The sequence below is a fragment of the Castanea sativa genome, chromosome 11 (genome assembly GCF_040712315.1).
Source record: "Castanea sativa cultivar Marrone di Chiusa Pesio chromosome 11, ASM4071231v1".
NCBI classification, from domain to species: domain Eukaryota; kingdom Viridiplantae; phylum Streptophyta; class Magnoliopsida; order Fagales; family Fagaceae; genus Castanea; species Castanea sativa.
The window spans coordinates 57,529,181-57,587,175 of NC_134023.1; the positions used below are offsets into that span (position 1 = coordinate 57,529,181).

At 35.0% G+C, this 57,995-nt stretch overlaps 1 protein-coding gene and 1 pseudogene across 1 annotated transcript; one reads left to right on the forward strand and one right to left on the reverse strand.

The window, feature by feature from the left end:
* Positions 1–1,035: 1,035 nt before the first annotated feature.
* LOC142615858 (DNA-directed RNA polymerase I subunit 2) lies at positions 1,036–37,264 on the forward strand. The gene is made up of 25 exons (XM_075788768.1): positions 1,036–1,677; positions 5,021–5,097; positions 5,678–5,741; positions 6,278–6,348; positions 13,272–13,349; positions 13,441–13,486; positions 15,581–15,761; positions 15,844–15,896; positions 16,041–16,114; positions 16,216–16,333; positions 17,089–17,209; positions 20,151–20,266; positions 22,215–22,342; positions 22,429–22,508; positions 23,320–23,561; positions 23,649–23,813; positions 23,952–24,116; positions 24,229–24,303; positions 28,311–28,414; positions 28,523–28,598; positions 29,323–29,451; positions 29,532–29,672; positions 33,357–33,569; positions 35,696–35,992; positions 36,456–37,264. Exons 1-25 carry the CDS (start codon positions 1,201–1,203, stop codon positions 36,873–36,875), a joined length of 3,711 nt encoding a protein of 1,236 aa, XP_075644883.1. The 5' UTR covers positions 1,036–1,200; the 3' UTR covers positions 36,876–37,264.
* Positions 37,265–41,995: 4,731 nt separating this feature from the next.
* On the reverse strand, positions 41,996–46,396 carry LOC142614572 (uncharacterized; annotated as a pseudogene).
* Positions 46,397–57,995: the final 11,599 nt, after the last annotated feature.

A 57,995-nucleotide genomic window follows, 5' to 3' on the forward strand; every position in this document is an offset into this window, starting at 1 on the left:
AGGTTTCATCATTTTGTGTACTAAAATATCCTTACACAAATGTTTAAACTCTCTAAAAATATCCTTATATTTTAGTTAAATAATTTTAAATTTAAAAACGCAAATTGGTTCAAAGAGTAATTTACTATTTTTTAAAAAGTTAATAAATTTTAGGTATTTTCCTTTCTCTGATTCAATTTGAATTATAACGTTTTATTTTAAATTCAAAAATTATAACTTTTAAAAGATCCTAAAAATTAGGTTATTATTTCTATCTTACTTTTAAGTATTATGACACATTGACACTAAACCCAAAATAAAAAATAAAAAAGGGCAAATTACAATTTACTCATTTATGGTTTGACCAAAATTTAAGCTACCATGCCTGTGGCTTGAAATTTAACACTTTATTCACTTGATATTAGTTCAGTTAGATTTCTATAACGTATCTCTGTTGAAAACAAATCTAAATATGTAATTTTATTCAACTTCTATGTTTCTTTTCTAAAAAAAAAAAAGCATAAAAATACAAAATTAAATAAGATAAAAAACTATCAATTGGAATACTTGCATCATGAAATTTCAAACCATAGGTAGGTAACTTAAATTTTGGTCAAACTTAAAGTGGGTAAAATATCAAAATTACACATGGGTAAATTGTAATTTGTCAAAATAAAAAAAATCTCATTTTTAATTTTTTTTTATAATTTTTATACAAGATAAAAATTATACTCTAACCTAATTAAAGTGTATAAGTGTATGAAACTCTCTTCTAAAAACTTGAACTTCAATCCTTACTCCCTATAGTCCATAAGTATTTATATTTATGAAATGACCATCGCGTCAAGTTTGCACGGTAGTTCTATTTCCTTTTAACGTTGCTAATTGAACGTAGAAAACGAAGAAGAAGGTAAATTTGTATATAAAAAAATAAAACAATTTGGACCAGGTGGATGGATACTATGACATAAAAAGCCCAAGTCACATAAAAAGCCCAAACCATACCCGAACCCTAAACCCTCTCTCTCTCTCTCTCACAAAACCCTTTCCTTTCCCGTTGTTGTCACTCAAAAACCTCTTCAAAACCCCAACTAACAGCTCCCTCCTCCTCCTCCTTCTCCTCTCTCTCTCTCCAAAACCATCACATTCAGACCACACCTGCGTTTTCATTCAATACAGACAGAGTGAGCAAAAAGCAAAAAGCAAAAAGCAAAAGCAAGGATGTCACAACAAAAGCAAGAAGACAAGAAGCCGTCCTTTGTTCCCCAGTATTTCGGAATACAGAAGCGGAAACGGATCGTGAAGCCGAGGCCGATGCCGGCTCCAGAGGACCTCGAGCCGCTGCGGGAGCTGTTCCGCCACCAAATCGAGTCGTTCGATTACATGGCGGACGCGGGTCTCTCGATCCTCTTCGATAGCATCAAGCCCGTCCAGATTCACGACTCCTTCTCCAACCGCACCCTCAAGATCTCCTTCGAGAACCCCAAGCTGTTCCCTCCCATGAAGGACCGGTCGTCCTCGTCCTCGGCTCTGTCCTCTTCCAAGTCCACGTTTCGCGAGTTCCTGTACCCTTACGAATGCAGGCAGTTCAAGAGCTCGTATACCGGGGCGTTGATGGCGGAGGTTTGCTTTCAGTACGACGATGGACCTGTCATTAGAGAGCGCTTCAATTTCGGACAGTTTCCAATCATGCTTAAGGTTCGTGCTCTGCTTCGTTTCGTTTCGTTTCGGGTTTTGTAAAATTCGTGACATAAATTTTGTTGCTATGTGTATGTATGTTCATCATTACTAGGTTCATGCTCTGAGTGCTTTTGTTTGTATTTTTATGGATTAGTTAAAGAACTATGTGTCTATGCTTGTTGAGCGCAAAAGACTCTAAATTTTGGACTAGTTTGAGAGAGTTTGGATATCCACGATACCCAAGTTTTTTTTTTTTTTTTTTTTGTGTGTGGATAGATTAGAGAAAATTTAATTGAAAAAAAAAAGGCTACTTCATGCAAAAAGACCATGAAGCAGTGGACCATAGATTTGAGTCTCCAAGCCTGATACCAATCAAATAAAGTTTGGTACACGTGTTCCAATCCCTCCGTATACACCACATTGAACATAAAGGTGTCAAGTTCCATGTAGTGGAAAAATGTTTTCCCAACCAGTTTCATGAAGTAGCGGACCATAGATTTGTTTCGTTTCGTTTCGGGTTTTGTAAACTTTATGACATAAGTTTTGTTGCTTGTTTGGTTTTTTTATATGGATTAGCTATGAACAATATATGCACATGTTTATTTATCACAAAAGACTCTAAATTTTGATTTGTTCATGTGCTTTTGTTTGTTTGTTCTGTTTTATTTTTTTATGGATTAGTTAAAAACTATGTGTCTATGCTTATTTATCACTAAAGACTCTAAATTTGATAAAATGGACTAGTTTGAGACAGTTTAAATTGCCGCAATACGTGTGTTCCTTTTTTTTGTTTGACTAATTTATGCAAAAAGACCATGAAGCAATGACAATGGATGTGAGTCCCCAAGCCTGATACCAATCAAATAAAGTTCCTATGAATGAAGCAAAGAGCTGTCCTCCCGAGCTCCCCACATCCCCAAATGTATGCTTGTTCCTCTCCCTCCATATACACCACGTAAAACATAAGGTGTCAAGTTCCACCTAGCGGAATGATGTTTCCACAGTCAGTTTCTCCAATCTATCAAAAGATCAATGATCAATAACTCTCTTAGGCATCACCCATGCAACTTGAAATGATCTTAAAGCAAAGCTCCACGACTGGTGGGCCCTCCCACAATGGATCAAATGATAGTTCACTGATTCCCCATTTCACGGGCACATACAACACCAATCTACTATAGAAAAACCTCTTCTCCTTAAATTGTATGAAATGAGCATCTTTCCCAGTGCTGCTTTCAAATCAAAAAAGGAAACTCTTTGAGAGGTCTTGACCCCCCTAGTACCTAGAGGCAGAGGAAGACCCCTTCAACACACCATAAAAGAATAAATCTCAAAAGTCCCCACTCTTCCTCAACTTCCGCCTCATTCGATCCCCACCATCAGTAGGAGGGATGTGAGACTCCTAAAGATGGATGAAAGCTGCCACGAATTCCATCTCCCCATTATTAAAGTCACAATGGAACTGCACATCCCAACTCCTCCTCCCCCCCCTCCCCCCTGCTGCCTCATCAATAAAGACTCAACAGAAGCCTCCCAATCAGTAGCATTCTCATACAAGATTGGAAAAGACTCTAAGAGGATGGTCGCTACACCAGCAGTCATGCCAAAACTGAACCCAATTCCCCTGACCAGCTTCATATTGGACCTGTTTTGATCAGTACTTGCTTATTATACATGCTTAAGGTTTGTGCTCTGTGTTTCGTTCCGGTTTTATAGAATTCATCACAATTTGTGGTTTTGTTTTGATTAGTTAATTTTGAGTGCTTGTTTGTTTATTCTGGTTTAGTTAAGAACTATATGTCTATGCTCATTTATCACAAAATGTGATATATTGCATGAATTTACATAGTGATTATAGTTAAATATAAGGGAAAGTTACAAAAACTAGCTTCAAGGGAACCAATGCCTTCAAATTTGATAAAATGGACACAAGTGTTTTCACATAATTAAAGTGCATATAACTTTATTGATTCAAGGTTAGAAATTGCGTACCACTAGTCTATAACACTACAACAATCGAGTCCTAAGAAGTAGCAGCAAATGGTGGAACAAAACCAAAACAAGTGCACTAAAGATACGTTTCTACAAATTTAAACTAACTAATAAATAAAAGTAATGCTTGCACGTAACAAGTGTGCCCTAGGCTTTGGTGCTCATTCATTGTGGGTTTGCTAGTGCACTTTTGTCTATATGTTAGTGGCTGGTGAGCAACTTTAGGTTGGCCCATCAGATGGGTACCTATTTCTGGTAGGGGGGGGTATGAGTTGAGTTAATTGTGATTGTTGACTTGGAATCTTGGGCTGAAATACCTGAGGGCATCCTGGAGGGGTTTTGGGAAGAACTAAGGGATTGATCCAAACATTTCCCACCATTTAAGGAACCATGTTGGTATTTGGCTGTTGAAACTTTTGTCGAACATTAAGAACCATGAATGATCAAAGTCTTTATTCTGATAAAATAAAATCTTTTCAAAGGCGTCTATATAGTTTTTTTGTTTTGTTTTGTTTTTTGATTTGGAACATGATATTTTTTTTGTTTGGGGTTCATTAAGCTATGCCAAAAGGTGTTATGGATCTGTTAGCTAGTTGGAAAGGCAACTTTAGTGGGTGGTAGTGGTAGGATTTGGAGTATGATTCCCCGTTGCCTCATGCAGGGCATTTAGCGGGAACGGAATGCTTGGACACTTGAGGGTTATGAAAGATTGGTTCATGACGTGAATTTATTATTCCTCAAGACTTTGTTTGTGTGGATACATGCTTCGGGTTTGTTTGAGTGGTTTCTTTTGTCGTATCTTTCCTCTACTTCATTTACTCAAACTCATATATCTACCCCTTGCTTACTGTTATTTATTTTCCTTAGAGGGGTGTTTATTCATTTTTGAATGTTCTTTTATGTAAATTTGGTCTTTATAATATGTTGCAATGATTTGTTGTTTCATTTATGCAATAATTCAATTTTTTTAATGTGGAAATTTGTGAAGCAACATTTTTCTAGAATTTAATTCATCCACCAATAAAGTTAGTAATTAAAAAAAAGAAAAATTCACCGAACAAAAAGAGAAATTATTTTGATTTATTTATTACTATTTGTTTGTTGTGATCTAACCTGTATTGTTATCCTATTCGGATGTTGGTATGAGTGTGCATGCAGGGTTCAATACACATTGTTGAATATAGTTATGCATACACATGACATTACATTTTGAATGCCTATGCTTTCGGTGCTCAATAAAGATAACAACACATAAATTGGTTGCTTGTTATTTAAATTAAGCCATACTGTATTTTATATGGTGGAATCACCTAAATTATCCTCTTCTTCTTTTTTCCATTCTGGTGTTTCATGAATGTATTATATGCAGTCAAAGTATTGTCATTTGAGAGGTGCTGATCCCCAGAAACTAGTCTCTTGCAGAGAAGAACCATCAGAAATGGGTGGGTAAGTATTGTGATGTCCTTCAAACTAATAAAAACATAGTGAATGCATTATCTTGCTGTTGAAACTAATGAGAATATGGTTGCATTATCTTGCTTATGAAACTTAGATGTATATTAGTATATAGTTGCATCATATTGTCAATCACAAGACTAGAATTTGCTAACTAACATAGTGAATGCAAATAAGTTAAGTGTTTCTACAATTGTGCTGGAGATTTCAGTACCATTATAAATGTGATAAAAGCTTGAAATCTGCTTATTGTGGTCTTTTAAGATTCAAATATCAATCTCCGCCTATACCAAAAGCCAATTGGTGTCTTGGTTTGATGATAAAGAACACAATCATCAGAAGCGGACACCATAGATTGAAATTCTAAAAAAAAAGAAAGATTCAAGTATTATTTATTGTCGCATTTTTCTCAACTATGTTCTTCAAGGAGGAGAGTTTGTTAAAGATATTTATCAGTGTTCTTTTAAAAATAAAATAAAATAATATATATATATATATTTTGTTTAATCTGAATATAATTCCTAGTTCATTAAATTTCTTCCCCCCCCTAATTTTTCGTTGTTTTTTGTAGATACTTCATCTTGAATGGTCTTGAAAGAGTGGTTCGACTCTTAATATTGCCAAAGCGGAATTATGTAAGTGAGCCCCTTTGTCTTTTGCGTTTCTTTTGTGATAGTCAAGTGGGTGAAGGTGTTCAACCTTATATTATGTCTTGAGCTTGGATTTATTGTAATATCGGGAAGATCTAAAAAAAACTTTGAGCTAGTCAGTTGCTTTTTTTGTTTATGATAGGTAATAGATATTTTCATTAAAAAAGTACATCATGTTCATGATGATGAACATATTGTACTAGAAACAAATACAAACAAATTAAACAGAAACAGAAACAAGTTACACGAAATCAAAAACGGAAATACATTGTGTAAAACCTCAAATACGAGACCACCCAAACAATTTCCCAACTAGCTAGTTGCTTAATTTATGTTATTTTATGTTTGGTTAACATTGAAATCTTTGATGCATCAAGGATAGTTTTTGAAGTGAATCAGTACTTTTTTTGATGTTATTTTTTTTCTCTTTTTTTTTTTTTTAAAATTATTTATTTATTTTAAAATTTTTTCCTCCTTACTAATAAATGTTGCATAGCTGAAGTAAGCTGTTTTTGATCCAGCCAATGAGTATGGTGCGGAATTCATTTAGTGATCGCAGAGAAGGATATACTGATAAAGCAGTTGTCATAAGGTCCTCTCTTCATACTATGCCAGTAGAGTATCTTCTTGTCATATTTACTATCTAATTTTTATGTTCCTATCAGATATCTCATGCAGATTTAGAAGGATAACTGAGGATTTAAATATGGATTTATTTTGTGTAATTTTGAAATATGATAATCTAATTTGACAGCTTATTCTCGTAGATAGAATTTTAAAGATACCACAATATAGAACTCTGTAGATGCATATACCTGTAACATTTACTTACAAATTTTTGGTCCAATAATTTCACATTCTTATTTATATATAAGTCTCACTTATGTAGGTTGAAATATGATATCTAAGCCTGTCACCAAGTTCATTCATACTACCCTGATTCTGTGAAAAAGAGCTTTGAAACTAAAATTTCTGGTTGATGTCCAGATTTTTAGCTAATAAAATTTCTAAGAAAGAAGATATTATAAGCCTGTAATCACACTAGGGTTCCTGGGAGTCAGTAGTTAGGATTTTGCATTTCACGCCTTAGGGGTGACACTTCAGACTTGAAGTAATAGTAATTGGATTCTGATCCTTGTTCATATTTTGGCAAGAAAACTAAGACTAAGAGACCCAATGAACTTGGGGGATGAGCACGTATACTCGGACCTAATATGAGATTAAACAAATGTCACATTGGACAAGGGCCATAAATGATAAAGCCCTATTGAACCACGATATAGGTCCAACGTAGTATACCACCAATGTATGGTATACCTTTGCCTAACAACTTCAAATTTTAAAACTAATAGCGTTGCAGCTCCAACATATGTCATCATTCCTGCAGCGAACTGTAAGACGAGAAAGATCTCCCCAATTAATGCATTTGATGTCATCTTGTTCATGAGCTCTTGCGCAAAAAATAAAACAATGAAAACAAATTCTTTTGCACCAACTTTGCTGTACTTAATGGCTATTGAATCCCCCTAAGAGGCATGTGTTAGGTAGGCAATTAGATTGTAAAATAGGAAACAAATTTAAGAACAATTAAGTCATAAACAAGAAGTTGACCATGGCCTAAATGGATAATACTTAAGCACAAACCCACCTTGGTCTGGCGGCCCAAATCAAAAGAGTTTAACCCCTTGTCTTTCTCGATTCGAGAGTCCCAACCTCCAAAGAAGTCTTCGTTGCTTCCATCGGCCTCATCGTCCCCAGCGGTTGAAGTTCTGAGCTCCGATGGGGTGGTGGAGGTGCCGATAACGCCGTTGATGTCGCTGATGGTCGCCGCTGCTCACTTTCATGACTCCGATAAGGTCGATGACGCCAGGTATGTTTTATCGGTGTTGTCTGACTTGAATCATACCTCCGATGTAGTCGAGGTTGAGCTTCTCGGTTCCGATGAGGCCGATAGTTCCAAAATTGAGGTGGCATGCACCATAGTAGTGAAGAGGGCTTAGAATGAGGTTTCCGACTGTTTCTTTAGGAGCATTCCGACAATATAGTCAAGAAATGGGGGAATTCGGAGTAGTGGGTACTTGAACTGCGTGACGGAAGGAGGGTTGCGGTTTTGATTCCGATACCTCTGCCATGGTGTGAAGTTATCGAGGTATTGGAGGAGCAAAAACAGTTGGCCTTAGTTCCGTGGGAGTCTTCTGAAGCTATCAATGGGTCAACGACTCTTATCGAAGAGGATGAAGTGTTGGTGGAGGACGGGTTTCAGATACCTACTCGGAGGATGCTAATCAGCCTCTAGCTGTTGAACCACTTGCTTTTTCTCTCCCTTCAGCTATGGCAAAACAGTCGGTTGTGGATGAGGAGAGGTTTGTGGGTGTAGATAATTCAGAGAGGCAAGTACCTTACTCAAAGTAGTTTCAAAGGAGATTCAATAATTTCGATAGTTTCCTTGGCACATCCCTAGAGGGCTTGGAAGATCAAGCAAAAGAATTTTTGTTGGCCATTGAAGCTGAATTAAAGTGGAGGGCTGAGGTGAACAAGATAACTTGTGGCTTTAAAAGCTCGGGGTTGAAAGGTTTAAGAGAGTTGAAGGGGTTGTTCAGTTCTATTAATTATGGCTCTACCTCGGCTAGGCGAAGTGGTTCTATTAGGGACCGGGTTCTCTTTGTGGCTCAATGAATTTGAAAGTACTTTCCTGGAATGTTAGAGGGCTGAATGTAATAGAAAAGAGGCTTCAAATTCGTAACTTGTTGCGTTCTTGGAAGGCTGATATCGTGTGTTTACAGGAGACTAAACTAGAATGGATTACTAGAGGTATTGTTCGAAGTATATGGAGTTGCTCATACGTAGATTGGTTGTACCTGGGTTCTGATGGTGCTTCTGGAGGTATTTTATTGATGTGGAACAGTCGGGTTGTGGAAAAGGTGGAGGAAGCGTTTGGACATTTTTCGGTTTCAAGCAAGTTTAATAATGTTGGTGATCATTTTGAGTGGACTTTTACTGGTGTTTATGGACCAAATTTAAACAAAAGGCGTAGGTTGATGTGGGAGGAACTAACCGGGCTGATCACTTGGGGGGATTTGCCATGGTGCTTAGGAGGTGACTTTAATATCATCTGTTTCCCTTTAGAGCGGCTGGGGGCTGCTAGCTATTCTTGGGCTATGTATGGCTTCTTTGACTTTATCTCTCTTCATGGGTTGATGGATATTCCCTTGGTAGGGGGCCTTTACACCTGGTCCAATTCCTCATCAGCTTCTCGCCTAGATCGGTTTCTTTTCTCCCCTCTTTTGGCAGATCACTTCACTCAGTTTTCCCAAAAAAGGATGTTTAGAGTTCTTTCAGACCATTTTCCTATTCTATTGGAGGGTGGAAGTCAATGAAGAGGTAGAATTCCTTTCCGTTTTGAACATATGTGGTTGAGAGTGGATAATTTTGTAAATAAAGTGCAGACGTGGTGGGCTTCTTATTTGTTCCAAGGAACCCCTAGTTTTATTTTAGCTAAGAAGTTGGCTGCCTTGAAGTTGGATTTAAAAAAGTGGAACGAGACGGAGTTTGGAAATGTAACGTTTAAGAAGCAGGACCTTTGGAGCAAGTTGAATGTTTTAGATGCTAAAGAGGAGACCCGTAGATTATCAGCTGAGGAAAAGTTAGTACAAGTTAATCTTTGTACCGATATTGAAAAGTTGACTCTTTTAGAAGAGATTAGTTGGAGATAAAAGTCTAGGGTGTTGCATTTGAAGGAAGGGGACGCCAATACTAGATTCTTTCATAGAATGGCTAATTCTAACAGGAAAAATAATGGTATTGAAAGTCTAATGGTTAACGGTACCTTGTCTTCTAATTAGGGGCATGATTGCAGACTGCATTACTCATTTCTTCATGGATTTGTATTTTGAGCACTAGGTTGTTCGGCTTTTTCCAGATGTGTTAGTTTCTCCAATGATATCCGGTGATAATGCAGACTGGCTTGAGCGACCTTTTGAAGAGGCAGAAATCTTTGATGTTGTTAAGAGTTTTCATGGTGATAAATCTCCTGCTCCAGATGGCTTTCCAATGGCATTTTTCCAAACTTGCTGGGGGATTGTCGAACCTGATCTTATGACTGTATTTCATCATTTTTTTGCTAAAGGTCAGTTTGAGAAAAGCTTAAACGCTACTTTTATTACTCTCATCCCAAAAAAACTTGCAGCAAGTGAGATAAGGGATTTCTGGCCCATTAGTCTTGTTGGGGGGTCTATAAAATTATTGCTAAAGTCTTGGCTAATCGGCTTCGCGTGGTTATGGGGGATATAATCTCAGCATTTCAAAATACTTTTGTGAGGGATAGACAGATCTTTGACCCTGTTCTTATTGCTAATGAATGTCTTGACAGTAGATTGAAGTTTGGGGTGCCGGGGATGATTTGTAAACTGGATATTGAGAAGGCTTTTGACCATGTAAATTGGAGTTTTCTTTTGCAAATGTTAGAAGTTGGTTCTCAGCCAAGTGGAGACAATGGATTTCCTTTTATCTTTCTACAGTCCGCTTCTCTATCTTGATTAATGGCTCTCCTTGTGGGTTTTTTGGTAGCTCCAGAGGTTTGAGACAAGGTCATCCATTGTCTCCTTTGTTGTTTGTGTTGGTGATGGATGCTCTAGGAAGAATGTTGGATAAAGTAGTTCTTGAAGGATGCTCCTTGTGGGTTTTTTGGTAGCTCTAGAGGTTTGAGACAAGGTGATCCATTGTCTCCTTTGTTGTTTGTGTTGGTGATGAATGCTATGGGAAGAATGTTGGATAAAGTAGTTCTTGAAGGACGCTTGTTAGGATTTAGTGTGGGTAACTTGGAGGGAAGAACTTATCAAAAAAAAGAAAAAAAAAATTTTGAGGGAAGATTCTTGGCAGTGTCTCATCTCCTTTCTGCGGATGACACTCTTATTTTTTGTGATGCTGATCTAGACCAGGTTTTGATTCTCCGTATGATTCTTATTTGGTTAGAGGTGGTGTTGGGTCTAAAGATTAATTTGGGCAAGTCTGAATCGGTACCGGTTGGAGTAGTGCAGATTTTTGACTTATTGCTAAATGTCCTTGGCTGCAAGCAGGGCTCTCTGCCAATGAAATACCTGGGTCTTCCTTTGGGGGCTAATTTCAAGGATAAGACTATTTGGAATCTGATCTTGGAGAAAATGGAAAGGAAATTGGCGGGTTGGAAACGCTTGTATTTATCAAAGGGAGGTAGAGTCACTCTAATCAAAAGCACCCTTTCTAATTTACCCACTTACTTTCTATCTCTATTTCTAATTCCTTCTAGTGTGGCTAACCGAATTGAGAAGTTTCAACGGAATTTCTTATGGGGCGGTCTCGGTGATGAACCTAAAATTCATTTGGATAAATGGGTTTCTATATGTGCTCCTATTTCTTTTGGTGGATTAGGGATTAGGAAGATAAGTCTTTTCAATATAGCTCTACTTGGGAAGTGGTTATGGAGATTTGGGATTGAGAAGGGTGCCCTTTGGAGACAAGTGATAGAGATGAAATATGGACGTGTGTTGGGGGGGGGGGGGCTGGTGTACCAGATCTGTTAATGGTCCTTACGGTGTTGGTTTATAGAAGAGTATCAGTTAGGGTTGGCCTTCTTTCTCATGCCATATTTGGTATGATATTGGTGATGGGTCTAGGGTGAAGTTTTGGCAAGATCGTTGGTGTGGAGAGACACCTCTTGCAGTTAGCTACCCTAACCTATTCAGATTTTGCAGGAATAAGGAGGCTAGTGTGGTTGAGCTTATGAAATCCCCCAATGGGGTCCTTTTTTGGGATGTGAGCTTCTTTAGGGGTGTGCATGTTCTGGAATTAGAGGCTTTGTCAAGCTTCATGGTAACCATATACGGTTCTTCAATAAGGGGATTTGGTGAGCATAAGATGTGTTGGATTCCTAGCAAAGATAAGGGGTTCTTGGTGAAAGATTATTATAGATTCTTAACTGGTCCTACTATCTCCGGTTTTCCTTGGAGAAGTATTTGGAAGCAGAAGATTCCCTCTAGAGTAGCATTCTTTGTATGGACTGCTACCTTAGGGAAATGCTTGACGATTGATAACTTACGAAAAAGGAAGGTGTGGATTTTGGATTGGTGCTACATGTGCAAGAGTAATGGTGAATCGGTTGACCATCTCTTCCTTCACTGTCCCATTGCTATAGATCTTTGGTCTATGGTTTTGGGTTTATTTGGAGTTTCTTGGGTTATGTTGCATACTGTTTTGGGGCTGTTAGGGTGTTGGCATAGTAGTTTTGGTCGTCATCGAAATGGTTATATATGGTCCATCGTTCCTCATGGCTTAATGTGGTGTCTTTGGAGGGAGAGAAATAGTCATTATTTTGAAGATATTGAGAGATCTATTCCGGACCTCAAGCTTTTCTTTTTTAGAACTTTATTGGATTGGTTGTTTGCTTTGCAAAACCATTCATTCCCTTCTTTTATTGATTTCCTAGATTCTTGCAATTTTTGTATTTGATTTGCTGTCCCCTTGTTCACTCCTTGTGTACTAGGGTGCTTCCTTTTAGGTATCAATATATCTTATTACTTATCAAAAAAAACATTAGGTTTGCCATTTAAATTTAAACACATAGCTGTATTGAATTAATTGTCCTTAGAAAATATTACACTGTTTGTGCTTCATTGGTCAATGCAACCATGCATTTGAATTTAATTAGAGAGCCTAATGTAGTGTACCTAAGTTTTGTCCAGCCTAAAATACATTGATTTACCTTTAGAATGAGAGTCAAATGTGTCAGACTACTAAAATTTGTAATCTTTTATTTTCCTGCATCAGCCTGACCCCCATAAAAAGTCATTTCATTTAATTTTTTCCCAGAATAGACAACAATAAGGCAATGCAATGAACTTTTAATAACCTATCTTTGTCCTGCCTAGCTATTAAAAAAGGAAGGCTTTGCCCAAGAGAGTGGTTGTTATTTTTTTTAGCGTTTGTTAGTAAACTTTGGAGTTTGAGCAATTGAATGCCTTTTGTTTTTTGGTTTTTCCTTTTCCTTTTTAGCTCTTGGTTCGTTACTCTGTTTTTAGATAGTTCAGTTAGGACCCAAATTTTAAGTGGGACATTTACAAGTCTTTTGAGATTGAATTGTCACTAACAACAAAGGTTTTTTTTTTGTTTTTGCATGAACATCTTTGTTACATTAAGTGTTTCAAGTACACATATTATCAAAAAATTCTTGCTTTTAGGTACCTGGTTCTTCTCTAACCATTACCTATTTTTTTTGGCCTGTTTTCTCATCTGAGGTATCATAAATACAAAGTTTCATTCCAGTTTCCGTGATATGCATGTTAATGATTAGATCCCTTTTTCTATGTTGATTATGAAATAGTGTCATATTAGTTATGTTTCTTTGTGGACATGGGTGGAATTTCCATTGTTGTTAATAGTCAACCAACAAAAAATCCCTTTGTTGTGTCAGCTTTCACAAATTATTGTTTAATTACTCGTTTTCACTTTGTAGTTGTGATTGCTTTTTAATTGTCATTTCAGGTGTGAAAGAAAAAATCAGTCTTCAGTATCAGTCAAATTGTATTACCTTCGTAACGGAAGTGCAAGACTTGGATTTTGGTAAAGCTATGCTTAGGTCTAAGAAACTAACTTTTTTGGCTTGTGATTTTGAACGTGCCTAATTAATTTATCCTTATGTTTTATTTTATAGGATACAAGGGAGGGAGTACTTGCTTCCTGTAGGCGTTGTTCTAAAGGTGGGTTTGTTGCATGCAATTTCTTTCAGATATCCTTGGGCCTTTTGCATTTTGTGGAATGATTCTATTTTATGAATAACGCTTTCCAGTTGTTAAGTAATGTGATTTTTGCTGAAGCAGATGCATATCAACTACCCTTCTCATGGTGATTCAACCAGTCACTAAGTTCAGCAAAGTTGATGCAAAAGAAGTTATTTTCATTTTTTCACTTAAGATTTCAAGCCCAGGCTCATTAGGCTCATATTAGTACACTAATCTTGTTTGTAAAATATGAACTTCCTACCTTTTGTATGGAGCAAAGTTCGGTTTACCAACATATTCTTTTTATAAATTGACACTATCCACATGAGGTCTACTCCGTTAGTATACCTAAAATCCACTGTAACTTGCACTTGCATATTACTTTTTTTGAGAAAAGTGATACTTTTTTGACCTGTAATTTGGAAAAATGACACTTTGGATTCTTGTGTGTGTGTGTGTGTGTGTTTAAATTATAAGTTGCAGTTTCAAATATAATGACATATTTTAGGAGATACTAATTGAGCATTAGGTGAGCAAAGTGCCACATTTGAACCATGGGATTAGGGGTTTGGCTTGTTTTGTGGTGACCAATTACAGCCTTTCCTATAAATGGATGGGGTGGAGGGGAATTTTTATTTTATAACCCAACCTGCATTCAAGGTGAGGGTTAGGTTTTGGCCTCCATGCCTTTAATGGATATGATTTTAAGTATAAATAAGTATGATATCTATACATGTGTACATAACTATTTCTTAGGGTAAAAAATTTCCATGGGGCAAGGACTTCTATTTCCAAGTGTTGTTAACATCAAGCTTGGGCTAGCACAAGGGTGATCCTTAGCCCACTGGTAGTGGTCTTGTAAAGCTTATGACAGAGATTGTTTCTTTGTGGTAAAAGACAACAATAACGGTATACAAAACATTTCTTTGTGATATTTTATTGTAATTCTAGTCTACTAACTGTTAGGAACAATCCTAGACATAAAATATAGACTATAGTGGGAGTTATTTTTGAGTGAAAAGGAATTATGGAAGGTGCTAAAATGTAGTATGAACTTCCCCATTTATATGATGGGCATATTGAGAAATTTTAGCCATCCATTCAAATATTAAAAGCTATGTGAAAGTGCTTTCCTTTGGCAATGTAGCTTAGGGCTTTTGTAGTACTCTCTCTCTCTCTCTCTCTCTCTGTGTTTTAGTTTCTGATGTTTGGAGTGTTTTGTTTGGTTTTTTGATGAATGGATTAGTATTATTATTATTTTTCATTTGAGCTACATTTCTGTTCCCCATTTTTCTTTCATATTTCTTGCCATCCACCACCAGGAATCGATTTCATGTTCATTCTCTCTTTGGTTAGTCCTATGGATTGATCTAATCCTTGATAGTGGCTCTTTATGAGAAGATACAGATTTCAAGGGATGCCTTTAAAATTGCCTTTAGTTTATTGTTTTTCCTAAAATTTAATTTCTATTTTACAATTTCTTATTTACCAAAACACGGACTACAATTTTCTTTTCTTTTTATTTTTGTTAGTTTGCATGTCTGTGAGGTCCATCTTGGTTTAATAAACAAATAATTATCCATCATTTAAGATTGACATATGCTTCCATTCATGGAGGTAAATAAATTGTTATCTCTTGTATTGTTTAATATGTATTTTTCCCTTTTTGATTCCTCTATTTTGTTCTTAATTATAAAATGCTCGTCAGCTCTTAATCTTTGTGTTATGCCACTAAAATAAAATTTATTGAATGGCTCATTTGTTTTTACACAATATTTATGCAGTTAGGGTGCCAATATGCCAAAGTTTTTAATGAATTAGTTTTCGAGAAGCTTGTTGACATTCTTCAACAAATTTGGAAAATTTTTTTTGAAGAGTTAGTATGGAGTGAATATTTGCAATAACCTTATGATTTTATTAAAAATATTTTTATTTTTAAGCGTGAGATAGACTTTATGTAATGTGTATTTTTAGTTCTATTTTGTGGTTGGCCTATTGTATTATCATGCACAATTGCTTATTTATTTATATCTGTTATGTTGGTCTAATGGATTTGCATATTTTAATAAACAGGCTCTTGTTGACACGACTGATCATGAAATTTATGTGAGTTTGACGTGCTGCTATAGTGAGCGAGATGAGATGGAAAAGGGTGCTGTTGGCACTCAGCTTATGGGTGAAAGGGCAAAAATTATTCTTGATGAAGTTCGTGATCTGTCTCTTTTCACTCGTCTTCAATGTCTAGAGCATATTGGTACTTGCTATGGGATATTTCATTTTCGGTATTGATTTTAAATAATAATTATATAAGTTAACCTTGGTTAATGCTAAATTAGGAGAGCATTTCCAACCTGTTATGGAGGGACTGGAAACCAAAAGTTATTCTGATGTAAGTCAGATTTGTTTCCTGTTACACTTTATTTTATCCTGAAATAGAATTAGGGTAAAAATTACTTTGCACGCAGAACCTGAATAGTAACCACTATATACTTGTTTTCTCTGTTAATTGGTTTCATCTTTCCTTTCTTGGTAGGTTGCTGATTCTGTTCTTGAAGACTACATATTTGTTCACCTTGATAACAATTATGACAAGTTCAATCTGCTCATGTTAGCCATTCTCTCTTTTACCTCTTATGTTTCTCTTTCCCAACACAATGGTGCTGCCTTTTGTCTCTCAGATTAATTTGTATTTGGCTTCTTTTCCTTAGCTTTATGCTGCAGAAACTTTTCTCACTTATAGATCAGACATCTGTTCCAGACAACTCAGACTCCTTGCAGAATCAGGAAGTCTTACTCCCTGGTCATCTGATTACCATTTATCTCAAGGTAAAAAACTGAACTGCTATGTTCCATAGGAAGTTTTCTAGTATAAGGTATTTGCAACCATTTTTTTTAATTAAATGCACTGCATCCATATCATTTTGTTATCTTCTACTGTTTGAAGACTCAAGCTTTTGACTACTCTAATTCCACTTCAACTCAAACAGATTTCCTAACCTGATCAAGTTGTAATGTCTATTGGTAACAACTTAAATGTCTTTTTATTTGGGGAATGTTATACTTTTTATATGAGAACGTTTATCTTTTATCCTTCCTTTGTTTGATGTGGGATTTTGAATGATGTGTCTGTGTCCTTGCAGCACTTATTGCAATGATGTGTTTTTAACATTTTGGTTAAAATATAGTGGTAAGAAATTCACAACCTTGAATATTAGAATTATATGAACTAGTCTTGGTATAGAAACCCAGTGCCTATTATGCAACTGTTATCATCTCTCTCTTTATACTATGTTGTCATCTTTCCTGGCATATCTTTTAATAAAATATTCATTTATGGATAAAGGAACATTCCATCATTTTGCCATCATATGGGCCTTGAATTTGTGCCATACTGCTTACTCATATTAATTTATCACTATATTTTGCTCATGCATTGTACACATGTTGGCATGGTCATCCTATGAAATTTTCTTGCATTTTATAATGATTCTCATGCCTGCTAATTTATTTTTTTTGCAGCGTTTTATGAGTTTTGGTTGTATATACTGATTTTTTGACTTTATATATTTTGTGATTTCTAGGAAAAGCTAGAAGATTGGCTGCGCAAGGCAAAAAAGTCTCTTCAAGATGAGATCAATAAAAAGAGCAACATCAACAACAAGGGCAGCAACAACAAGAACAAAAGTTTTGATTTTTGCAGCTGTATGTTATATTTTTGAGTACTTAAAGAATTGCCATCTCTGTTCTCCTCTTCTTTTATATTCCCCTCTCTTGATTTCATTTCCATATGAAATGTGTCTCAAATGTCAGGGCAGCATCACTTTTTTGATTCTTCTTGAGATGCTTGATCTTTGTAATTTTCCATTCATAACAGTTGGGGTATATCTTGTTTGCTTCCTGTGTACTTGGGTGCATCCCTTTTGCATTTAATTAATGATTCATTTACTTAAAAAAAGTGTTTCAATAAGTGTAGCTAGCTGTGGATGTATTCTTTGGATTATTGTCAGGGCTGATAGGGATAGATTTGTGGGTTATTCAATATGTTGTTGGAGATGTTTTCAGAGTGAGATGTTGGCATAATGTTTGGTGTGGAACTCAACTGTTGAAGGTGTTATATCCCAAATTGCTTTCTTTATTTGTGGAGAAGGATGTTTTTGTTCACTCCTGTTTGGAGGTGCTGAAGAGGAGACGCTCACAGTTTGTGGATATTAATTTTGACTTGATCTTATGATGAATTAGAAATCATTTGAATTGTTCTTTGATACCTTGTATCCCAATATCCTAAGAGGTATGGGCCAAGATAGATTGAATTGGAGACTTAAGGGATGACAAGTTTGATATTCGTTCCCATGAGGCTTTAAGATGCTCTAATGTAGTGGCTTTTCCTTGGAGGAGTGAATTGAGTGCAATGCTCCCAAAAGATTGGCTTTCTTTCTTTGGATTGTAGTGTGGAGCAAAATACATACGTTTGATAATCTTATGAGGGGGTACACCTTTGGTAAATAGGTGTTGTGTGTCCAAAGATAGGGGTGAAACAAGTGGACAGCTCACTAATTCATTGCGTTTTTGCTAAAGGGTTGTGATCCTCTGTTTTTCCATGCTTGGAGTTCTTTGGGTGTTACCTTAGCATGTTGTGGATATGTTCACTGGGTGGATGGTTGATGTTAGTTTTCATGGTAACTCATTTGCTTGGATGATAGCTCCATTGTGTTTAATGTGGGCTACATGGAGGGGGAGGAATAACTACATTTTTAATGGTGTGTGGATTTCGGTTGTGGTGTTGGAAAATTAGGTTTTCAGTGTTGTTTGAGTGGTGCTATACACTTGGAAATTATGATGAGCGTTTGATTGTAGACTTAATAGGCTTTCTTTCTTAGAGTGCCTAATCTTTTATCTCTTTTTTTGTGTGGGTAATTTTGAGGAATCTTAGTATTTTTGTCTACATTGTTTTTAGTGCAATTAATGAATAATTTTATTCTGATGCTCGTTGATTATATTAAATCATCAGACATTTTTAGTTTTATGGCCATAGTTGTCAGCTTTTTTTGTGTGTTTTCTCTCTCAATTAATGCCTAAATTTGGTTTTTAAGAAGAAAGAAGTTAAACACATGTTGATAATCATCCTTCCTTTTTAATTGAATTTGAATTGCTGTTTATTGATTCTTTAAATGCAGAGAAAATTGTTTATAATTGAATTACGTTTTTATGGTTGCTTCTTAGCATGTATCGTAATTGTTTTTATCATTGATATTGAAATGCAGCCTAAGGAAGTTTTCTCATCATATAATTTAAGGATTTATACGATGTATGACTTTTTTGTTAATTTTTTTTTCTTTTTATTGTTAAGTTATACACGCACCCAATTTTGAATTGCGAACTCTCTCCACTCATTATTTATGGGAGGATGAAGTGCCGATTGAGCTAGAGCTCATTGGCAGTTTTTTATACTGATTTCTCCCAATTTTTTTTTGTATACCTGTCATGTTCTCCTCTGCTTCTTCTGTGTGCAGGAAAGGGGAACACTGTAGATGCAATTAAGGGTTTAGAGCTGTTAATGTCTTAGAGGTCTAGCCTTGGTGCGTGCCTTACACCAAGAGCGACAGGTCATAGGTATGAGCCTGGAAATCAGCCTCTCAAAAAAAAAAAAAAATTTGGGGATAAGGTTGCTTATCACCTCTCTCAAACCTCACAAAAAGTGGGAGGTTTGTGCACTAGGTACGACTTGTTAATGTCTTTGCTTATTTTCTTGGAGGAGTTGTGGGGGCAGGACAACCCTAGTAGTCTCGCCTCTCTGCTTTGTGCATGTGCTTGGTATTTCTTTCTTTATCCTCCTTTGTTTGAGGAGTTCTTTTTTCCTTTATCCTTGTTTTGCGCTTGGCAGATGGGGGTGAGAGAGTAAATAAAAAGATGGCGAAGAAGAACTAGGCTGATTTAAGGTGTTCTTTTTATAGCTAGTATGTAGTAATAAGTGGTCTTGGCTCTTGACAAGTTTGTACTTTTTCCTTGGTCGTGGAAATGTTGCCATTGATTTGGCGGTGAACACTTCTTCATATTGATGATTAATCGATTGTTAAATATACAATGAAACTCCTCCACTTGAAAGAACAAGATTGGGGGGGGGGTGGTCAAGGTCACGGGCCAATTGTACCTTTTTAACTTATTAATAAAAACCATCTCCTGGCATCCTTTTTCATGCAGTGCAGGAGAACAATACCATAATAAAAGGTTTGCTTATGATTGATTGTTTTGATATTATAACACTATCTTCTCATTTGAACATTAATTTTAGGTTTACCCTGAAGTGAATTTATCAATTTAGACATTCAGAATTTATCTTTTGATATGGTGTTCTACGTGACTAAGTAAATAACATAGCATGCCAAGACCCTTGTAGCACATTGGTATTTCTTGGTTTCCTTGATAAGGAGAACCAGGGTTTGAATCCCTCTCCCTTACACTTGTTTTAACAATTGAAATTATAAAAAAAAAAGTAAATAACAGAGCATGCATTTTGCTTATAATATTGCACAGAAGGTTATTTATATTTTAATTTCGACAGTATTCTTTCACTTATTATTTTACTCATTAAAAAAAATAAAGACAGTATTCATTATGCGTTGTTATTCTTTCATGGATAATGCAGTAGCTGATGTCAAGAAGATTTTGGATAAAAATCCTGTGAAGCAAATCAGTTCTTCTGTTGAAAACTTGTTAAAAACTGGAAGACTGATTACACAAACAGGTCTAGATTTGCAGCAGGTATTGACTTACTGGTGATCATTTTTGTCCTAACATTCATAAATTGAACTGTTTCTTCTTCATTCTCTGTTCGTGATAGTTTTTGTTTTTGCTCAGCTCTGTTTGTTATAGTTGTCATGCATGAAAGATAGATCAACCTAAACTTTCAGTTGCTACTTAACAAGGTGGAGTGTTCCATCTTGCTAAACCAGTTATACACATCTTGCTCCTTGTTGAGCCCATTAGGAGATTATGCTTACATACAGTGTTACATGGACTAGGGTACAGTGCAGGGTGTGAGCAAGTTGTGGTGTGTGACTCTTCTGGTGCCCACAATGTAGGATATGGAGACTTAGCCTTGACCAAAAACAATAAAAAAAAAGAAAAGAATATACATGTTATGGTATAAGTCGATGTTTTTTTGGATTGATTCCCATGCACACACATGGGCTCAGCCAAGAAAAAAGCTATAGCCCAAGTCAGTGTTTGGTTTTTTGGTTGAGTCTGTGTATGTGCAAGTTATTCTAAACATGGATGACTGTATTTTTGTGATTTAAGCCTAACTACGCACTTACACAATTAAAAAGTGAAGCAATGTGTTCATTGTTTGGTTGCAGCTATGGAATTAGAATGTATAGTTAGTAAATTTTGTTTGAAATATTGAAGAACTAATTTTGAAAATGAATGACTAAAAAAAAAAGAAATTCTGATATTCTAATATTTGTTCGGATATTCCTATTTAAAATTATAATATTTTTTGATAAGTAACATAAAGATTTTATTAAAAAATAACACAGCCCAGTACATAGGAAATGTACTAAAGGGGCAAAAACATCAAGAAATCAAGTTACAATGATCAAGCAAAACAGGAAGAATAAAACAAGAAAAAATGGTAAAACTAAACATCATTCGAGAAGAGTAAAAAAGACAAAAGACTTAAACTCAAGATTGGATCGTTTGCAACCCCAAAGCTTCTAGCATTCTGTTCCCGCCATATACACCACATTGTCTGCAACACTTAAAATTATAAAATTTATAATGATGATTTTAATTGCGCTTCTTTTTTTAATGAATTATTGACCCATACAAAAAAGAAGAAGAAGATGTTTATATTAAAATTTAAGTCAACTGTTTGTATTAGTCAATTCTATTATGCTTTGCTAGGTTTTTGCCATTTCTAACTGAGAGTTGGATCTATGAATGGAGTTCTAATGAATTCTAATCTCGTGTTGTGGCATACAAATTAATGTAGATGGTCAGAGCCCCATTGGTCTAACCGATAGATATTGCAATATGCCAATTTCTCCTTTATTGCCCCCATCCCCTTTCTCTTCTTCTTTGGATATTTCTTGTCCTTCAAGGTTATACCTCATTTCGCCTACTTCTTGACTCTGTAGAATAAGCCAAATTTTACCATTAGAAAAAAAATGTTCACTTCACCTCTATCAGGTGCTTGTGTGGGCTTTGTGCTTTGCGCCTAGGCTCCAAGAGGCATTTGTTCTTAAGTTTGCCTTGTGCTTTTATCAACATTGGTCCCAAGTAGCCTTGGAATAAGAGAATTAGTTTTGGGGCACCTTCTAATGGTCAAGTAAGTGCTGCCATGGTTTCCATCATTGGATCTTAAATCGTGTTGTACATTGTTTTTCTCTCTAGACCTTATTCAACTCATTACATGAGCATCTGGCTTCCTAATCATTTTGAGCAAAATAATGATTCCATTTCCTATTTTAAGTACTAAACTTTTATTAATATAGATGCGTTGCGACTTTATTACATAAAACCTTCTGTTTGCTTGGGAAACATAATCGTTTATATGTAAAATATCAGAATGATGAAAATAAATAAAATCATACTGTTCACTTTTATCTGGTTAATGTTGTTTCAGTAAATCTTTTGAAAGTTTGCTATTTAAAAAAAAAAAAATATTAAAGTAGGATTATTCTTTTTGTATTTTGTTTTGCTTTGCTAGAGGGCAGGCTTTACGGTTCAGGCAGAAAGGCTTAATTTCTTACGTTTTATTTCGCATTTTCGTGCTGTTCATCGAGGGGCTTCATTTGCTGGACTTCGCACCACAACTGTGCGGAAGTTGCTACCTGAGTATGTATTTATTGGCTAATGTAATCAGTCAGTTAACATGTATTTCATCTTGTTTTATATATTTTTATATTTATTTTTGTTTGTAGATCTTGGGGTTTTCTTTGCCCTGTGCACACACCTGATGGGGAGCCATGTGGCTTGCTGAATCATATGACTAGCAACTGTCGTAAGTTCACATATTTGCTTTTTAATTTTTTTTTTATTTTTTATAATGGAATTATATATTTCTTAGATTCTATGTCCTTTATCTTTATGACTAGTATGGTGCCATCCTGCCCATATATGACTGATTATGACTATTATATGATACTACGTATAAATAATGTTGGGAGTGATATGAATATGTTATATATCATATTGTTGAATTAACTATGTATTTACCTTTTGTGTCTCGTGATTTTTTAAATTAGAAGCTTGATATATAGAATTGGGTTACTTTTGGATGCCTTGTTTTCTAATTATGTTAACATTAAAATTATTTATTTATTAAAAAACTAATATTCAAGATGATGTTTGCAAATGAGCTATAGTTCAAATAGCACTTGGTTCTCTTCCAATAATGGGATGGAAGTTTGTTTGGTGTTTGTTGGGTGATGCCTCAGATGGTAGTGGATTTGTTGGATTGTTGGACATGCAAATTCAGGTGTCATCATAATGTAGTTATTTGGAGGCTTGTGCCGCATTGTTTGATGTGGTGTATTTGGCGGGAACGGAATTCTAGAAGCTTTGAGAGTCGTGAATGGTCCATGATTGAGCTTAAGTCTTTCTTCTTTTTTACTCTTCTCGAATGGTGTCTTGTTTTACCATTTTTTTCATGCATTTCCCTTCCTATGTTGTTAGATCATTGTAATTTGGTTTCTTGATGTTTTGCTTTTTTGTACATTTCTTATGTAGTGGGCTGTGTTTTTATAAAATTTCTTTATGACCTATCCGAATGAATGTCTAAGAAGAGTCTTATACTATCTTATATTTTTCAGGAATTACATCTTTCTTTGATTCTCAAGGAAACATTAGAGATTTTAAGAAAATAAGAAAGACTATTCTCAGTGTTTTGATTGCGGTTGGAATGACACCTTCACTGCCAAAGCTAGTTCAAGCTGGCCCTCCTGAAGTTCTTTCTGTCCTTTTAGATGGTCGTGTTGTTGGTTCTTTACCTTCCTCTATGGTTGAGAAAGTTGTTGGTCACTTACGGAGATTAAAAGTTTCAGCTAATTCAATGGTTGGTTCATGTTAAATTTTCCTTGCCTATTCTTCCCATATGTTCCTTGGATCTATCGCTAACATGTGCATACTATATATGTGGCAGATTGCAAATGATCTGGAGGTAGGATATGTTCCGTTGAGTTTAGGTGGAGCATACCCTGGTTTGTACTTGTTCACATCTCCTGCCAGATTTGTTCGGCCAGTTAGAAATATTTCAATTCCTTCTGAGGAAAGTCAGAATATTGAACTTATTGGGCCATTTGAGCAGGTCAATACATGATTTTCAAATGCATTTCCTACCTTCAAAATTTTTAGATGGATTTGGGTTTGGGTCATCTGCTGAACTTTTTCACAGCAGATAGGCTCCACGAATGAAAAGCTAATTCATTTTATTATCTCATTTTAGGTTTTTATGGAAATAAGATGTCCTGATGGTGGAGATGGTGGGAGAAGAAATGCTTTTCCTGCAACTCATGAAGAAATCCACCCAACTGGAATGCTCAGTGTGGTTGCTAATCTTACACCTTGGTCAGATCATAATCAAAGCCCACGTAATATGTACCAGTGTCAGGTATTTTTCTTTTCCATTATTTATTTTCAATTTGTATACTTGTGCATGTTGCTCCGTTTGTTTTTGAAATCTCTTTCATTCAGTTTGTCACATTCTTCTTTATAAATTGTAGATGGCAAAACAAACAATGGCTTTCTCTTCACAAGCAATTAACTTTCGTGCAGATCAAAAGCTATACCATCTTCAGGTGAAATGTCATTTCTTTTCTTCTTTTATTTGTTTGTGAAGAGCTGTCCTCAGTGCAGCTTTGCTAATTTAAGTCTCATAAAGGTTATTATCTAGTGCTGGTCCTGCCTAGCTGGGATCTTGGGAGGGGTCATCACATATTAATTTTCATAGGAGTCCATGATTCCTTTGGGCGATCCAAGATTCCAGATAAAACTTTTTCTTTTAATTTTTTTATTTATTTTAGTGTGTGGTTATTAGATTATGTGGTTTTAGTTTGGGAATGAGTGTCTGATAGTAGAGTCTCTGGTGATTGAATAAGAGATGAGGCTCAATCCCTGCCTACCCAAAAAACCGATTGGTGTCTTGTTCTAATGATAGAGCTATTATCAGGAATAGATGCTATAAGTTGAAACTAAAAAAAAAAGAAAAGGGAATGGGTGTCTTATTTATTTAAGTATTTCGAAGGTTAAAGCTATGTTAACAGTGGCTTTTTTCACGTGGACAATGTCATTGGGAAAGATTTAGTAGTGGACAGTCTTAGTAGGGAGAATGGATCATCTTCTTCACTAATGTTTTGCGTATTTGGGAAGGTCATAATAAAAAGAATTTGAATATTTGGAGGGAGTGTATATGAAGAGTATGAAGGTGGAGAGATCATTTAGCTACCTCTTGATCGATTGAAGTCCTTGTTGATTTGTACCTTGTCTGATTGGTCTTGTGCTTGGGTTTTACTCATTGTAGTTCATTGTTGGAGTTTCAAAACTTTGTTCAATTTTCTATATGATTCTTTGTAATGTTTAAGATACTTTGTGTTCATCAAGTAATCTTCTTTTTCAATAAATACCATTACTTATTAAAAAAGAAGAGAATAGAGGTGGGTGGTACACTTTTTGAGGAGGATTCGGAGGTGAGGATCAAGTGCTGCAATTTTATGAGTCTCTGCATCAAGAAATTGGGAGCTGTAGACCTAGGGTGGATGAGCTAGACTCTACTTCTAAAAGGGAGAGTGAGAGTCGAGAGCCTTGGAAGGAATGGATTCTACAGGTTGAGGGATTTACAAGGAGAAAAAGCACCAGGACCATATGGGTTCACCATGGCTTTTTTTCCAATTGTGGTGGTAGGTGATCAAGGCGGATGTATTGGCATTCTTTGAGGAGTTCCATGAGCAATGCAAGTTTGAAAAATCTCGTATTGCATTCATCCCTAAGAAGAATAATGCTTCAAATTTCAGGGATAGGAGTGTTTGCAAAATTTTGGCAAAGGTGTTGGCAAATAGATTGAACGGGTCTTGCAAATGCTAATGTCATAATCACTAAATGCCTTTGTGGGAGCTGGGCAAATCCTAGATTTGGTTCTTATTACTCCTTAATGCTTGGATGGCAAGGTTAAAAGCAATATTCCATGTCTTATTTGCAAATTGGACGTTGAGAAAGCATAAGACCATGTAATTGGGAGTTGCTACTTTACCTCTTGGAAAGGAAAGGGTGTAGGGGAAGATGGAGAAGTTGGATTCGTATGTGTATTTCATCGGTTTGGTTCTCAGTTCGAGTGGATGGGTCCTGCATGGTTTCTTTGATAGGTTGGGGGGATTGAGACAAGGTGATACTTTTTCTCATTTACTGTTCATATTTAATTCTGGAATAAGGAGGTACTAAGTAGGATGTTGGGGAGAATAGATAAAGGAGGTTTAATTAGGGGCTTCAGATTTGGTACAACTACACAAGAAGGGTTGTGTGTCTCCCATCATTTATTTGCTGATCACTCTTTGTTGTTTTGTTGCCGATATTGAACAATAAGAATGGTGTTGACTTGCTTTGAAGCAGTAACGGGTTGAAGGTTAGTCTGAGCAGCAGTGAGATGGTGGGCAGTTGATAACGTGACAGTGCTTGTTGATGTTATGCTGTATGGTATGGTCTTTATCGATGACCTATCTGGGAATGCCATTGGGGGCTTCCTTCAAATCAAATCTGGTTAGCCTGGAGAAAGAGGGACCTACTTATTACCTTTCACCGATCCTATTAGTGTGGCTAATAGGATTGGGAGATTACAGAGGCATTATTGTGAAGTGGCATGGGAGATGAGTTCAAACATTATTTGTTGGTGTTTTGGGATGGAGGATGTGTGCTTATGGAGACATGTAGTAGCTGTGAAGTATGGTGAAGATTGGGGTGGATGGAGTACAAAACTTGTTTGATGAACTCATGAATGTGGTTTATGGGAGAGCATTAGGATTGTAGATTCCTAATTACTCTCATATTGACGTTGGTAATGGTAATTGGGTTTGGTTTTGGCGTGGCGATCAACCTTTGTAAGACTTTTTAAGCCTTCTACGACTGTTCTTTAGCTAAAGACAAGTCGATGGGCTCCATGCTGGTGAGGCAAACTGTGGGGGGTAGGAGGAATTGGAATGTGCGACTTCAAGATTTTAATGATTGAGGGTTAGACATAATAGCTGAATTTCTCAATCTGCTTGATTCCAATATCCCACTTAGGATTGGAAATGATGTGACAAGATGTGTTGGAGGTTGAGCAGTGGAGAATTTCATTTGTATTCATTCTGGAGGTTGGGGGAAGATCCTCATGTGTGATGATCGTATTAAGTGTCTTTACATGTTATAAGGGTAATGTTGTATGTGTAGGTGTAGCGGGGTGATGGTGGATAATCTGTTGTTGCATTGTTTTGTTTTGTTTTTTTGTTTTTTAAGTAAAGAAAATTTTATTTAAAGTCATAGAATGGAGTCACCCAAGTATACAGGAAGTATACAGCAGGGGGCCAAATCAATCAAATACACAAGTTACAAGCATCCATCAAATCATATACCGAAAAAATAGAATGACTTCTTATGATAGACATCCAATTTGATAGTGTTTTAAAAAAGAAAAGTGTTAATCCGATGTTGTCGCATTGTTTTGTTGCGTTTTACTTGTGGAGTTTTACCTTTAGATCTTTTGGGAGTTGGTAGGTGTTACTGGAAAAGGTCATTGACCTCTTATTTGGTTGGAGAAATGGAATTGGCAACGTTTGTTGGATGTCTGGAATTTAGTTCTGTTCTGTTGATGTCAAAAATTTGGCGGGAACTAAATCACCGTATGTTTGAAGATGCGGAAACTACAGGGACTCAATTTTTAGCTTTGTTTAGCGGTTCTTTATTTAATTGGTCTCGAGCATTGGGTTCCACTCGCACAATTTCCCTCCCAAAATAAATAGAATTGTTCTCTGTACAAAATTTTGTTTTGTTTTGTTTTTATTTTTTAGACTCCTATGTGCTCTTTACACATGGAATAGTCTCTTTGCAATAAAATACATCTTGTTAAAATAAATAAATAAATATATAAAAATTGGAGGCAGAGGTAGTTAGATTTGGAAGGCTATACTTTTATGGATTGTATGACCACTTTGGAAGGAGAGATCAAAGCACTAAAGCTGCAATAATAAACAAAATGTAACAAAGTTTGAGCAAGGAAAAATCCTGTTGCTGCCATCTATTCAAACAAAGTTATAAAAGGATGTAGTTACAGATCTAAGATGGGTCTTTCATACCCTTCAAATCTGCAGGCATTCCTCTCCCTATAAATACATGTCATCAAGCAATGAGGGATTGCCGTTTAAATCTCACTATTCTGTTGTTGGCCAAAACATATTACCAGCAAGCTAATAAATCAAACACCCCTCTAGGAAGCACCCACTGAGCCTTAATGAGGGCAAAAATCATATCCTACAACTCTAGCAAACAGACAGTGAAGAAGCAAGTTATCAATTGTCTCCTTATCCAGTAGGTGCTAATGTAGCTTATTGATGTGAAAAAACATATTATTGTGATAAAATAATGATATTTTAATCTTCTATCTACATTTATTGTGCAAGGTAAAACCTAGTGGCCTTATATATACTAGAAATGAAAATCCATCTCATCTGAATGGATCTTATGGATTGCCTTCATAAGTTATTTTCTGTTTATCCTGTGTATTGCTATCGTTTTCTCTCATTTCAGTTTTTAGATTGAAAATATTTTGAGGTATTTACAGACTCCTCAAAGTCCCATTGTTCGCACGAGTTCATATACAAAGTATGGCATTGACGAATACCCATCAGGCACAAATGCAATTGTTGCAGTGCTAGCATATACAGGGTAAGATCTTCAAGCAATCCCCCCCCTCCTCTCCTCTCCTCTCTTTGCTCTCCTCTTTTTTTTTTTGGTAACGTCTTATTAAAAAAGGAATATCTCTATGAAGTTCAGGTACGACATGGAGGATGCCATGATTTTAAATAAGTCATCTGTGGAGCGTGGGATGTGTCGTGGACAAATATACCAGGTTTGCTTCTTTCTCTCCTCCAGGTGCTACTTTGACAGGTTAAATTTTCTAGGCATATTCCATTGCAATAAATAATAGCTCTTAACATAGTATATCGCAATATATAGTTGAACTAAGTCTCAAAACAATTCAAATTGGGGGTTGGCAATGGATCTCTGTCAATGGCAACGAATCATCATATATTGCAATATATCTTCATAATTTCTTCTACTTTGGTCTTTTTTCCCCCTCCTTTGGTCTGTCTTATGTCCACCTGCTTTTCTGTTGGTTCAACCTTTTTGTTCCCTCAGTGTGTCTTTCCCAGATATATGGATTCCTATACTGAAGTTTTAGAATAGGCAATTTGTTTTTTCCGAAATGAAAATTTTCTCATTAGAGTTTTTCTATTGAAACTAGTTCATTGGGTCTATAGCAATTTTGCCTAATAATCATCTTGTTTGTTCAGAATGAGTTGGGCTTGAAATTTGTGTCAGTGATTTAATCATCCTTTTGTGTGTTCATTTTTAATCTACAAGTATATGCATGTATCACTGTTTGAATATATGAGAAAAATACTTGCAAGAAAGTAAATGTAAACAATTGTTAAGGGCTGGGTTACCTGGTTAATATACAAATTTTTAGTGTTATTTCTATTACAGATTGTGATGTTTTGCTCTGATTGATATAGATGCAGAACTTTATGGTTTTTCTATTTGCTCATTCTAATTACCTGATTTCTGGGCAGACCGAAACTATTGACTTAACTGAGCAGAGCAGCAGGTCAGATCATTCCCAGAAAATATTTCGAAGAAGTAATGTTAATAAGTCAATGCATTCTACTATTGATTCAGATGGGCTGCCATACGTTGGTCAGGTTGGTCTTGTCTTCTACTCGTCTTATTTAAATATTATCTTTTTGGTATTAAGGTTGACCAGCAATCTGAAAACTTTCAGACAATACAACAAAATCAACCCTATTACTGCACTTATGATGAGGTAACAAGTACCACAAGACCCTACAACCGGAAGGGTTCTGAGCCTGTTGTTGTTGATTATGTTGCTCTTGATGGGAAAAACAAGGAGCATCCTCGAAAGGTAAGTGGAAAGTATGTTTTCTGGTTGATACTTGTCAGGCAATGAGTCAAAAAATTTGAATATTTATATAATGATGATATCGTGGTTGTGGATTTTTTCTTTTGGGTCCCCTCTCCCTTATTCCTATCTGTATGCTAAGTTTAGTCTACCACTAAGAGTTTTAGGTTTTTTCTCTTTTCCAACCACTTTGATTTGAAAATAAGAGAGAACAGAAAGAAGATAATGAGACCAATTGTTATAATTTACAACATAAAAGGGATTTGGAGAGAAATTTTGGTTGTAAGGGTAGGAAGGCATCAAATTTATTTATTGTTATTTTTCCCTTTTCTCTGAATAAAAACATGAGGAATCTTTGTTTTCTCTACTTTATTTCCTTTTTTTTTTATCTAAACTATGAGGCAGGGGTTGGGGGGATTCATTCATTGTGCTACTTTGACTGTATCTGATGCTGTGGATGGTTTTAAGACAAGTTAAAAAAATGCTGTGTGCAGAGGATTAACTAATTGCACTTTAATGCATTAACAGTGCCTTGAAGAGCAGAGTGGGGCCATCTATGTTTGACTGTTCTTGGGCTTGGGGGACTCACTTCTAGTGGTTCCTCTCCCCTTTTTCCTAAACTCTCTTCTCCTTTGTAATTAATCTTCTGTTTTGTTTTCTTTTTCTCTTATTTTTGGTTTGCTTTGTGCTTTTCATGCATAAAGTTGCTCCATGAATATACATCTTTCTTACTTATCAAAAAAGAAAAAAAAAGTGCAATGCATAGAAAGTGATGTACTCTTAAGTTTGTTCAGATGGAATTTCAATATCTAAGTGTATGTGTTGATGTATACTGTTTAAGCAAATGGTTCTAGATTAGCTCAACAAACTGTTATGCTCGGGTACCTTAGACAACCTTTAGCATTGCTTCCACTTGCTGTAAAACCCTTCACTCCACTCCCTTACAAAGACTGTAGGAGTCCCAACAAGGTTCAGTAATTCAAAAGCGAAAAAGGAATTCAATTCCATGATTAGATATTTTTCGAAATTTAAGTTCTGCAATCAGACAAGTATTTTTGAAAGGACTTTGTGTGTGTTATATCAACCAATGGTTTTGAGGTTGGCTTAAATGTTAGGAGGTTGAGGGTGGAAAAGCATGGTTTGGTTGTCATTGTAATATACAGATATAGAATGCAATCCCTTTATGCTTCATGTGATGTATTTGGAGAGAAATAAATGCTAGTTACTTTGAGGATTGTGAGAAATCAGTCTTGGACTTGAAGCTTGTGCTGTTGAAGACTTTATATGATTGGAATTTGGTGGCTTTCAACACATGCTTTTATTCCACTGATTTATTTGAATTTCTTGATCTTTTTGCTTTGTCTCTAATATTGTTGTATACTTCCTGTGTACATAGGTTGCACTCCTTTTTGTTTTTTCAATGAGGTTACTTATAAGCTAATGGAAGTGATAGAGCATCAAATCTACAACGTGTATATAGTGAATCATGAAGAGCAATAGGAAGACTTGGGATATGAAGATGAAGGAAAAGGAAATGATTCAAGTCATAAAATGATAACTGAATAAAGAATGGTTTAGAAGAGTTCAAACATAAAGAATTTCAGTAAGAAGAGTTCTAAGTAGAAAAAAAAAGGAAAAAAGGAGGTATATGCGTTGGATATGATATTGATTGATGTCCAATGAAGGAAAAAGGATAGGCATTAAATATGATAGTTATAGGTATCAAATGAAATGGTAAATGCCTTTGGTTGGATTGTATTTCTTGTATTTGTCTAGATGCAAGTCTATATTATTGTTTGTGGGTAAAAATTCTAAGGTTAAGAAGCTTTCACTAGTTTTGTAAAGATGCTTGTAAAGATCATAGGGACCCTATAGAGGTTGTGTGGTGGGTTTTGGAAAAGAAGTTCCCCTAAAGTATATTAAGTTGATTAAGGATATTTATGACCGAGCAATAACTAGTGTGAGAACAAGTAGATGCATCAAAAGTGAGTTTCCTATCATTATAGGTTTGCATCAAGGATCAAATTAAGTTCATATCTCATTGCACTAGTGATGGATGAACTCACTAAAATGATTCAAGAGGAAGTCCCTTGGTGTATTCTTATTGCAGATGATATAATTTTGATGAATGATACTAGAAGTGCAGTTAATGCTAAGTTAGAATTTTGGTGAGACACTCTAGAATTTGAAGGTTTTTGATTAAGTAGGACTAATGCAGAGTAAATGGAATGTAATTTTAGTAAAAATTAGAAACAGAGATGAAAGGGCGGTAAAACTTGATGGCAAGAGACATGGGTATAGTCAACTCAACTAATAAAGTCTCTTGTTTGTTGTTGAGCAAGAAATTTGAGGTTTAAACCCTGCCTCCACCAAGTAATGATTGGTGTATTGGCCTCATGTTAATGATCAATTATTATGGAGCGAACGCCATATGTTGAAATTATATTGTATCTATTAAAAAAAAAAAGACTAGATGGTCAATAGATGCAAAAGAGCGAGAGTTTTTGATATTTTGGATCAATAGTTCATAAAGATGGGAAGCTTGAAGGGGATTTGAATCCTAGGATAAGAGTAGGATGGTTGAAATGGAGAAGCGTTATAAGTGTTATGTGATTGTAGAATACATATTAAGTTAAAAGGTAAAATTTTATATGACTAATGTAAAACCAACTATGCTCTATGGTATTGAATGCTGAGCTGCTACATATTCGTAGAATGAGTAGTTAAAATGAGAATGTTAAGATGGACAAGTGGAAATATGAAGAAAGATAGAATTTAAAATGAGGAAATCCGCTTAAAGAAGGGGCGTGGCCCTTATTGATGATTAGATGAGGATAGTCACTTGAGATGATTCGTTCACGTTCAAAGGAGAGTGATTAATGCATTAGTAAGAAATAGTAAGTAAATTCAAGTTGAGGGAACAAAAAAGGTAGAGGAAGACCAAAATACCATTAGTAGAAGTCGGTGAAAACTACATGTCAATCAAGAAAGTAACAGAGGCAATGACTTTGGGTAGAATAGAATTGAGGAAAAGAGTACATGTAGCCAATCTTGACTAATTTGTAGAGAATCCATAGTTGATCTCAAAAATTTTGGGACTCAAAACATAAATGTGCGCAATAACGATGAAGAAATTTGAGCGCTGATGTAGCTAACAGTCACCTTCAAAGCCTTTTTTGTTGTAGTGGTTGTTTTCATCTTTTGCCTGTCAGATTAAAAGCTGCGGGCATTGCCTTTTTGTGTACCAACGTATGGACATTACATTCATTCCACTTCTAATGAAGGTCAAAATTTTTAGTTTAAAGAAAAAAGGGCCTTTAATTTACATGCCTTGTCTGGCTATAATATCCTCAATTTAAAATTAATTAGTTAAGCACTACAAACACTGCAGCATACATCATTACCAGTGATAGTAAGATCTATTTTATGCCTATAGCAGTTAATATAAATCTTTAGCTCACCAAAAAGGAAAAAGAAAAAAATTGATTTTTTATTTATTTATATTTTATTTTTTACGGCTTTTCCTCTTTGCTATGTGGACCATTTTACGTTCATAGCTATTTAATTAAATTGACTATACTATCAATAAGCCATGGCTTAAGTAGCAGCTATGTGCATAACTTACTAAAAAATGCTGACTATACCTATATTCTGGAATTAATGTTTTCTGTTCACATTTTTGAGCAGGCGAATATTCGTTTTCGACATCCTAGAAACCCCGTTATTGGCGATAAATTTAGTAGTAGACATGGTCAGAAAGGTGTTTGCTCCCAACTGTGGCCAGATATTGATATGCCATTTTCTGGAGTTACAGGAATGCGTCCAGATTTGATAATTAACCCACATGCGTTTCCATCAAGGATGACAATTGCAATGCTTTTGGAGTCTGTTGCTGCTAAGGTACTCCCAACAAATTGAAAAGTATAGATATATGAAATTTTGTTTCCCTAGAACCTTATAAATTAACTGGTCTCTTTATATAATATGGTGTTGATTCATAATCCCGAATGTTCTTCAATGGATCACACAAACCTTGTTCTACCTTGCCAATGAATTCTAGTTCAAATGACAGTTTCATCTCTCATAAGAATTGGAGGATAAGGTCAAGGGTTCAAAACCACTGGGTTGTGTAGCATACCAACACGAACTTCTTATTTTGTTGTGTGATTCTGTTTAGACTTGATATTTTTGTAGATTTTTCTTGTCCTTATGTGTTTTTTTTTTTGCCTACTATATTTTCTTATGATTATTTTGGAGTAGGGAATTTAAGTAACTAGCGGATGCAATTCAATATGTAGAAAGTAGGGTGATCATTTTACAATGTTTTATTTTCTGTGGAGTTTAAAAGATATGTTTTTTCTTTGTGGAATATTGAGTGCATCCCATGCTTTGTGGCATTATGTGATAGAAGGAAAATGCATTGCGGAAGTAGGTGATTGATAAGAAGTATGGAATCTCTTGGAGTGAGTCTATGTAAAAACAGCTTTGATGTGGGGAATGGGACAAGAATTCGTTTTTGGAATGATATATGGAGTAGTGATATGAGTGTGGCATGATATTCAAGTAAAAGTATCCTGTGCTTTTCCTAATTGTTGAGGATGGCAGTTTGGTTGATTATCTATAATATCAAAATGGGTGCCCTCATGGGAATGTTATATTCTTCAAAGAAATTCATGATTGGGAGCTATAATCTATTGAGCATCTTCTTGATGGTTTATATGCTATCACATACAATGGGAGGAGGAAGATAAAATGATTTAGTTCCTGCTGGAAATCATGATTTCCAGGTGATGAGTGGGAGGATGAAGATAAAATGATTTGGTTCCTGCTGGAAATCTTGATTTCTGGGTGATGAGTTACTACAAGGCATTATTTTAATTTTTTGGCGGGGAGATATTCTCCACGGCAAAGCATATGAAAATGTTAATGAGTATCCTTGAGAGTAATCCTTTCTCTTGGCAGTGCTGTGTTCGGGAAAATTTTGGCAACATATAAGGTGGGGGATAATTATTATTGATTGGTGTTATAGGTGAAAGGATTATGGGAAGTTGTGGCAAACCAATTTTTACCTTGTGAAATTACTCAGGAGATGCAGTCATTAGTATTATGCTTGTTTGGTGTTAGTTGGGGAATGCCTAACTCTTTTATTGATTCCTTGCCTTGTTGGAAGGACATATTGGCAAGAGAACCAATATTGAAACATGGAAGTCTTTTTAGTTATGCTTAATATGGTGCATATAGGGAGAACAGAATGCTCACCTCTTTAAGGGAACAAGTAGTTACCCTTAACATTAAATGAACTTGAAGTTCTTTGAAGTCATTACATGAATGTACTTCGGCCTCTATAATTGATTCTTTACTTCTAATAACTTTGAGACATGAAATTAAAGAATAGGAAAAATAAAGTTAGAGAACCTAGGGTCGGCACCTAGGCTTGCTTGGAGTCAGTACTAAGCAAACTAACCTAAACCTCTAAGAGTCAACCCCTAGGTATGGCTAGAGTTGGCACTAGACCATGGAGACAAATTCAATAGATATTTTATTTATCCAAATAATCTCTTTGATAGGTACTTTGCTTATATAGGAGTACTAAACCCCAATTCTAAGTAGCATAGGAAACCCTGATTTCAATAAAAATACAATTGGGCAACAAAAATTGACTTGCAAAATAAAATAAAACTAAATTAAAATAATTTTTTCTTTGAGGATATTGAGAAATCTCTGGCTCAGTTTTTGGATTTGTGCCAACGGACTCTTTTTGATTGGTGTCGGTGTTGGGTCTCTTTGAATGTTTTGCTCTTATGGATTTTCTTTTCTCTTAGATTAGTTTAATGATTGTTTGTTCCTCTTTGTTTCTATTTGTTCTATGTTCACTATTGTAAACTCTGTGTTTCTTTCCATCTATTCTTTTTTTAATAATATCTACTTTTTACCTATAATTTTTTTTGAGCTTCCACACACACACACACACACACATATATAGCATTCAAAAACCCATAAAGGATTCTTAAAAATTTTCACCACAGGGAGGTAGCTTACAGGGTTATTTTGTGGATGCGACACCATTTACTATTCCAGTCAAGAAAGATAATGCAGATTCTAAACCAAAAACTAGTTCTCTCGAGGAAACTGACGGAAAGACCGAATCAAAACCTAATTCACTCGTTGAGGAGCTTGGTGAAATGCTAAAAGAAAAGGGGTTCAATTACCATGGTGTGGAGGTATTATATAGTGGTGTATATGGAACAGAGCTCACATGTGAGATCTTTATTGGGCCTGTTTATTATCAGAGACTCCGGCACATGGTTTCAGACAAATATCAGGTGTGAAGTTTTTTCATTGTTATTATTATTTTTAATAATATTGAACTTGAAGCTCAAAATTTAAATATATTGTCATCTTTTTTTATTTTATTTTAAATTTAATTTAGGTTAATTTAGATTAATTTTATTATAGTGGGGGGAGAGGATTCGAACACAGGTTCTACCAGTGGGGTTGACAACTGGGTAGTGCCATTGAGCCACAATGCTCGTGGCTAGAGAAATCAATATCTTCCTCTTTCTTTTTCAGTGGTTAATTCTGTGCTTTCCGTAAAAGAATGGTTTACTTATTAAAAAAATCATATAAGCTTAACAAAGAGTCCAAATAGTGATGTATTTAGCTCATTTCAAATGGTAAGAGTGTATGACATGAGCACATGAGATCATCTTATACCTATATATGATGAGTGAATTGTAATTGTTAGATTAATCAGTGTATTCTCTTTGGACATATGCTGGTGTGCAGGTCCGATCGACTGGAACTATTGATCAGGTCACCCGACAGCCTATCAAAGGACGAAAGCGTGGTGGTGGTATTCGTTTTGGAGAAATGGAACGAGACTCCATGCTTGCACATGGGGCGGCATATTTGTTGCACGATAGGCTCCACACGTGTTCTGATTATCACATTGCTGACGTGTGTACACTATGTGGAAGCATCCTCGCAACGACATCTATCCAGCAACAAAAGCAGATACAAAAGCCAAAGAAGTTTGGGGGGCTACCCCCGGCTAGACCACCCAAAAAGGTCATTTGCCATGCTTGCCAGTCCAGTAAAGGGATGGAGACAGTTGCTATGCCTTATGTCTTCCGATATTTGGCTGCAGAGTTGGCAGCTATGAATATAAAAATGACCCTTCAGCTAAGCAATGCTGCTGGAGCCTGACAGTTGTAGCTCAGAAAGTACAGAATTGTGTTAAATGGTGCCATGATCAAGGCTTTCTTAAATGGTGTATCATTAGTTGTGCCAGAGACAGGTTTCAATATGTTGAAGGCGTAGGTGTTATAAATGATGATGATGCTGAAATCTCAATGGCTTGATATATATTGAGTGGCCACGAGAGGGGGTGTATTTATCTGTATTCTCATACCAAGAAGATGGAATGCTTTTTTCATTTTTCCAATTTTGTGGTGTTGGTATTTTTCTCCCCTTGTTCAGCTTAATGCGAGTCTAATTTATAGAAGGGAAAGCTTTGTAATATAGACTGTTTATTTTATTCAAATATAATCTGTGAGAAAATTAAAAAGTTTTTTAATGAATTCCTTTTGAGCCAATTTAAGATTGTAAGCGGTATGAAATGTCAGATTGTACTGTTTTGTTTGATTTATTCTTTTTGCTGACTGCTAAGTAAATTTCCCTTTCCACTCTGCTTCATTGTGTTGGGTGTTACAGTGCTTCGGATCCTTGCAGAGTTATGTACACAGATAGATTGGTGATACTTCAAAAGTTGATTTGCCGCGATTATGGAGTGAAAGAGGCAGATTTCATTTGGTTGGTATGGCATAAGATTAAAATGTGTGAAATTTGGTTGGGGTTTAGATTTTTTTTTTTATTTATTTAAAATTAAACACATTTTTATTCTATATGCATACCTTTTTACTTGTCTATTATTATGAATCGCATTCCTTTTTCTTATAAAAATCAAGTCTCACAATTTAGCCATATCTCTTATTGGGTGCATACATTGTAACGAAAATTTAATATCACTTATTCTTCACCATGAGGCCAAAATGAATAAGATACATACTGCCTAAAAAGACTTACAATTCCACCATCCAAATGCAATTATCCAAACCGATTCCCCATACAAAGTTAACTGGTAAGCTACTGTAATGCCACTTTGTGTTGAGCAACTGAAACAGCATTGACGAAAACCCTGAAAAAACGAAAGCATCAAACGAAAGCAACTAAGACTTTGAGTTTCATTAACAAATGAAGAAAATACAAAGGCTCTCCAAAAAATTTTAAAATCAAAAGTACATACAGCATTAAATGCCGTAGAATTTGATCATGACAGATCCAAACGATACACAACAAGAGAGTTTCTAAACTTTTCACACTTATCTCTAGAAAACAACAATACGAGTCCTGATAATATGTGTCATGAGGGTGCATATTAAGTTATCTATTTTTAGAAATATTTGATAGGTAAAACTTTTTCAATTTTCGATAAATTTTTTTTCAAAAATAGATGACTTAATGTGTGCCATTACAACCTTTTCAATTCTCCATAGAATGTTTAAAAAAATAGATGGTTTAATGTGTGCCCTTAAATCACACGTTAGTAAAATTCGTGTATATATATATATATATATTTATTGACAAAGCTGGCTGTGGTCAGCTACTTAAAGAGCAATCTTCTCTCACTCCTAGACACATCACTCCTCATAATCCACCTCTTCAGCAATTATAAAATTTATTGTAAAACAAATTGTATCAGCTGCATTATTCAAAATCAAAAAATTGTATCAGTAGCATTATTCAAAATCTTTTGAGTTCGGCCGGCACCACATCACTTGAAGATCCCACAATGTCCTCCTTTACATGGTATAAAAATGTGCTTAATATCCTTTTGAGTGCAATGCTTGAAAATCAAACCATTTGTTTTGGCAAACCAAAAACCACATCTACCGACTTTCCACAGGGCTTTCCCACTTGAGTCCAGCTCCAACATCCTCGTTTTTTTATTCTGGGAATGACAGTATTCATTTTCGCCAATGGCAAGGTTATCTATAATCAGCTACATCATAGGGTTACCACCTTGGACCTATGATCTCTCAAACTGGTACGTTCCCTATCACCATATGTTGGAGATTTAAGTATTTTCAGGAGTCTAAATTCTTCGGGTTTCGGGGAGCATGATTCTCTTCCTTAATACATTAGATAATATTCGGTACTTTCGGGTTGAGTCGGTCTGGGTGCATGCCCGTTATCGAGTGGGGTTTGGCCATCCCTAACCACATGCCTTCGTGCTAGTACTTTTCACTCTAGCAAATTTGAAAAAATATTGGAGGGACTAAAAATTTAATAAGCTCATTCCACTATAATAATAAAATATCCAAAGCTTATTATTTTAATACATTGAAGTTTATCTTTCTTCACCACATGCAGGACCAGGTGAACAAGGTTGATGACTTATTATGAAGGTTACTATCATGGTTTGCCAAGTTTATGATATATAATATATAGCACTGGAGCAAAAAGTCAAACTACATCGCATGCATGTTGTTTAATTCAGCGGTCATGTATTTTTCTTTTTTCTCCCATAAATTTTTACTACGTACATTGATTAACTTTGTGTCTTTAATGAATTATTGTCTATTGGTTTACACTTTGTAGGGAGAGTTTCATGCACAAAAAAAGACCACTAGGCTACAGAATTAGACGCTTAAGAAATTTAGAGCTGATATATGAACCACGAAGAAGAAGTCAATGTGGTACGTACTGAGGGATACATCAAGCATGACAAATTGACAAGAGTACTTCTACCTAACTTTTTGGACTCTGTCGTGAGTCAAAACACTCTGAAGATAACAATCAGAATATAAAAAATTATCTTCTCAAAAAAAAAAAAAAATTATCATAAAACTTGCCCTCAAGTATATAATTTTTAATAGTTAAAAAAAAATGACGGTCGTTCTATCGGTAAGCGTAAGACGAAGTCATATTTGATGACTTGATGTTAAAACTTAAAAAGTACCCACAAATACATCATTCCCATGTATTGGACCACTTTTCAAATAGTGGGTATATTGATATTTTTACCAGAAGGTAAAATTGATTCCATACTAAATAATCTCCTTCCATGAAGGTTTTCAATCAACCTTTCTTATTGTAAGCTCATTCCACTCTTTATTATTTTATAAGGTACGATCTCATTTAAACCATCTATATGTGCTTCATTTAGATATTCTAACTTATGGTATGAGATTCTTAAAAAGAAAAGTAGTTACTTATGTTATGTGATGACTCGCAGAACATCATCACGTCCATTTACTAAAATACATGTATATCAACTGTTATTAAAATTTATTAGACCCGTTGTTTTAAAAAAATTATACAAAAATAGCATTATCATTTTATGTACTAATTAACAGAGGCTAGTGGTTCCTCAAAAAGAAAAAAAAAAAAAAAAAAAAAACGGAGGCTAGTGGTTAAACGGAAGGATTGGATTGATAAAATTAAAACCTTAGGAACCAAACTAACAACTCATCAAAATGTTGAGGGTCTAAATTGTTTTTAACCAAAAAAAAAAAAAAATGTGGAGCATTAAAGACCAGTGGAAGTTGCATTCACAACCAAGATAAAAACATGTGGGCATTAGAGACCTGTGGAATTTTCTTTCACAACCAAAAAAGAAAAAGAAAATAAAAAAAGATGTTACTTGTTAGTTGTTAGCATATTATCAGGAATGGTCAAGATTCTCCATGGAAAACATCTCTAATGCTACAAAAGCGTGTGATAGTTTAGTGAGGGACCAAGAAAGTAGAAAGAACCAAATTAAAAAGCTACAGGACTTATGGCATGACCAACAAGACTTATCCTATTACTCCCAAGTCTTGGTTTCACACACAGATTTACTGGAAAAGCTCTTTCTAGGTGAAAATTCTGGACACGTTTGTAGTTGCAGAAAACTTTTACAATTTTTTTTAAATTTTTTTATTAATATGGATAAACTTTTACATCTTTGCTATCATGCTTGGATATTCTGTTAAACAATATTAGTAATACACTTAGTAACAATAAATAACAACAAAAATAACATTTAATTTACACCGTTAATAAACACATGTTAAACTTCAGGGTAAAACTCAAAACTACTCCTTCTATCCCTGTAGGATGAGTTTTACCAATCATCGTATTTTAAACAAAATATTTTGACGGTCTCTATTCATTAGCCTATGAGCAATTTTAATTCTTAAAATTTAAAGCGATCATATTTGGCTCTTAGTAAGCTCGTTTGATTGATCCCTTAGTGTATAAAAAACTTCAAATGATCGATTTTAGTACCTAACAAATTTAAAATGATAGCTTTTAGCTCCTATGAAGCGATGATGTGTCTGAACACGTTATTTAAGAGGCTAAAAACGATCATTTCAAAAGGAGGCTCGTTTCCATGCCCAATCCTAGCTCCCAATCATCGTAAGAATTTCTAGTCTTTGCCCATTAATTATGGAAATCTTTTTGTGTCAATGACCCACAGAGAGCACAAAGGACCACAATGATTGAAGACCAGTCCTTGTGAATGCCGCACTCAAGAATAGTAAAACCATTTCTGATTCAATTATATGGACTCTGCTTTCAAGAATTGTAAAGTGGGTACGGCAGGATGCATTTAAAGATGGAGTCCACTAATTAAAAATTGGTCATGTAGTCTTTTCTCTTTTTCTTTTCCCTTTTCCTTTTCAGACTTGTTCACATTTCTCTTTTTCTTAAACCTAAGCTATTAGGGATCAGGAAAATTATCGAGACAGTCTTATGAGATACTTTCTTTAAGGATCAAAATCGAGTCATCTTCAGTGTGAAAAGAACTTGATCTTTAGGTGAAAGCCATCAAACCATGTATATTTATTACTCTCAATACCTATTTTTCGATGGGCAGAAAAACTTTTCATTTACTTTTTTAGAAATTACAAAACAAATCATGTTAAACCTAGTAAATCCAAATTAAATCAAAATAGGAGATTGATTCAAACTCTAATAAATCCCCACCTTGACCTAAATTCCATTTTGTAAGATTCCCACTTAATCCAAAAAGTGTCTTACTTAAATTTGAAAACCGCCAAAGTTCATCAAATTTCTCCCCATCCTGGTATAAATCAAGCTACCAAATACAAATTCTTATCAAATTTCCATTTTTCTGAGGCTTCTCTCAAGCCACAAAGTGTCCAACGAAAATTACCTATTAATATTAAAATTGAGAGAATAGAAAATTGATGAAAAGGAGCAGAAGGAAGGAAAGTCTAAAGGAACACAGAAAATTACATTGTTCGACTTGATGTAATGTGTGCTCAAAAGTTGTTTACAGTGAATCCTAAGCAAGGTATATATAAAAACTAGAAAATATGGTTAGCCGTAATTAGGATTTACAACATAATTGAGCCTCTTGGGTCATTACACCTAGCAAATCATAAATAATATATTCTTTAACACACGCACAAAAAAAAAAAAAAAAAAAAAAATCTTCCCAAGTTACCTCCAAATGTGCTAAAAACGCCAAATACACCCGAACATGATGTCAAAGTATTAGAATAATGAGCTTCAACTTTCAGTCTAGTGCACCTGTGGTGAGGGAAGATAAATTTCAATGTATTAGAATACTTAGCTTCAAAATTCAAATCGTAACGATGTGGGGAGTGAGGTTTTCTCTACAGTAACAAGAATTTAAAAGATATTATTTAACTCATTACCTACATTTTTTTTTTTTGTTTTTTGTTTTTTTTTTTTGTGCGGAGAATCTCATCTCCTACAAATTAGTTGGTAAATTAAGTATCAACTATCAAGTTTTGTTTTGCCTTTGAGAAAATTCATGATGCAAGAAAACTAATTTGTGTGGGATTTCAATATTTATGGAATTGACAATCCATTTTTTAGAAGATAATTAGAATTATATATGAACAAAAAATAATTTTACAACAAATTCGAACTTCAAATTTCTACAACAAATTAGTTAACTTCGTAGCCTTTAATTTACATGTTAATGTCAGCAATTTTTTTTTTCGGCTGATTCCGAATGCTATGTATAGCCGAATGAGCATATCAAATTTCAATTTGCTCCAATCTTTTCGGTTTTGTTAGAATTAAATAATAATAATTTATAATAATTATAATTATAATAAAAATTATTAACGCTAAGGCCTGTGGCTTTCTAAATGCTATATGATTCCCTCTCCCCACCCCTCAGATCACATGCTCCGGAGATACATTAACAAAGATTTAAAATTAAAAAAATTAATATTAAAATTACCTGTAGCTTGAAGTCTTTATCCGTGGATACAGGTTCTAAAAGGTTTTGTCGAATTAAATGCAATTCAACTAAAGCATCGGTGATGTCCATCCTTTCTCTTGGAACGTCTGTGGAACAAGCAAGTCCAATTTTGAGTATCAAAATCAAGCATTCTTGAATTTTGAGACTTTCATTTTGATCCTCATTGCGAGTGTCATTCATTCTTATTTCTCCCTCTTGTCTTTCCCAAGGAAGATTAGGATCTATAATGTCAATTATTTGTTCTGGTAAATTTGCTTTAACAAAGTCACGAAGATTTAAGCTGTTGAGGAAGATGCTATCAGTAGGCCTTTTTCCTGTGAACATCTCTAACAATAATATGCCATAACTATAAACATCACCGTGTATTGATATCTCGTTTCCCATACCATACTCTGCAATTGCACATAACATATATAGTAATTGCCATACTTTCATACCACAAAAAGAAGGGAAAGAAAAAATCTTACAAATTTTAAAGGATGTTTTTCAAGGCATATAAAAAAAATATAAGAAGAAATTAGAAGAAGAATAAAACCAGAAAATTATGTTTTGACACATTCTATCTTCTAGATACAAAACATCATTATTAAAACAATATTTTTATACTTAGAAGTTAGAATTGTTGTAGGAAATATGGGAAAAGTAAAAGAAAAAAATTTTAAATTTAAGAAATGCAAAATATATTTACCTGGAGGAGTATAACCGATTGTTCCTCTGACCACAATTGAGCTTGATTGATTAGCAGAAGAATCTTGGATGATAGCATGAAGGAATTTTGCCAAGCCAAAGTCACTTACATGTCCCATCATTTTATCATCAAGAAGAACATTGCTAGGCTTGAGGTCACAGTGAACAATTGGTGTTTGGCAATGATGATGAAGATAATCCAATGCACTAGCAACATCAATGGCGATATTTAGTCTTTGAATAAGACTCAATTTCCTTGGATTCTCAAAAGACTCATTAGTTATTGGCGTCGGATGTAACCACTCATCTAGGTCGCCATTTCCAAAGAACTCATATACCAAAGCCTTAAAATCTTGACCTTGATCATCAATACCCGAATATGCTGTGAGTAGCTTTACAAGATTCTGGTGTTTGATGTTTCTTAGAGACTCAAACTCTGCTTTGAAACTTTTGGAAGCTCCACGACGTGCCAGGTTCAGCACCTTGATAGCAACTGTATGTCTATATTGATTAAGAATTCCTTTATACACAGACCCAAAACTACCCACACCAACTAAATTAGCAGAAGAGAATCCATCGGTGGCATTTAGGAGACTTTGGTAAGATACATCCAAAAACAAATTTATTGAATCGGTTGAGGTATTTTCTTTCCTTTTCTTTCTTAAAGAACAAAGAAATAGAGACGATAGAATCAAAGATACGCCAAGAAGCCCAAATAGTATAAAGATAATCAACTTCAACATAGGAGTCAACTTTTTCTTGGATTTTTTGTTGTTGCAGTTAGGAAGTTGAAACTTTGGTATGCCCCCACAAAGCTTACCATTTCCCGTAATCGAAGTTGCACTTGCATTCTTGAAAAGTCCATTTGTTGGTACCTCACCCTCAAAATGGTTGTATGAGAGATTCAATAATTTCAAGAAATCAAAACTCTCCAAAAATTTTGGAATCATGCCAGAAAAATTATTGTTTGAAAGGTCTAAATGTTCAAGACCTCTTAATGATTCCCAAGATGAAGGAACAACCCCTTGGAAAAAGTTTTTTCTCATGGCAAGAAATTCTAGCTTTACACAACTTGCAAGACTTGCCGGTATTTTACCAAATAACATATTTTCAGAAATATCCAAATGTTCTAAATTTTTAAAATTTCCTATTTCCATGGGAAGGACACCAGTGAATTGGTTGCCTGACAAGTCAAGGCTATATGGTGAAAATGAGAGACCAATAACTTGAGAGGATATGACACCGCTAAGATTGTTATGGGGAAGATGAAAAGTTATCAAATTTTGGCATTGACTTAGACTTGAAGGGATGCTTCCCTGAAGATTATTGTCTCCTAAATACAACTCTAACAAATTTGTTAAATTTCCAAGAGAGGATGGAATGTTCCCAATGAAATTGTTTTGAGATAAATCCAAAAATTGTAATTTCTGAAGGTTTCCAAGTATAGAGGGGATGTTACTTGAAAATTTATTGTTCCACATTTCTATATCCTCTAGGTTGATCAGATTCCCTATAACACTAGGAATATTTCCAGATATTTTATTATTATTCAAATAGAAAAAGGTAAGACTAGTTGAGATGTTGCCAATACATTTAGGCAACTCCCCCCCCAAAGTTGTTGGTATTTATCTCCAAATCTCTTAGGTTGGTAGCATTTGACAAAGAACAGAGAAAACTCAAGTCATTTGCTCCTCCATTTCCAAGCTGGTTTTCAGCAATGGAAAACAACCTCACTCTATTTAGCTTCTCTAAAGAAGGAACTTTTCCAGTTAGTTTATTCCCAGCCAAATTTAGAATACATAAATTCGAGGCACTAGATATTGAAATAGGGATAGATCCAATAAACTGGTTGTTGCTGATGGTAAATGTTTCTAAATTTGGTAGAGTGATACCTATGTCTGATGGAAGATGCCCTTGGATTTGGTTAACTGCTACATCAATCTTTGTTATTGAAGAGATATTGAAGAATAATGGAGAAATTGTACCAGACAACCTATTTGAACCCACAGCAAAGATTTCAAGTTTGGTCAATTGGCCAAAAGAATCAGGGATACTCCCACCCAAGTTATTATAAGCTATAGAAAAACCTTCTAGAGATGATAAGTTTCCAAAAGAAGGTGGGATAATTCCCGTCAAAACATTTTTATGAATGGCAAAGATTCGGAGCTTTGACAAGGTGCCAAGCTCTGTGGGGATTTCTCCAACCAGATTATTAACAGCCGCATGAAACACTCTGAGTTTGGCACAACTGGATAAATTGCTAGGAATTGTTCCACTTATTGTGTTATTGTTCAATAGCAAGACTTCTAGTCTGTGCAAACGGCCAATTTCTGGAGGAATTTCATTATAAAAGCTATTGTTTTCAAGGTTTAGCTTCCACAAAAAACTTAAATTTCCAACATTCGGGGATATAGAGCCTACCAGTTTTTGAGAGTGCAGGTCCAACGCAGTGACCCTTTGATGTCGGCGACCACAGGAAACACCTTTCCATTGGCAGAAGTGGATGCTATCGTTCCAAGAGCTCATGACCCCGAGAGGATCTTTACTAATCTTGGCTTTGAAGTCTAGCAATGCCAACCGGTCTGTCTCATTATTCTCACCAAGCACAGAGGTGAAACAAAAGCCAAGGCAGCAGAGAAGGATGAACGTGTGCATGGAAAAAGATGATAATGGTGGAGCTGGAATCAGGTGTGAACAAGGCCCCATGCAATGTGGTTGAAAAGGCTTTTGTTTGACTAAAACGTTAGTTTATCAAGTTTTGAAATGGATGTGTATGTATGGTTGTTTTGCAGCTGAAAAAGAAGCAAATTTATAGCAAGGGAAAGAAGACAAGTAGTCCAAGAAATAGCGATATTCGGACCCACTTGGCCACTCCTAAATTTTGCTAATATTGATGAATCATTGTTAGTCAGAACCTGTAATGGACGATAAGACTGTTGATCATATTTCTTGAACAAAGTCTGCTTGTAAAAGTAGAAAACTAACATCTGTCTCTTGTGCGTATAAAAGAATCAGACAAATAACGTGTGGGACAATCTTAGAGACCTGTTGAATTTTCATATTCACACAAGAGAAAGATGCGGTTAGATTCTCCATGGAAAAATCTCTAATACTACACAAGAGGGGATGTGATAGTGAGTAACCGTAAGGAAAAAGGCAGGGGACTTATGGGCATGACCAAGAAGACCTGTCCTCGTAAGTTGTAACCCCAAAAGTCTTTGTTTCACACTGATTTTACGACCTTTTTACATGACACACTCTTTAATAAATAGGTTAAACATAAGCATTTTCAGTCCTTAAAATTAAATACAATCATTTTTAGCTAAGAAACGTGGACACTTCATTTAAAATGTCATATCCGTGTCGTAGTTGTGTTGTACCTGTGTCATACCGGTGTCATATCAGCCGTTTCATGTCATAATTTTTTAGAAATTACTCGTATCTCCATATCGTCCCCGTGTCTATACTCGTACCTATGTTCGTGTCTATGCTTCCTAGATTTTTAGTCCTAAACAAGTTTAAAGTAATCATTTTTTGTCTCTAATAAATTAAAGTACTCACTTTTAGTTCCTTTAAAGTGATGATATGTTAAAGATTTGACCACCCTATCAAAGGGCTAAAAACAATCACTTTAAATTTCAATGTCTAAAATCGTTCATGGACTAGACATTAGGAACCTTTGATCGATGCATATAAAGGTTTCTTCTTTTTATTTTTTTAGGTAGCAGGTCAAACTTCAAATCAATATAAGCACCACTTATGATTGGAGTCAATACTCGGGATTCAGTCATACATACACGGGGCCATTAAGGGTCTCCGTTCACATTATGAATCATATATAATATAATGGGAAAACGTTTAAAGGTAACGACTAAACAGAGAAAAAAAAAAGGACCACCAAGACCTGGACCATGTCAATGTTTCACCAAGTCTTTAAACATTTAAGAATAATTAGTTGTGTTGAAAATAAACACAGATAAAGAAAGAGGAAGAAAGAGATTTGTGATATATACAATTTATAATGTGTGCGTGTTTTTTTTTTTTTTTTTTTTAAATTTAAAATTAATTAATTTTTTTTTTAATATAATCTGGGTAGAGTGGGCATCATTTCTACTCTTCAACTTCTAGATATTATAAAGATATAGATGTAAGATGTAGTGATAAATTTTTGCCCAAAGCATATAAGACTCATTATAGATTCATTAACTAAGTTCAACTAACAGGCTTGTGATTTAGTGGCAACTTAGGTTTTCTCCACTTTATTACATTAAAATAAATAAATAAAACCTCTTTAAGCTCTGGGCCTGGCTGAAAGAAGTGCCCAGCAGTATTGAGCCTTTAGTGCTCTAAGATTTGATGTAATTTTTCTCTGAGGTTTCAATAAAAATGCTTAGGTCTTTAGATGCCTAAGAAATTTAGAGCCTCTATTTGTGATTTACTGAATTAATTGGATTCATTGAAAATATATAAACGCAAAACCCTTTTAAATTGTCAACTTTGATTGATTTCTAACGTCTAAAAGCCTTTTATCAATTTGATTAATAAAACAACTTCAAAGCATTATATCACTGTTATTTTGTCAAATATTATGAAAAAAATTAAAAAAAAATCAGTTAACAGATCTTTGTTACAAAAACTCTACAAATTTTTTTTTCTCGATAGAGAAAAAAAATTTACAAACTTTTTTATTTTATTTTATAGAATTTCAATCTATGACGTCCGCTTTTTATGTGGAGTTATTAGACATCATGTTTAAGGACATCGCAGTCATTGGAGAATTAGCATGGACCCCCACTTTAGGTGTGCTACCTGATGATATTGAGACACGTACGGAGGGGTTGGGTGAAATGTCTACTGACTCATCTTCTCCAGATAATGATGATGATGATGATGATGATGATGATGATCCTAATGAAGTTTACACTCCAAACCCTAAACAGCCACTTAACCCTATACAACCAACATAAGACAAAGAAACGAAGCTAGCTTTGCCATCATCATCATAGGGCAAAGGGAAGAAAGGAGGAGTAGCATTAAAGATGACACACCAACTTAGTTGTATGTGTGATTTTGCGGAGTCAAGGAACACAGTTTTTTCAGTTGAGTCGGGTAGTTCTATTCATAATTTGATGGAACGTGTATGCACCTTGGATGGCATTGAGAAGGGATCTGTACTCTACTTCATGGCAGCACATATTTTTCAAAAACAAGAGAAAAGAGAGATGTTTATTGTGATGGGAGAACCACATTTACAACTTCAGTTTTTGCAAGATGAAGCAAGATTGTTATGGGGGAACTACTTTAGCAATTAACTAGGGTTTGGAAAAGTTTATAATAAGATAATTGCTTGAAAATGTGTTCTTTGTTAGGTTTTCAGTGGTTTATTGTTTTCCATTGAATAATGTGTTTGTTAGGGTAGTTTGAACTTGTTCATATGTTTTATCAATGTTTTTAATGATTATTATTTCTTTAATCATTTAAGCAATTTATTTACTGTAATTTTTCTAAGTGTTTGTTATCATCTTTTAGGTGTCATTCATATGGATTACAATGATTATATTGATAATAGTGATGATGATCATTCTTATGATGTGGAAGATGATGATGAATTATATGATCTTGTCATTGCTATATGTCATGTAGCAGTGACATATTATATTGAAATACATTGATAAACAACCTTGTAGAGATTCTGATTAAACTAGCTATAAGTGGTTGATGGATTGTTGGATGATACTTGGACAAGGAACATGTAATAGATTGGTTCAAGAAAGATTCCAACTTTCTGGTGAGATTATTCATAGACATTTTCACAGAGTTCTTAAACACCTTAACATAGTGTCAATGGATATTATCAATCCTTCTAACCATACGTTTAGTGAAGTTCCAAGATATAGACAACAAAATCCATACATGCCACATTATCAGGTATTCATTTCATTCATTCTAATTTGCTTCTAATTTTTGTAATGATTATTTCCTTAGTGACTTTGTATTCTATTTTAAGACTGTATTGGTGCCATTGATGGTATACATATCCGAGTTGTTATTGGAGGGGACAAGAAAACTCCATATTATAATAGAAAAGGTGTGACAAGTTTTAATGTGATGGTGGCATGTGAATTTGATTTATTTTTCACATATGTTATGGCTGGATGGGAAGGTGCAGCACATGATACACGCATTTTCTTAGATTCCATCCATCGACAATTTGTCAATTTTCTAAAACCACCACTAGGTATATACTATTTTTATATATTAAATATGTATTAAGAATGTTATTTATGCACATCTCATATGTTTTTTTTTTTTTTGTTTTTTTGTTTTTTTGTTTTTTGGTTAAGGAAAATATTATTTATTTGATGCTAGATACCCTTTGAGGAATTGAAATTTGTCATCTTATAAGGGACATAGATACCATCTTTTAGATTTTCGACAAGCTGGTAGAGAAAATAACCTAGAAGAGAGGTTTAACTATGTTCACTCATCACTTAGAAGTGTGATTGAGCAAACTTTTGGAGTGTGAAAGAATAGATGGAAAATTTTGAAGCAAATGCCATCTTACGACATTAAGGACCAAAGAAACATTGTAGTTGCTACTTGTGTTTTGTATAATTTTATTAGAAAACATGATAGGGAGGATGATGGATTTATTTGGGATGAGCATAACTTGGACAAACCAGAGGGCACTAGTAGAGAAGAAAGTAGTAGCAGTCAGGCAAGCATTGAGAATATGCATGATAAGGAGATGAAATTTATTCTTGACAGGATAGCTCAGTCCATTTGTGGGTTGTAGATAGTATTTTCATTATTTCTATTTTGGAAAATTTTTAATGTTTTGGTTAAGAACTTTTTATTTATTTATTATAATTTATTGTCTAGTTTAAAAAAAAAAAAACCAATCAAAGGAAGCAACAGTTAGAGCTACATAAGCATAGGCACTCCTTTTTGCTGTATTTTTCCTAGCTCCTGATTAATCATGATATTTAATTCCCAAGGCTCTCCAATTCTTTGATTTGCTAGACAGTGATTTACAGGCTGCTTATTGGGGATATTGTTCATGCTGAAAACTTCCTTGTACCTGATGTCATTGATGTTGTTGGTAATGAAGATTTTAATATTTTTATTTTTCTAATCATTTTAATGTCTTTATCTTGATGATTTTTTTTTGAGAAACTTCTCTCTATGAATTTGATCATCATCATTATCATTGTTGTCATGATCATCATTCTTGTTGATGTTGATTAGAAATTTTCCTTTACAAAAATGATGATTTCTGGGGAAAAAAAAATTGACAAAGTAACTTTAAGTCCATATATCTTGACTTAAAGTATTCATATGAATATCCATTAAGGAGAAAATGGGCTTTTGCCCTTATTTTCTAAAATATCTAGCACAATGTCCTTGTTTTGAAACAATATAATGACATGTCCCTATTTTGAAACTCAATTTTCTAAGAATCGAGTTTCAAAGTAGAACTCGAGTTCCTTGAAAATTTTCAAGTGGAACTCGAGTTCCACAAAATATTTTTTAAAGTTTGATTTGGCTATAACTAGATTTTTCTAAAAATTGAGTTTTACATTGAGAAAATCGAGTTTCAAAACAGGGACATATTCCTATATAGTTTCAAAACAAGGACATTGTGCTAGATATTTTTAAAAATAAGGGCAAAAGCCCATATCAATGGCGATATTCAAGCTTTGAAGAAAACTCAACTTTCTTGGTTTCTCAAAAGCCTCATTTGTTCTTGGAGTTGGATGTAACCACTCATCTAGGTTTTCCATTTCCTAAGAACTCATATACCAAAGCCTTAAAATCATGACCTTGATTGTCAATGCTTGAATATGTTGTGAGCAACCGTACAAGATTTCGATGTCTAATGCTTCTTAGAACCTCACACTCGACTTTGAAACTTTTGGAACACCTTGATAGCAACTATATGTCTATCCTGATCAAGAATACCTTTATACATTGACCCAAAACTACCCACACAAATTAGATTAGCAAAATAGAATCTATTAGTTGCATTTAAGAGACTTTGGTAAGACAAATTCATAAAAAAAAATTTATTGAATCACTTGAGGTATTTTCTCTCCTTTTTTTCCTTGAAGAACACAAAAATAGAAACAATAGAACCAAATTTACTACAAGAAGCCTAAAGAGTATAAAGATTATCAACTTCAATGTAGGAGTCAACTTCCTCTTCTTGGATTTTTTGTATTTGCATTTAGGAAGCTGAAACTTAGGAATGCGTACCCAGATCTCACCATTTCCTTGAATTGAAGTTGCACTAGTGTTTGTAAAAACTCCAATTGTTGGTACCTCACCCTCAAAATTATTGTATGATAGATTCAATAATTGCAAGAAATCAAAGTTCTCCAAAAATTTTGGAATCTTACCAAAATAATTATTGTTGGAAAGGTCTCAAGACCTCTTAATGATTCCAAAGATGAAGGAAAATCCCCTTGGAAAAATTTTCTTCTCATGGCAAGAAATTCTAGCTTTACACAACTTTTAAGACTTGCAAGAATTTCACCAAACAACATTGAAAGCTCAATTAGTGTGAAAACACTAATGCTTGTTTAGACCCCCAATTTTAAATTACGGCTTAATTGATTTTACTCTAACTTATCTAAGTGCGAAACAAGAGTAAATGAAGCGCAGTAAACCAAAACACTACTCTAAAGCAAAAGCAAGTACAATAAGCAATATGTGTAAAGCTTAAAGAGTATGGAAGAGAGATGCAAACACAAGATAACATCGAGACGTGTTATCGAAGAGAAACCGAAGTACTCATTGAAAAAACCTCTCTGCGACCCTCCAAGCTGAAATTGATCCACTAGTGAATAAGTTGGAGTACACAAATATCAAAAATACCATCCAAACCTAATCTACCCAATGTACTTAAGCCCTTCAAGTCCGTTGGTAGCAGGAGCTTGGAGGGCTCAAATACATTGGTTAGATTAGGCTTGGAGGGTATTTTTGATATTCGTGTACTTCAACTTATTCACTAGTGGATCGATTTCAGCTTGGAGGGTTGTGAAGAGGTTTTTCACTTAGTACTTCGGTTTTCTCTTTGATAACACGTCTTAGTATTATCTTGTGTTTGCATCTCTCTTCCCTAAAATTTAAGCTTTACATTTATTGCTTTTTGTACTTGCTTATGGTTTAGAGTAGTGTTCCATTTTATTGTGTTTCATTTACTCTTATTTCGCACTTAAATAAGTTAGAGTAAAAGCAATTAAGCTATAATTTAAAGTTGGGGGTCTAAACAAGTATTAGTGTTTCCACACTAATTGAGCTTTCAATTGGTATTAGAACGGGTACACTTTTTGGATTTCGTTATCCTTGTGTGATCTTAAACCTCTTTTGAACTGGATAAATCTCAATCCCTCAACGCACCTCCTTTCTTTGATGGGAGTAACTATGCATTTTGGAAAGTATGTATGTGTGCTTTTTCTATGTGCTATTGATGAGACCGTTTGGGATTCCGTTCAGAATGGTTGGTTGAGACCAACAACGCTCAAGGCCGAGTGGGACAAGGCTGCCCTTGCTTTGGCAAATGCCAATAGCAAAGCTATTAATAAAATTTTCTGTGGTGTTTCTACTGATGAATTTTACAGGATCTCTCATGTGAAGACCGCCAAAGAGGCCTGGACAATCCTTAAGACTGCCTATGAGGGAACCAAGAAGGACACCAAATTGCAAATGCTCACTACCCGGTTTGAGGAAGTGAAAATGAGTGAAGATGAGTCGTTTGACTCAATCTATGGGAGACTCAATGAGATTGTCATTGCCAAGTTCAATCTTGGAGAAAAGATTGAGGTTGCCAAAGTTGTAAAGAAAGTCTTAAGATCCTTACCCAAAAGCTTTTGAGCCAAAGTCATCGCCATTGAGGTAAGTAAAGATTTGGATGAGATCAAGATCCAAGAGCTTGTCGGTTCTCTTCAAACTTATGAGCTTGGATTGCCCTCTCACAAGTCTAGCAAATCACTTGCTCTCAAAACCATAAATGAGAGAACCGGTGACTCCTTGGATGAGGAAGATTTTGAGAAAGAGGCAGTGTATCTTGCAAAGAACTTTCGAAAATTTCTAAAGACGAAGAACAACAGGAAATATTTTGGCAAAGAAAAATATTCATCCTCCAAGAATGACAAAAGAGACTTCAAGAAGAAGGATGTAAAAGAGTCATCCCCACCTCAACGGATTGTTTGTTATAAATGCAATGGACATGGGCATTTGGAGGAGGGGTGTCCGAACTATTTAAGAGGAAAGGGTAAGGTGCTAACAATTACCGTTAGTGACTCGAAGATCTCAAATTTAGATTTGGAAGAAGAATGCAATGGTGATGGTAACTATTCATCGTTTATGGAATTTACCTCAGTTGATTCCAAAGATGAATTGAGTGAATTAGTTGAAGAACTTGGTGTACACTCTGATGTTGAAGCGATGAAGTTTTGGATGATGAGGAAGTGTACCTCAATGAAGGTGATAAGAGACTTCAAGATGTTTATGAAGTATTGTTTGAGGATTGTGGCAAGTATGCTAAAGTTACTAAGAGTGTAGTCAAGAAGATGAAGAGAATTGAAGAAGACCACAAATCCACTCTTGCACAACTCAATAATGTCAAGTGTGAAGTTAAAGACTTGAAAGAGGAGTTGCTGAATGCTTACTCAAAGATCAAGTTTCTTGAACTTGAAGTGATTCAAGCTAATGTCAAAGTGGAGCGCATCACAACAAAGGAGCTTGATAGTGTTCTTTCATCTCAAAAGCCTTTCATAGACAAAACCGGACTTGGCTACACCGGCGAAGGAAGTTTGAGTGCAGAACCAAGAAAGGAGATGAAGTTCGTATTGGCAAAGGATGTAGAAAAGCCCAAGATTGAGATCCCTATCGTTGAGAAGAAGGACATTGAGCCAAAATCAAAGGCAAAAGGGAAGTCACTGCCTAAGAGTCAAAGGCATTTTTGTCACCATTGTGGCATTTGAGGGCACACAAGACCAAATTGCTTCAAACTTCATGCTCTCAAAAGGGATGATTCTCTGCAGGCTCAAGGATATGCAAGAAGAATGCCAAGAGGAAAGCAAGCTAAGGGAGAAATTAAATAATGGTCAACTCATTGGAGATGTCATGGAAATGCTTAAGAACATCTCATCATGCCTAGAGGTTTGAGAGTTATGTTAGTCGTACCCCTTCATCTAAGAATCTCACCCAAAGCACCCATGCAATGTGGGTGAAGAAGGGTACTCATGCATGATTTATCCACTATGTCCATGCATTAACACTTCCAATGTCTTAGGGTCATAGTTTCATGCATTATGTCATATGCACTCTTCTTACTTCAATGCTTCCTTCCTAGCATATTTCTTTTATGCTTTTTGTTTTATTGGTTGCTTTGTTTTTTGATATTACTATATTGTTTTTGTTTTGAGTGAGTAAAAATCCCAAATCTCATAAAAAGTAAAAAAATCTCAAAAAGTTTGATCACCTGTGTTGTGTCATATGATATGTTGAGTTTGGCCTGGTACCTTCGTACTAATGGCCTAGTGTATTCACGAGCTTAACTTGTTATGTATGCACATTTTAAGTGTGAGTGAAATCTAGAAATCTATATTTGATTGTTGTAAATAGATCTTCAAGTTTGTCATGAATGTCTAGCCAATAGTCTTGATTGATCTTGATACATGCGTAGACTTGATCCTATATATCTCCTCACATTTATTTTTTTACGTCAAATATCTCTTTAAACATCTATCTCTAAAAAAAGATTGAGCTGAAAAAGCTTTACTTCGAAAACTAGTTTGACTAGGAAAAGATGGAGCCAATTGTATTCAAATTGTATGATGCCAAAATCAAAGGCTTATTTTTCAAAGAAATATAAAACATTTCATGGCATTGTTGCTCAAAAATTGAGTTGTACTGATAAAAAAGTATGAAAAATAAAAGTCAAATGAAAAACTTTCAATCAATGTAAACACTTTGGTGAGAAGTCACATATTTTCATTTCTACTAGTGAGATAGGTCACTTGACTTCGTGCTATTTGTATATGACTTGATTGAATTGATCATTGAAGTTTTATACTAGACTATAGACTAATTTATACTTGATACCCACACACAACACACAAGTCTAATGTTCAATGAATATCTATTTCATTTGTGTAATTGTACATGTTCAAATGTGACATGTGTATGCTTAATAGCTTGATGATCAAACCCAAAAAGATTTTTGATTATTTTATTTATTTTTGAAAGTGATTTTTGTCACTTTGATCCTAACAAGATTGTTTACCCACAACTCTCTATATCATTTCTCTAGAGTTTCCATTTACTCCTACCTCTCCCCATCCACACATCTTTGAGAGGTTCTTAGCCTAAACACTTACCTCACCCATTCTGAGTGTTGAGAGAAGTTTTGGTGCCTATGAGAAGTATTGGAAGATGTCATTGAGTAACGGATGCAATCGAGTAGAATTGCGGGATCCGGATAACTAGTGAAGATAAGACTCTAAGAAGTATGTTGATAGTAGAAGCTTAGAGGGCTCAAGTACATTGGATAGATTAGACTTGGAGGGTCTTTTTGATATTCATGTACTCCAACTTATTCACTAGTGGATTGATTTCGGTTTCGAGGGCCGTGGAGAGGTTTTTCGCCAAGTACTTCAATTTCCTCTTCGATAATATGTCTCGGTGTTATCTTGTGTCTTTCTTTCCTACTCTTTAAGCTTACATTTATCACTTATTGTACTTACTTATGGCTTAGAGTAGTGTTCCAGTTTATTGTGCTTCATTTACTATTGTTCCGCACTTAGATAAATTAGAGTAAAAGTAATTAAGCCGTAATTTAAAATTGGGGGTTTAAACAAACATTAGTGTTTTCATACTAATTGAGCTTTCAAAAGGCTTTTTCTTAACTAAAATGTTGGTTAACTAGACTTTGAAATGGTACAACTGTGTGTTTGGTTGCTTTGCTGCTCAAGAAGAAGCAAATTTATGGCCAGGGAAAGAAGAGAATTAGTGCAAGAATAGTGATGTTTCGAACCCCTTGATATTCAAGTACTATAAGTCAGAGTCGTGTAATGGACGGTGAGCCCCTTGATATATCTTGAACAAATTCAGTGTACTAGTAAAAAAAAAATTAGACAAGCAACTGTTGCGAGCTTGACTTCCACTGCCAGTCCTAGAAATTATTTCCGTGTATGTACCTCGTAGCCTAATTGATGGTTAAAATTAACGGTCACATGCAAGTACTTGGTCATAAACATTTAGAACATTAACTGATTATAAGGACAAAATAGAATTCAATTTTTAAGGTCATATGAGGTGATCAATAAAAACAAACAGTCAATCAAACTAGGGGTTGAATTTGTGACCTTTGAAGCTATTAATTTACATGAGCAATCCTAATGACAACACCCAATTAAGCTAAAACGTGACATTTTATTCCGAAGTAGAGTAAGCCAAAGCTTAAACATTACACAGTTTCTAAACAAACCCCAAATTTGGTGTAAAATAGAACATCCCAAAAGGAGACTCTCCCTCCTTCTCAATTGCAGATCTTGAGTAAACATCACATCAATAACATTAGTATCAAACAATAGAATATTGTTTACTTCTAATTGGGTTCATTCTACTGCAAATTGGTAAAGCCTTTTGGAGGACTAAACAAATTTAACAAAACAATTGAATGATGAATACAACAGTGAAAGTTGTGTGATTAAGTCTGATTATTGAATGAAAGAGAGAGCACACACAAATGTTTATGTCGTTCGGCCTAACAGTCTATGTCCACAATGTGAAAGTCTTTGACGGTTACATATTGTTATATTAAGCATGTGTTACAATGAACCAAATGTAAGGTTTATATACTAAAGAATACTTAACTAACCCTAGGTTATCCATAGGCTAACTTAAGGTTGATTTTCTCAACAAAACATAAATCTGCAAAACTAATCCACGCAGCTTTTGATCTCAGCTTTTGATCCATTGCATATGACCTAATGTTGTCTTAAAAAGTTGTACAGGCCACTTGCATTTCCAACCATCAGAACCAATCCCAGCAGCCTCTAGGGAAATAATGTCAATGCTTCCGATGTTTAACCTTCATGGCAGGACAGGCATCAGTGCCAATAGCTTACCAGATGCCATTGAAATTGGCAACCGGAAGGTAAAATTGTTTGCGGATAAATGTCATAATTATATAATAATGAAATTTTGTCTATCCTCTATTTACTTATATAAGTTGTGAAAAAACCTTCAAAAATTCTTGAAACTTAAATATTTTCTAATTAATGTTGCTAATTTTATATATTTGTTAATTTTTTTTTGTA

What these genes read in the sequence shown, in the direction of transcription:
- LOC142615858 (XM_075788768.1), top strand. Translation starts at nt 1,201, where the DNA reads ATGTCACAACAAAAGCAAGAAGACAAGAAGCCGTCCTTTGTTCCCCAG. An exon ending in CTGTAGGCGTTGTTCTAAAG is followed by an intron (nt 13,487 to 15,580) that starts GTGGGTTTGTTG and finishes TTTAATAAACAG; the next exon opens with GCTCTTGTTGACACGACTGA. An exon ending in AAGTTTTGATTTTTGCAGCT is followed by an intron (nt 17,210 to 20,150) that starts GTATGTTATATT and finishes TGGATAATGCAG; the next exon opens with TAGCTGATGTCAAGAAGATT.